This window comes from Drosophila sechellia, unplaced genomic scaffold (assembly GCF_004382195.2).
Source record: "Drosophila sechellia strain sech25 unplaced genomic scaffold, ASM438219v1 U_15, whole genome shotgun sequence".
Lineage (NCBI taxonomy): Eukaryota > Metazoa > Arthropoda > Insecta > Diptera > Drosophilidae > Drosophila > Drosophila sechellia.
Genome location: NW_022611089.1, coordinates 1 through 72,089, shown reverse-complemented (window position 1 = coordinate 72,089; position 72,089 = coordinate 1). Strand labels below are relative to the sequence as shown.

The following is a 72,089-nucleotide window of genomic DNA, read 5'->3' as shown; positions in this document are numbered from 1 at the left end:
AACCATTTAAAGTTTATAATTTATTTTATAAACGACAATGGATGTGATGCCAATGTAATTTGTAACATAGTAAATTAGGAGGATCTTCGATCACCTGATGCCGCGCTAGTTACATATAAAAGCATTATTTAATACAATGACAAAGCCTAGAATCAATTGTAAACGACTTTTGTAACAGGCAAGGTGTTGTAAGTGGTTGAGCAGCTGCCATACTGCGATCCACTGAAGCTTATCCTTTGCTTGATGATTCGATAAATAAATGATTTTTTCCTGTAGCCAAACACCTCGTCATCAATTTAGTGACGCATATGATATTGTCCATCAATAAAATAAAATAAAGAATTAAAACGTATAATAGTGACATATGAATGTTATCATATAATAATATAAGATTTAATGAATTGTGTCAAGTTGCCAAACACCTCGTCATCAATTTAGTGACGCATATGATATTGTCCCTATCATATAATTTTTGATATAAAGACTTTAAGAATTGTTCAAGTTGCCAAACACCTCGTCATCAATTTAGTGACGCATATGATATTGTCCTATCATATAATTATATACAGACTTTAATGAATTGTGTCAGTTGCCAAACATCCATCAAGTCATAATGTTTGAAGTATCAAGTTGCAAACACCTCGTCATCATTTAGTGACGCATATGATATTGTCCCTATCATATTAAATATGAATTTAAATATAATATAAAGACTTTAATGAATTGTGTCAAGTTGCCAAACACCTCGTCATCAATTTAGTGACGCATATGATATTGTCCTATCATATAATTTTGATATAAAGACTTTAAAGAATTGTATCAAGTTGCCAAACACCTCCATCATAGTGCGTATCATCATAATTATATAGACTTTGATGTTCAGTCCACCTGTCATCATTTAGTGACCATATATTTGTCCTTATCATATAATTATATTTGAATTATATAATGTATCTTTATAGATATGATATTGTTATCATTTTATAAGTTTTTTTGTATTGTGTCAAGTATAGCCAAACACCTCGTCATCAATTTAGTGACGCATATGATATTGTCCCTATCATATAATTAATATAAAGACTTTAATGAATTGTGTCAAGTTGCCAACACCTCGTCATCAATTTAGTTTTTTTTTTTTTTTTTTTTTTTTTTTCTTTAGCGTGCGTTTATTTATTTAAAATCTGTCCTAGTGGACAATAATTAAATGGTTTTGCGGGGGAACATTAGCTTAAGGGATACTATTGTACATGTATTTGTGGCGGGTTTTATATGTGTTGTCTATTGTTGTGGAAGATCGAGAGGGTGTCTCCTCATGAGACGTCTGCTTGTTTGGCTATTGTCTAACAGGTTGGTGGCGAGGTGGTTAGGGTGGTTTTCGAGCCTTTTCAGGTATCTCTCGCTGAGCCTGGAGATTTCATCAGCGACTTGTGGGATTCCAAGTTCCCTATGTATGGCGACATTCTCGTGGTAGGGATGCGCATTACAGGCAATTCTCAAGCACCTATTCTGGAACCGCTGTATACGCAGGCGATTCGTGTGGCTTGCCGTGCCCCATAGCTGTATCCCGTAGGTCCAGATGGGCTTGAGAATTGCCTTGTACACCAGGATTTTGTGGTTCTGCCTTAGCTTGGACCCTCTCCCAATAAGCCAATGCATCTGCCTCAGACGCGCATCGGCCTGTATGCGTTTGCTGACGATGTGGGGACGCCAAGTGAGCCTGCGGTCCAGGGTAAGTCCTAGGTACTTGGGTGCGGGTGCGTTGGGAATGATGACTCCGTTTAGCGTGACCGGTGGGCAGTCTCCTCTCCTTAGTGCAAATGTTGTTTGGGTAGATTTTTCCGCGTTCACTACGATGTTCCACCTGCTGAGCCAGGGATGTAGCGCGTCCATTTGCCTTTGGATTGTTTCGGAGGCTTCTCGTGGGTCGGATGAGGAGGCGAGGAAAGCCGTGTCATCTGCATAAGTCGCTATAGTTAGGTTCCTGGAGGGGATTATGGGAAGGTCTGCGGTGTAAAGGGTGTACAGTATTGGTCCGAGCACACTGCCTTGCGGAACTCCAGCTCTGATCAGTCTGGGTAGGCTTATTGCACTTCCGCATCTGACTTGGAATGCTCTTCCCTCAGTGTAGGATTTGAGGAGGGTAAAATGGGGGCTTGGGAGGTAGGATTTGAGTTTATGGAGGAGTCCAGGATGCCAAACTCTGTCGAATGCCTGCTTCACGTCGAGCATTACAGCGCAGCAGTATTTCTTTTGCTCGAATGCCTCGAGGATCCGTTCGACTAGCCGGTGGCATTGCTCTGGTGTTCCGTGGGAGCGCCTGAAGCCAAACTGGTGATCGGGGATCAAACCAGCCTCATCCAGTACTGGCAATACTCTGCGCAAAAATACTCTTTCGAGTATTTTGGAGAGGATTGCCAGCAAACTAATCGGACGATAGGAGGCGAGATTGGCTTCAGGCTTACCAGGCTTGAGGAGGACAATAACCTCTGCTCTTTTCCACTCTTCCGGGAAGTACCCTAGCCGGAAGCAGCTGTTGTAAATGCTGGCCAGCATTTGTGTGCAGCGGGATGGGAGCATTTTTAGGGCCGCCGCATCTATACGATCCAGGCCTGGAGATTTGTTGTTCTTCAGTAGAGCAATCTCCTGCGCAACTTCCTCAGGGTCGACTGGTTCCAACGGGGGACCGGGAGAGCTTGGGCTATTGAGAAACCGGGCTGTTTCAGCATGTTCTTCGGCAGTGCAGCAGTCGAACGGAGAGAAGGCGTTGTAAAGGTGTTCGGCGAAAGCTTCTGCTCTTTCAGCATCCGAAAGGCACCAGGATCCATCTGCTTTGCGCACTGCGGAAACCTTTTTGGCTGGTCGTTTAATGTGGCGGGTGACGTTCCACAGATTGTGGTCTGGGTCCCCGGGAGAGAGTTCCTCGAGGAATCTGAGGAAGGAGTCCTGGCGTAGGCTGGAGATCTTGTCCTTCAACTCCTTTGTGGCGTGATTGAGCGCTGTTTTGTCTCTTGGATTGCGCGTCAAGAACCAAACTCTCCTGAGACGCCTCTTCTCAGTCACGAGTGCCGCAATTTCCGGGGACCAGAGGTGGAGGTCCCTGCTAGGTGTTCTCGCAGTCTTTGGTGGCGGTGGGCTTGCGAATTCCGCAGCGTTTTGCATCTGCCTGGTGAGATTCCCGATAGCTTCATCAATGTTCCTGGGTGTGTTGAGGATGGGGTTCGGATTGACGGTGGAGAGCATCCAGGACGCGAACTTGGCGGCGTCGGTATATTTTCCAGTGAGCCTTCTGAGCGGGGTTTTCCTGAGGACTGGCGTGTTGATTAGCACGTTTATTGCACAGTGGTCTGACAGGAGATCAGCATTTGTTGTGCAGCTGATCTTCGCATGCCCTATGCCTTTCGACACAGCAAAGTCCAGTAGGTCTGGAGTCTTGAGGGGATTCGTTGGCCAGTGAGTGGGCTCGCCAGTGGAGTGGCAGTCCAGTCGGTGGCGTTGCAGGTACCCAAACAGAGTTTTCCCTTTGGGGTTGTTGGCGCGCGATCCCCACCAAGAATGTTTGGCGTTATAATCTCCAGCTGCTATGAAGCGGGGCCCAAAATGCTCGAAGAACTCACTGAGGTGAGATGCTGTTATGCGGTATCTGGGGGGAAAGTAGACCGCTCCAATGTCTAAATCTCCTTGCGGGCTGACAATCCTGATGACAGGACATTGTGCCCAGTCTTGCTGAAACGCGGGCAGCTCTAGGTATTGAATACCGCTCCTGATGAGGATGGCTGCTCCACCGCGTGCTCTGCCAGAAGGATGGTCTGCATGGATGAGGTCATATCCGCTGATATTAAAGTGGGATCTGGGGGAGAAGTGGGTTTCGGCTACGAGTAGGATATCGATCTGGTGGGTCTTCAGATGGTGCTCGACTATGGCCTTGCTGTTCTGCAGGCCGTTCGCATTCCAGACGACTAGGTGGAGCTTTAGTTGCATGACTTGCTGTTGAGAATGGTGGCCACCAGCTGTGTCATCTGGGTGAACATGCGCTCCATCATCCTTTCCATCATTCCTTCCATGCGAGCGAACATCGCTTCTATCTGACCGGAGTGTGGGGTTTCTGTTTGGGTTTGGACTGGGGTTGTGGGATTCTGCGGTGCTGCGTGCACTCCGTTGAGGGCGTCTCGGTAGCTCCTGCCAGAGGTGACGTTTGGTGATGCCACGGGCGGCGCCTTGTTAGCATTAGCGACGGGCCTTGTTTTCGGAGCAGCGAGTGCTTTGGCCCTTTTGTATGCAGGGCATCCCTTGAAAGACGCAGGATGGTCCGCCTGGCAGTGGAAGCAGCACGCTTTGTCGTCCTCCCTCTTCTCACATGCCCTCGATTCGTGAGGGCCTCCACACTTTACACATCGGTATTCCAGGAAGCAGTAACGCTGTGTATGACCGAATCCTTGGCACCTGAAGCATTGAGGCACGTCGTTGAACTTCTGCGGCGGTTCAATGGTTACTACCGACCTGCAGATCCGCTTGACTTGGTAGACGTCTTTGTTGTTGCTGGAAGGCTCCAGGTTGGCGAAGAATATTCCCAGCGGTTCTTTAGTTCTTCTGCCAATGGGATTGTGCAGATCTCTAACAGCGTGCCCTTGTCTGCGAAGGTCTTCAATGATTTCCTCACGATCGGTGGAGTGGTGGAGTCCTTTGATGACAACCTTGTATGCACGTTCATCTTTCGGCTGGAAAGTCCGATGCCTCTTGTTTTGGGCCACAAGTTGGAGACGCAGAGCTGTATAGGACTCTTTGTCCGGCATCATGACACGTACGTTGTTGCCATTCACGGTCTTGTAGGTAAAATTGTTCTTCGGGCCTACAAGAGTCGTGATCATCTTGACGAGTGCCGAGATGTTGGTCACATCGGGGATAAAAATCGGAGGTGGCTTGATGGTCTTCGGGGTGGGCTTTGGTTTCTCGGGGGTCTTGGGCTTGGAATCGTCTTTAGGTCCGGGTTCGTCATCAGAGCTCTCTTGGTCGTACTCGTCTTCTTCGGTCGAGAGTAAAGCGAAGGCGTTGTTGGCGAGCTTCTTGCGCAGAGCTGCGCTAGTGCTTGGCTTATCTTCCAGCTCCTCTCCCTGTGCTTTCTTTGCCGGTTTTCGCTTTATCTCGCCCGGCTCTGTATGCGAGGTGCTTCCCTCGCTGCTGGAGCTGCTCTTGCGTGTTCTCAGAGCCTTTTTGCGTGGTGTTGTTCCAAGCTTGTGGGTGCGCGGGGGGCCTGCCAGTCCATCTTCTCCAAAGTTGATAAGGAGTGAGGAGGGGGGGGGGGGGGGAAGCTGGGCACCGTAAGCCGGTGAGCCAGGCAGCACGTGGCTGCTGCTTTGCAATTATACCGCTGCTTCGAGCACTGGGTTTTTTGCGCTGATAACACGCACACTCGGGTGTGCGATGGTGTTAGTGCGAACTACCGTTAGGTACGTTGGCTGGGCCAATCAAAACGCGCGACAAGATCACGCGACGCGAAGTGGCTGGGCACAAGTAACGGGACTTACAACTGTGAACAATTTGCTAACAATTTGCTAACAATTTGCTGTCGATCCGCAGGCACGTCTGCACTCGTCGAGTGTTCGATCGCGACGATCAATTTAGTGACGCATATGATATTGTCCCTATCATATAATTAATATAAAGACTTTAATGGATTGTGTCAAGTTGCCAAACACCTCGTCATCAATTTAGTGACGCATATGATATTGTCCCTATCATATAATTAATATAAGACTTTAATGAATTGTGTCAAGTTGCCAAACACCTCGTCATCAATTTAGTGACGCATATGATATTGTCCTTATCATATAATTTTTGATATAAAGACTTTAAAGAATTGTATCAAGTTGCCAAACACCTCGTCATCAATTTAGTGACGCATATGATATTGTCCCTATCATATAATTAATATAAAGACTTTAATGGATTGTGTCAAGTTGCCAAACACCTCGTCATCAATTTAGTGACGCATATGATATTGTCCTTATTATATAATTTTTGATATAAAGACTTTAAAGAATTGTATCAAGTTGCCAAACACCTCGTCATCAATTTAGTGACGCATATGATATTGTCCCTATCATATAATTAATATACAGACTTAATGAATTGTGTCAAGTTGCCAAACACCTCGTCATCAATTTAGTGACGCATATGATATTGTCCCTATCATATAATTTTTGATATAAAGACTTTAAAGAATTGTATCAAGTTGCCAAACACCTCGTCATCAATTTAGTGACGCATATGATATTGTCCCTTTCATATAATTAATATAAAGACTTTAATGGATTGTGTCAAGTTGCCAAACACCTCGTCATCAACTACTATATTATGGTTGCGCCGACCTCTCATATTGTATTCTCTTATGTGTTCATAGGATTTTGACAATTATACGAGTAAATTAAATAATATACATATGAAAATGATTAATTATTATATGTATAAGGGAAAAAATGATGAAATATTCCCATATTATCTTAGTATTATAGAGGAAAGACCGTTGCCGACCTCTGATATTGTTCAAACTTATGTATTTATATGATTTTGGCAATTATATGAGTAAATTAAAAAATATACATATGAAAATGGTTAATTATTATATGTATATGGGAAAAAATGCTAAGATATTCCCATATTCTCTTAGTATTATAGAGAAAAGCCATTTAAGTGAGAGGGTATAGTAGTGTAAACGACCGGAATTACGACAGAGGGTTCAAAAACTACTATAGGTAGGCAGTGGTTGCCGACCTCTCATATTGTTCAAAACTTATGTATTCATATGATTTTGGCAATTGTATGAGTAAATTAAATAATATACATATGAAAATGATTAATTATTATATGTATAAGGGAAAAAATGCTGAAATATTCCCACATTCTCTTAGTATTATAGAGAAAATCCATTATAGTGAGAGGGTATAGTAGTGTAAACGACCGGAATTACGACAGAGGGTTCAAAAACTACTATAGGTAGGCAGTGGTTGCCGACCTCTCATATTGTTCAAAACTTATGTATTCATATGATTTTGGCAATTATATGATTAAATTAAATAATATACATATGAAAATGGTTAATTATTATATGTATATGGGAAAAAATGCAGAGATATTCCCATATTCTCTTAGTATTATAGAGAAAAGCCATTTAAGTGAGAGGGTATAGTAGTGTAAACGACCGGAATTACGACAGAGGGTTCAAAAACTACTATAGGTAGGCAGTGGTTGCCGACCTCTCATATTGTTCAAAACTTATGTATTCATATGATTTTGGCAATTGTATGAGTAAATTAAATAATATACATACGAAAATGATTAATTATTATATGTATATGGGAAAAAATGCAGAGATATTCCCATATTCTCTTAGTATTATAGAGAAAAGCCATTTAAGTGAGAGGGTATAGTAGTGTAAACCACCGGAATTACGACAGAGGGTTCAAAAACTACTATAGGTAGGCAGTGGTTGCCGACCTCTCATATTGTTCAAAACTTATGTATTCATATGATTTTGGCAATTGTATGAGTAAATTAAATAATATACATATGAAAATGATTAATTATTATATGTATAAGGGAAAAAATGCTGAAATATTCCCACATTCTCTTAGTATTATAGAGAAAATCCATTATAGTGAGAGGGTATAGTAGTGTAAACGACCGGAATTACGACAGAGGGTTCAAAAACTACTATAGGTAGGCAGTGGTTGCCGACCTCTCATATTGTTCAAAACTTATGTATTCATATGATTTTGGCAATTATATGATTAAATTAAATAATATACATATGAAAATGGTTAATTATTATATGTATATGGGAAAAAATGCTGAGATATTCCCATATTCTCTTAGTATTATAGAGAAAAGCCATTTAAGTGAGAGGGTATAGTAGTGTAAACGACCGGAATTACGACAGAGGGTTCAAAAACTACTATAGGTAGGCAGTGGTTGCCGACCTCTCATATTGTTCAAAACTTATGTATTCATATGATTTTGGCAATTGTATGAGTAAATTAAATAATATACATATGAAAATGATTAATTATTATATGTATAAGGGAAAAAATGCTGAAATATTCCCACATTCTCTTAGTATTATAGAGAAAATCCATTATAGTGAGAGGGTATAGTAGTGTAAACGACCGGAATTACGACAGAGGGTTCAAAAACTACTATAGGTAGGCAGTGGTTGCCGACCTCTCATATTGTTCAAAACTTATGTATTCATATGATTTTGGCAATTATATGATTAAATTAAATAATATACATATGAAAATGGTTAATTATTATATGTATATGGGAAAAAATGCTGAGATATTCCCATATTCTCTTAGTATTATAGAGAAAAGCCATTATAGTGAGAGGGTATAGTAGTGTAAACGACCGGAATTACGACAGAGGGTTCAAAAACTACTATAGGTAGGCAGTGGTTGCCGACCTCTCATATTGTTCAAAACTTATGTATTCATATGAATTTGGCAATTATATGAGTAAATTAAATAATAAACATATAAAAATTAATATTTATTATATGTATAAAAAAAAAATAATCATATTATATATGAATAATGGAAAAAAAATGAAATGTTCCTATAATCTCTTAATATATAAGAGAATAGACCGTATGTTGGGTGGCAAACGGAATTGAAAATACCCGCTTTGAGGACAGCGGGTTCAAAAACTACTATAGGTAGGCAGTGGTTGCCGACCTCCCGCATTATTCGAAATATTTATTTCGGATTATGTTTATATTGGTTACATAAAATAAAGTATATTATTATCCGTACAAATTTGTTTCTCAGTTCTATAGAACACGGGACTTGGCTCCGCGGATAATAGGAATATACGCTTTTTAGATAATATCGTTGAAACAAAAGTCAAGTTTCTATTATATATAGAATAACAAATCGTTTCCATATATTATCGTTAATTTTTGGAGGCAGGCAAATATTAATTTATTACCTGCCGTATAGTTGGATTATTATATCGTTACGGTATAATACAAATATGGATTCTTATGAAAGAAATATAAAATTATATATTAAATGTGGAAATATTATCATATGCGCTTGGTTTTATGTTATATATTACCAGAGAGATATATGAAAAGAGATAAATTTTAAATTTATCTTCAAAATGCAAATGATTTAACTTAATATTTATATTGGTTAAACAAAAATTGTACATGTGTGGATACAATAATTATGTATGTTGGAAATAAAATGATATTTTATAATGAAATATGTATATATAAAAAGATAAAATTATAGAAACATATATATTACAATAATTATATGAAATTCTTGTTATATTGGTAAAACAAGTATAAATTAAAAATGAAAATATGGATTACGAATGCTATATAAAAATGGCCGTAATCGAATAGATTTTTTACTTATATTTATATATTTAAAATTTTACCCAAAGGCGAAATATTGAATTTTATTCAATATAATAAAAATCATGGAATTATATAAAGTGAAAAATCTATATATCTATTATATTGCTTATTTCGATTCAAAAAATATGAATGGAATATGAAGGAAAAACATTATTCTGGTTGATCCTGCCAGTAGTTATATGCTTGTCTCAAAGATTAAGCCATGCATGTCTAAGTACACACGAATTAAAAGTGAAACCGCAAAAGGCTCATTATATCAGTTATGGTTCCTTAGATCGTTAACAGTTACTTGGATAACTGTGGTAATTCTAGAGCTAATACATGCAATTAAAACATGAACCTTATGGGACATGTGCTTTTATTAGGCTAAAACCAAGCGATCGCAAGATCGTTATATTGGTTGAACTCTAGATAACATGCAGATCGTATGGTCTTGTACCGACGACAGATCTTTCAAATGTCTGCCCTATCAACTTTTGATGGTAGTATCTAGGACTACCATGGTTGCAACGGGTAACGGGGAATCAGGGTTCGATTCCGGAGAGGGAGCCTGAGAAACGGCTACCACATCTAAGGAAGGCAGCAGGCGCGTAAATTACCCACTCCCAGCTCGGGGAGGTAGTGACGAAAAATAACAATACAGGACTCATATCCGAGGCCCTGTAATTGGAATGAGTACACTTTAAATCCTTTAACAAGGACCAATTGGAGGGCAAGTCTGGTGCCAGCAGCCGCGGTAATTCCAGCTCCAATAGCGTATATTAAAGTTGTTGCGGTTAAAACGTTCGTAGTTGAACTTGTGCTTCATACGGGTAGTACAACTTACAATTGTGGTTAGTACTATACCTTTATGTATGTAAGCGTATTACCGGTGGAGTTCTTATATGTGATTAAATACTTGTATTTTTTCATATGTTCCTCCTATTTAAAAACCTGCACTAGTGCTCTTAAACGAGTGTTATTGTGGGCCGGTACTATTACTTTGAACAAATTAGAGTGCTTAAAGCAGGCTTCAAATGCCTGAATATTCTGTGCATGGGATAATGAAATAAGACCTCTGTTCTGCTTTCATTGGTTTTCAGATCAAGAGGTAATGATTAATAGAAGCAGTTTGGGGGCATTAGTATTACGACGCGAGAGGTGAAATTCTTGGACCGTCGTAAGACTAACTTAAGCGAAAGCATTTGCCAAAGATGTTTTCATTAATCAAGAACGAAAGTTAGAGGTTCGAAGGCGATCAGATACCGCCCTAGTTCTAACCATAAACGATGCCAGCTAGCAATTGGGTGTAGCTACTTTTATGGCTCTCTCAGTCGCTTCCCGGGAAACCAAAGCTTTTGGGCTCCGGGGGAAGTATGGTTGCAAAGCTGAAACTTAAAGGAATTGACGGAAGGGCACCACCAGGAGTGGAGCCTGCGGCTTAATTTGACTCAACACGGGAAAACTTACCAGGTCCGAACATAAGTGTGTAAGACAGATTGATAGCTCTTTCTCGAATCTATGGGTGGTGGTGCATGGCCGTTCTTAGTTCGTGGAGTGATTTGTCTGGTTAATTCCGATAACGAACGAGACTCAAATATATTAAATAGATATCTTCAGGATTATGGTGCTGAAGCTTATGTAGCCTTCATTCATGGTGGCAGTAAAATGTTTATTGTGTTTGAATGTGTTTATGTAAGTGGAGCCGTACCTGTTGGTTTGTCCCATTATAAGGACACTAGCTTCTTAAATGGACAAATTGCGTCTAGCAATAATGAGATTGAGCAATAACAGGTCTGTGATGCCCTTAGATGTCCTGGGCTGCACGCGCGCTACAATGAAAGTATCAACGTGTATTTCCTAGACCGAGAGGTCCGGGTAAACCGCTGAACCACTTTCATGCTTGGGATTGTGAACTGAAACTGTTCACATGAACTTGGAATTCCCAGTAAGTGTGAGTCATTAACTCGCATTGATTACGTCCCTGCCCTTTGTACACACCGCCCGTCGCTACTACCGATTGAATTATTTAGTGAGGTCTCCGGACGTGATCACTGTGACGCCTTGCGTGTTACGGTTGTTTCGCAAAAGTTGACCGAACTTGATTATTTAGAGGAAGTAAAAGTCGTAACAAGGTTTCCGTAGGTGAACCTGCGGAAGGATCATTATTGTATAATATCCTTATCGTTAATAAATATTTGTTATAATACAAATAAATACAATTTACCAAAATAAAAATATTACAAAATGATTCCACGGAATCAAAAGTTAAAGTCAAAATAAAATGAAGATGGCTTTTATTTTATATGTGGGGCTTGGCAACCTCATAAAAAGACTTTAACATTATTAATGTTGCTGTGCGTATTTGTGGCAGTACTTACTACAACAACGGCGTTTCCTATAAAAACAAATTCTCGAAAATGGAAATCGAAGAAACTAAACTAAATTCGAAAGTAGAAGTCGAATTAAAATAAAAATAATTTTGAATGTGTGGTAATCAAAATAAGTGTGTGTGTATATGGACCATAATATACACGCGTTGCGAATATGTATTGTTCATCTATGTTATGAGCATACGTTGGCTAATGCAACAACCTAAAATATACAATGTTTGTACCTGTCATCCATCAGGTTAATGTTTTATATAAATTTTGCAGTATGTGTCACCCAAAATAGCAAACCATAACCAGATTATTATGATACATAATGCTTATATGAAACTAAGACATTTCGCAACATTTATTTTAGGTATAAAAATAAATTTATTGAAGGAATTGATATATGCCAGTAAAATGGTGTATTTTTAATTTCTTTCAATAAAAACAATATTGACATTATATAAAATTGAATTATAAAACTCTAAGCGGTGGATCACTCGGCTCATGGGTCGATGAAGAACGCAGCAAACTGTGCGTCATCGTGTGAACTGCAGGACACATGAACATCGACATTTTGAACGCATATCGCAGTCCATGCTGTTATGTACTTTAATTAATTTTATAGTGCTGCTTGGACTACATATGGTTGAGGGTTGTAAGACTATGCTAATTAAGTTGTTTATAAATTTTTTATAAGCATATGGTATATTATTGGATTAAATAATGATTTTATTCATAATATTAAAAAAGAAATGAAAAACATTATCTCACATTTGAATGTGAAAAACGAAGAGAAATATTTTCTTTTTCAATCAAATAATACTGAGAAATGTCTAGCATAAAAAATTGAAATATTTTTCATCTAGAATTGTCTCTTATTAATGATTCGGAAAAAGAAAAATCTTGGTTTTGTTATTATTCTTCGTTGGTTCGTTAAATGGATAAAAATGACTTTGCTTACAAGAACTATTGGAACTATTTATAACGAATTTAATTGATTGTTTTATCATTTATATATAAAGAATTTATGGCAAAATATAGTTATATATACAACCTCAACTCATATGGGACTACCCCCTGAATTTAAGCATATTAATTAGGGGAGGAAAAGAAACTAACAAGGATTTTCTTAGTAGCGGCGAGCGAAAAGAAAACAGTTCAGCACTAAGTCACTTTGTCTATATGGCAAATGTGAGATGCAGTGTATGGAGCGTCAATATTCTAGTATGAGAAATTAATGATTTAAGTCCTTCTTAAATGAGGCCATTTACCCATAGAGGGTGCCAGGCCCGTATAACGTTAATGATTGCTAGATGATGTTTCCAAAGAGTCGTGTTGCTTGATAGTGCAGCACTAAGTGGGTGGTAAACTCCATCTAAAACTAAATATAACCATGAGACCGATAGTAAACAAGTACCGTGAGGGAAAGTTGAAAAGAACTCTGAATAGAGAGTTAAACAGTACGTGAAACTGCTTAGAGGTTAAGCCCGATGAACCTGAATATCCGTTATGGAAAATTCATCATTAAAATTGTAATATTTAAATAATATTATTAAGAATAATGTGCATTTTTTCCATATAAGGACATTGTAATCTATTAGCATATCCCAAATTTATCATAAAATATAACTTATAGTTTATTCCAATTAAATTGCTTGCATTTTAACACAGAATAAATGTTATTAATTTGATAAAGTGCTGATAGATTTATATTATTACAGAGCGTTAATTTTTCGGAATTATATAATGGCATAATTATCATTGATTTTTGTGTTTATTATATGCTCTTGTATGATTAACAATGCGAAAGATTCAGGATACCTTCGGGACCCGTCTTGAAACACGGACCAAGGAGTCTAACATATGTGCAAGTTATTGGGATGTAAACCTAATAGCGTAATTAACTTGACTAATAATGGGATTAGTTTTTTAGCTATTTATAGCTAATTAACACAATCCCGGGGCGTTCTATATAGTTATGTATAATGTATATTTATATTATTTATGCCTCTAACTGGAACGTACCTTGAGCATATATGCTGTGACCCGAAAGATGGTGAACTATACTTGATCAGGTTGAAGTCAGGGGAAACCCTGATGGAAGACCGAAACAGTTCTGACGTGCAAATCGATTGTCAGAATTGAGTATAGGGGCGAAAGACCAATCGAACCATCTAGTAGCTGGTTCCTTCCGAAGTTTCCCTCAGGATAGCTGGTGCATTTTAATATTATATAAAATAATCTTATCTGGTAAAGCGAATGATTAGAGGCCTTAGGGTCGAAACGATCTTAACCTATTCTCAAACTTTAAATGGGTAAGAACCTTAACTTTCTTGATATGAAGTTCAAGGTTATGATATAATGTGCCCAGTGGGCCACTTTTGGTAAGCAGAACTGGCGCTGTGGGATGAACCAAACGTAATGTTACGGTGCCCAAATTAACAACTCATGCAGATACCATGAAAGGCGTTGGTTGCTTAAAACAGCAGGACGGTGATCATGGAAGTCGAAATCCGCTAAGGAGTGTGTAACAACTCACCTGCCGAAGCAACTAGCCCTTAAAATGGATGGCGCTTAAGTTGTATACCTATACATTACCGCTAAAGTAGATGATTTATATTACTTGTGATATAAATTTTGAAACTTTAGTGAGTAGGAAGGTACAATGGTATGCGTAGAAGTGTTTGGCGTAAGCCTGCATGGAGCTGCCATTGGTACAGATCTTGGTGGTAGTAGCAAATAATCGAATGAGACCTTGGAGGACTGAAGTGGAGAAGGGTTTCGTGTGAACAGTGGTTGATCACGAGTTAGTCGGTCCTAAGTTCAAGGCGAAAGCCGAAAATTTTCAAGTAAAACAAAAATGCCTAACTATATAAACAAAGCGAATATAATACACTTGAATAATTTTGAACGAAAGGGAATACGGTTCCAATTCCGTAACCTGTTGAGTATCCGTTTGTTATTAAATATGGGCCTCGTGCTCATCCTGGCAACAGGAACGACCATAAAGAAGCCGTCGAGAGATATCGGAAGAGTTTTCTTTTCTGTTTTATAGCCGTACTACCATGGAAGTCTTTCGCAGAGAGATATGGTAGATGGGCTAGAAGAGCATGACATATACTGTTGTGTCGATATTTTCTCCTCGGACCTTGAAAATTTATGGTGGGGACACGCAAACTTCTCAACAGGCCGTACCAATATCCGCAGCTGGTCTCCAAGGTGAAGAGTCTCTAGTCGATAGAATAATGTAGGTAAGGGAAGTCGGCAAATTAGATCCGTAACTTCGGGATAAGGATTGGCTCTGAAGATTGAGATAGTCGGGCTTGATTGGGAAACAATAACATGGTTTATGTGCTCGTTCTGGGTAAATAGAGTTTCTAGCATTTATGTTAGTTACTTGTTCCCCGGATAGTTTAGTTACGTAGCCAATTGTGGAACTTTCTTGCTAAAATTTTTAAGAATACTATTTGGGTTAAACCAATTAGTTCTTATCAATTATAACGATTATCAATTAACAATCAATTCAGAACTGGCACGGACTTGGGGAATCCGACTGTCTAATTAAAACAAAGCATTGTGATGGCCCTAGCGGGTGTTGACACAATGTGATTTCTGCCCAGTGCTCTGAATGTCAAAGTGAAGAAATTCAAGTAAGCGCGGGGTCAACGGGCGGGAGTAACTATGACTCTCTTAAGGTAGCCAAATGCCTCGTCATCTAATTAGTGACGCGCATGAATGGATAAAGATTAACGATGTATTCCTACTGATCTCCGTACATCGGAATGGACTGCTAGACAATGACTGGGATGTCTAGCAACTCTCTCGTCATGCCGAGGGCAAGCTAACTACAGACGGGGTGAGCTGCTGTCAGAGTGGATGCTGGAGGCAAGAGTCGCCGCCCTAAACCAGTCAACAGAGGTGTACACGTTCGATAATTACAGAGCTACAAGCGATATCGACGTGACAATCGTCAATGAGGCAGCATCTATGTGGGCCACATATGAGTGGAGAGTGGACGAGTGGGAATTGAGTGACCACAACATCATTACTGTTGTGGCCGAACCAACTACCGCGCGCGCAGTTGAGAGCATAGCTCCTGTGCCGTCCTGGAACTTCTCCAATGCACGTTGGCGATTGTTCAAGGAGGAAATGGTGAGTAGAGCAGCCGAACTTCCGGAAAACTTCTCAGAGTCGCCGTTGGACCAGCAAGTTTCGACCCTGCGCAGTATAGTACATAATGTATGTGATATTGCGCTGGGAAGAAAGTCCATCCGATTGCCCAGCAGGAGAGCACGTTGGTGGACTGCCGACCTCTGTGATGCAAGGCGCGAAGTCCGGAGACTTCGTCGCCTACTTCAAAATGGAAGGCGTCATGATGATGATGCCGCAATAGAGCGTGTATTGGTCGACCTGAGGCGGGCCTCAGCCAACTACAAGAAGCTCATTTGGAGGGCGAAAATGGATGAGTGGAAACGCTTCGTGGGAGATCATGCCGACGACCCATGGGGCGCGTCTATAAGATTTGCCGAGGCCGCAGGAAGTGCACGGAGATTGGGTGCCTCCGCGTGAATGGCGAGATGATCACCGATTGGGGTGACTGTGCACGAGTGCTCCTCCGCAATTTCTTCCCAGTTGCGGAGTCCGAAGCACCGACTGCCATCGCGGAGGAAGTCCCACCGGCCCTCGAAGTATTCGAGGTTGATGCATGTGTTGCCCGGTTGAAGAGCAGGCGCTCTCCCGGCTTGGACGGCATTAATGGCACTATCTGCAAGGCAGTCTGGCGCGCCATACCCGAGCACCTTGCATCGTTGTTTTCCCGATGCATCCGATTAGGATACTTTCCCGCTGAGTGGAAGTGCCCACGAGTTGTCTCGCTGCTCAAAGGGCCAGATAAGGACAAATGTGAGCCCTCCTCATATAGAGGAATATGCTTGCTACCAGTCTTTGGTAAGGTGCTCGAGGCCATCATGGTGAATCGTGTGAGAGAAGTTCTTCCGGAAGGCTGCAGATGGCAATTTGGATTTCGCCAAGGACGATGTGTGGAGGATGCTTGGAGGCACGTGAAGAGCAGTGTTTGTGCCAGCCCGGCGCAATACGTGCTCGGCACATTCGTGGACTTCAAAGGAGCATTCGACAACGTCGAATGGAGTGCTGCACTCCGCCGACTAGCCGACTTGGGATGCCGGGAGATGGGCTTGTGGCAGAGCTTTTTCTCCGGCCGAAGAGCAGTGATCCGAAGCAGTTCCGGTACTGTGGATGTACCGGTAACTAGAGGCTGCCCGCAGGGGTCAATCAGTGGCCCATTTATCTGGGACATACTGATGGATGTACTGCTTCAGCGTCTCCAGCCGTATTGCCAGCTGAGTGCATACGCGGATGACTTGCTGCTTCTCGTCGAGGGAAATTCCCGAGCTGAGCTAGAGGAAAAAGGTGCAGAGCTGATGTCCATCGTAGAAGCGTGGGGAGCGGAAGTTGGCGTTACCGTCTCGACCAGCAAGACGGTAATAATGCTGCTGAAAGGTGCCTTGAGACGTGCGCCTACGGTGAGGTTTGCTGGAGCGAACCTTCCGTATGTGCGTAGCTGTCGGTACCTTGGCATCACGGTCAGTGAAGGAATGAAATTCCTCACGCACATAGCTTCGCTTCGCCAGCGGATGACCGGAGTCGTTGGAGCATTGGCGCGTGTGCTTCGAGCCGACTGGGGCTTCAGTCCTCGAGCCAGGCGGACCATATATGACGGACTCATGGCACCTTGTGTGCTGTTTGGTGCCCCGGTATGGTATGACACCGCCGAACAGGTAGCCGCCCGGAGACGACTAGCCTCCTGCCAGAGGCTAATCCTGCTTGGATGCCTTTCGGTATGCCGAACAGTGTCCACAGTGGCACTGCAGGTACTTGGCGGAGCTCCCCGCTTGACTTGGCTGCTAAGTTTTTAGCGGTCAAGTACAAGCTGAAGCGTGGATACCGCTGGAGGAGAACGACTGGCTATACGGCGAGGACACTACGTGTCTAAGCTGGAAGCAGAGGAAGACTCGCCTAGAGGAGTGCTTGCTGCAGAATTGGCAAAACAGATGGGATGACGACAGCGAACCAGGACGGGTGACGCACAAGTTCATCCCATACGTCACTCTCGCCTATCGAGATCCAAGCTTTGGATTCTCGATGAGGACGTCTTTCCTGCTGACAGGTCACGGGTCGTTTAACGCATTTTGCAAGGGAGAGCCCTCAGCGATACCACTGCTTGCGCTTGTGGTGATCCATATGAGGACTGGATGCACATATTGTGCGCTTGTCCTCTATATGCAGATTTGCGAACCTCGATGGACTTGGAGTGCAGCGCCTTGGCGAAAACTGGACCTTCAATAGAATCCTGGAAGATCAGCAGAGGATTCAACGGCTGGCAGCGTTTGCGGACGAGGTGTTCCGTAGGAGGAGGGGTATTTAGCCCAAAACTTCGCCGTGTGGTTAGCGGGCGAGAATACTTCCACAGCCCGCTATTGCTTGTCGTAAGAGGCGACTAATATAGCGACTGGTTCCTCTAACCATGCTTGTCGGAGCAAAAGGAGGAGGCCCACCGAGCCTCTCTTTCGGTACCACGGGTTGTGCTGCTCCAAGACAGCACATTGAGGTAGGCCCCCTGGTGGGAGTATCGTGGTGGCTGTGGTTGATACCCATATCGCGGGTAGAGCCTTCGTGTTCGACGTTTGAGTTACGGTGCTAGTTGCGCAAAACTCGGGTGCTGTGACCCAGAGATCAGTAGAGATTTTAGGTAGATCTCGCTCCTCAGCAAGGGGGAGTGCTTGCCCGGCAAGCAAGTACTCGAATTGCTACCGGGGTGGTCGCTATGTACATAGCTATAGCTTCCAGTCCGGGACGTTTGTCTGGCGTATCCAGACTCATGCACCATGTTGATACATGCACCACTTGTGGGTGTTCAGGGTGTCGTGGTTGTAATCCCTTCAGTGTGGAACACGCCACGTAAAACAAGTTCGGAGAGGTCCGAAAGTCACTGTCCCTATCTACTATCTAGCGAAACCACAGCCAAGGGAACGGGCTTGGAATAATTAGCGGGGAAAGAAGACCCTTTTGAGCTTGACTCTAATCTGGCAGTGTAAGGAGACATAAGAGGTGTAGAATAAGTGGGAGATATTAGACCTCGGTTTGGTATCGTCAATGAAATACCACTACTCTTATTGTTTCCTTACTTACTTGATTAAATGGAACGTGTATCATTTCCTAGCCATTATACGGATATATTTATTATATCTTATGGTATTGGGTTTTGATGCAAGCTTCTTGATCAAAGTATCACGAGTTTGTTATATAATCGCAAACAAATTCTTTAATAAAACGATGCATTTATGTATTTTTGATTTGAAAATTTGGTATAACTCCAATTACTCAGGTATGATCCAATTCAAGGACATTGCCAGGTAGGGAGTTTGACTGGGGCGGTACATCTCTCAAATAATAACGGAGGTGTCCCAAGGCCAGCTCAGTGCGGACAGAAACCACACATAGAGCAAAAGGGCAAATGCTGACTTGATCTCGGTGTTCAGTACACACAGGGACAGCAAAAGCTCGGCCTATCGATCCTTTTGGTTTAAAGAGTTTTTAACAAGAGGTGTCAGAAAAGTTACCATAGGGATAACTGGCTTGTGGCGGCCAAGCGTTCATAGCGACGTCGCTTTTTGATCCTTCGATGTCGGCTCTTCCTATCATTGTGAAGCAAAATTCACCAAGCGTTGGATTGTTCACCCATGCAAGGGAACGTGAGCTGGGTTTAGACCGTCGTGAGACAGGTTAGTTTTACCCTACTAATGACAAAACGTTGTTGCGACAGCATTCCTGCGTAGTACGAGAGGAACCGCAGGTACGGACCAATGGCACAATACTTGTTCGAGCGAACAGTGGTATGACGCTACGTCCGTTGGATTATGCCTGAACGCCTCTAAGGTCGTATCCGTGCTGGACTGCAATGATAAATAAGGGGCAATTTGCATTGTATGGCTTCTAAACCATTTAAAGTTTATAATTTATTTTATAAACGACAATGGATGTGATGCCAATGTAATTTGTAACATAGTAAATTAGGAGGATCTTCGATCACCTGATGCCGCGCTAGTTACATATAAAAGCATTATTTAATACAATGACAAAGCCTAGAATCAATTGTAAACGACTTTTGTAACAGGCAAGGTGTTGTAAGTGGTTGAGCAGCTGCCATACTGCGATCCACTGAAGCTTATCCTTTGCTTGATGATTCGATAAATAAATGATTTTTTCCTGTAGCCAAACACCTCGTCATCAATTTAGTGACGCATATGATATTGTCCCTATCATATAATTAATATAAAGACTTTAATGGATTGTGTCAAGTTGCCAAACACCTCGTCATCAATTTAGTGACGCATATGATATTGTCCCTATCATATAATTAATATAAAGACTTTAATGAATTGTGTCAAGTTGCCAAACACCTCGTCATCAATTTAGTGACGCATATGATATTGTCCTATCATATAATTTTTGATATAAAGACTTTAAAGAATTGTATCAAGTTGCCAAACACCTCGTCATCAATTTAGTGACGCATATGATATTGTCCCTATCATATAATTAATATACAGACTTTAATGAATTGTGTCAAGTTGCCAAACACCTCGTCATCAATTTAGTGACGCATATGATATTGTCCTTATCATATAATTTTTGATATAAAGACTTTAAAGAATTGAATCAAGTTGCCAAACACCTCGTCATCAATTTAGTGACGCATATGATATTGTCCCTATCATATAATTAATATAAAGACTTTAATGATTGTGTCAAGTTGCCAAACACCTCGTCATCAATTTAGTGACGCATATGATATTGTCCCTATCATATAATTAATATAAAGACTTTAATGAATTGTGTCAAGTTGCCAAACACCTCGTCATCAATTTAGTGACGCATATGATATTGTCCTTATCATATAATTTTGATATAAAGACTTTAAAGAATTGAATCAAGTTAAACCGTATAATTTATGACGCATATGATATGTTATCATATAATTAATATAAAATTTAATATTGTTCAAGTTGCCAAACACCTCGTCATCAATTTAGTGACGCATATGATATTGTCCCTATCATATAATTAATATAAAGACTTTAATGAATTGTGTCAAGTTGCCAAACACCTCGTCATCAATTTAGTGACGCATATGATATTGTCCTTATCATATAATTTTTGATATAAAGACTTTAAAGAATTGTATCAAGTTGCCAAACACCTCGTCATCAATTTAGTGACGCATATGATATTGTCCCTATCATATAATTAATATAAAGACTTTAATGGATTGTGTCAAGTTGCCAAACACCTCGTCATCAATTTAGTGACGCATATGATATTGTCCTTATCATATAATTTTTGATATAAAGACTTTAAAGAATTGTATCAAGTTGCCAAACACCTCGTCATCAATTTAGTGACGCATATGATATTGTCCCTATCATATAATTAATATACAGACTTTAATGAATTGTGTCAAGTTGCCAAACACCTCGTCATCAATTTAGTGACGCATATGATATTGTCCTATCATATAATTTTTGATATAAAGACTTTAAAGAATTGTATCAAGTTGCCAAACACCTCGTCATCAATTTAGTGACGCATATGATATTGTCCCTATCATATAATTAATATAAAGACTTTAATGGATTGTGTCAAGTTGCCAAACACCTCGTCATCAATTTAGTGACGCATATGATATTGTCCTTATTATATAATTTTTGATATAAAGACTTTAAAGAATTGTATCAAGTTGCCAAACACCTCGTCATCAATTTAGTGACGCATATGATATTGTCCCTATCATATAATTAATATACAGACTCTAATGAATTGTGTCAAGTTGCCAAACACCTCGTCATCAATTTAGTGACGCATATGATATTGTCCCTATCATATAATTTTTGATATAAAGACTTTAAAGAATTGTATCAAGTTGCCAAACACCTCGTCATCAATTTAGTGACGCATATGATATTGTCCCTTTCATATAATTAATATAAAGACTTTAATGGATTGTGTCAAGTTGCCAAACACCTCGTCATCAACTACTATATTATGGTTGCGCCGACCTCTCATATTGTATTCTCTTATGTGTTCATAGGATTTTGACAATTATACGAGTAAATTAAATAATATACATATGAAAATGATTAATTATTATATGTATAAGGGAAAAAATGATGAAATATTCCCATATTATCTTAGTATTATAGAGGAAAGACCGTTGCCGACCTCTGATATTGTTCAAACTTATGTATTTATATGATTTTGGCAATTATATGAGTAAATTAAAAAATATACATATGAAAATGGTTAATTATTATATGTATATGGGAAAAAATGCTAAGATATTCCCATATTCTCTTAGTATTATAGAGAAAAGCCATTTAAGTGAGAGGGTATAGTAGTGTAAACGACCGGAATTACGACAGAGGGTTCAAAAACTACTATAGGTAGGCAGTGGTTGCCGACCTCTCATATTGTTCAAAACTTATGTATTCATATGATTTTGGCAATTGTATGAGTAAATTAAATAATATACATATGAAAATGATTAATTATTATATGTATAAGGGAAAAAATGCTGAAATATTCCCACATTCTCTTAGTATTATAGAGAAAATCCATTATAGTGAGAGGGTATAGTAGTGTAAACGACCGGAATTACGACAGAGGGTTCAAAAACTACTATAGGTAGGCAGTGGTTGCCGACCTCTCATATTGTTCAAAACTTATGTATTCATATGAATTTGGCAATTATATGAGTAAATTAAATAATATACATATGAAAATGATTAATTATTATATGTATAAGGGAAAAAATGCTGAAATATTCCCACATTCTCTTAGTATTATAGAGAAAATCCATTATAGTGAGAGGGTATAGTAGTGTAAACGACCGGAATTACGACAGAGGGTTCAAAAACTACTATAGGTAGGCAGTGGTTGCCGACCTCTCATATTGTTCAAAACTTATGTATTCATATGATTTTGGCAATTATATGATTAAATTAAATAATATACATATGAAAATGGTTAATTATTATATGTATATGGGAAAAAATGCAGAGATATTCCCATATTCTCTTAGTATTATAGAGAAAAGCCATTTAAGTGAGAGGGTATAGTAGTGTAAACGACCGGAATTACGACAGAGGGTTCAAAAACTACTATAGGTAGGCAGTGGTTGCCGACCTCTCATATTGTTCAAAACTTATGTATTCATATGATTTTGGCAATTGTATGAGTAAATTAAATAATATACATACGAAAATGATTAATTATTATATGTATATGGGAAAAAATGCAGAGATATTCCCATATTCTCTTAGTATTATAGAGAAAAGCCATTTAAGTGAGAGGGTATAGTAGTGTAAACCACCGGAATTACGACAGAGGGTTCAAAAACTACTATAGGTAGGCAGTGGTTGCCGACCTCTCATATTGTTCAAAACTTATGTATTCATATGATTTTGGCAATTGTATGAGTAAATTAAATAATATACATATGAAAATGATTAATTATTATATGTATAAGGGAAAAAATGCTGAAATATTCCCACATTCTCTTAGTATTATAGAGAAAATCCATTATAGTGAGAGGGTATAGTAGTGTAAACGACCGGAATTACGACAGAGGGTTCAAAAACTACTATAGGTAGGCAGTGGTTGCCGACCTCTCATATTGTTCAAAACTTATGTATTCATATGATTTTGGCAATTATATGATTAAATTAAATAATATACATATGAAAATGGTTAATTATTATATGTATATGGGAAAAAATGCTGAGATATTCCCATATTCTCTTAGTATTATAGAGAAAAGCCATTTAAGTGAGAGGGTATAGTAGTGTAAACGACCGGAATTACGACAGAGGGTTCAAAAACTACTATAGGTAGGCAGTGGTTGCCGACCTCTCATATTGTTCAAAACTTATGTATTCATATGATTTTGGCAATTGTATGAGTAAATTAAATAATATACATATGAAAATGATTAATTATTATATGTATAAGGGAAAAAATGCTGAAATATTCCCACATTCTCTTAGTATTATAGAGAAAATCCATTATAGTGAGAGGGTATAGTAGTGTAAACGACCGGAATTACGACAGAGGGTTCAAAAACTACTATAGGTAGGCAGTGGTTGCCGACCTCTCATATTGTTCAAAACTTATGTATTCATATGATTTTGGCAATTATATGATTAAATTAAATAATATACATATGAAAATGGTTAATTATTATATGTATATGGGAAAAAATGCTGAGATATTCCCATATTCTCTTAGTATTATAGAGAAAAGCCATTATAGTGAGAGGGTATAGTAGTGTAAACGACCGGAATTACGACAGAGGGTTCAAAAACTACTATAGGTAGGCAGTGGTTGCCGACCTCTCATATTGTTCAAAACTTATGTATTCATATGAATTTGGCAATTATATGAGTAAATTAAATAATAAACATATAAAAATTAATATTTATTATATGTATAAAAAAAAAAATAATCATATTATATATGAATAATGGAAAAAAAATGAAATGTTCCTATAATCTCTTAATATATAAGAGAATAGACCGTATGTTGGGTGGCAAACGGAATTGAAAATACCCGCTTTGAGGACAGCGGGTTCAAAAACTACTATAGGTAGGCAGTGGTTGCCGACCTCCCGCATTATTCGAAATATTTATTTCGGATTATGTTTATATTGGTTACATAAAATAAAGTATATTATTATCCGTACAAATTTGTTTCTCAGTTCTATAGAACACGGGACTTGGCTCCGCGGATAATAGGAATATACGCTTTTTAGATAATATCGTTGAAACAAAAGTCAAGTTTCTATTATATATAGAATAACAAATCGTTTCCATATATTATCGTTAATTTTTGGAGGCAGGCAAATATTAATTTATTACCTGCCGTATAGTTGGATTATTATATCGTTACGGTATAATACAAATATGGATTCTTATGAAAGAAATATAAAATTATATATTAAATGTGGAAATATTATCATATGCGCTTGGTTTTATGTTATATATTACCAGAGAGATATATGAAAAGAGATAAATTTTAAATTTATCTTCAAAATGCAAATGATTTAACTTAATATTTATATTGGTTAAACAAAAATTGTACATGTGTGGATACAATAATTATGTATGTTGGAAATAAAATGATATTTTATAATGAAATATGTATATATAAAAAGATAAAATTATAGAAACATATATATTACAATAATTATATGAAATTCTTGTTATATTGGTAAAACAAGTATAAATTAAAAATGAAAATATGGATTACGAATGCTATATAAAAATGGCCGTAATCGAATAGATTTTTTACTTATATTTATATATTTAAAATTTTACCCAAAGGCGAAATATTGAATTTTATTCAATATAATAAAAATCATGGAATTATATAAAGTGAAAAATCTATATATCTATTATATTGCTTATTTCGATTCAAAAAATATGAATGGAATATGAAGGAAAAACATTATTCTGGTTGATCCTGCCAGTAGTTATATGCTTGTCTCAAAGATTAAGCCATGCATGTCTAAGTACACACGAATTAAAAGTGAAACCGCAAAAGGCTCATTATATCAGTTATGGTTCCTTAGATCGTTAACAGTTACTTGGATAACTGTGGTAATTCTAGAGCTAATACATGCAATTAAAACATGAACCTTATGGGACATGTGCTTTTATTAGGCTAAAACCAAGCGATCGCAAGATCGTTATATTGGTTGAACTCTAGATAACATGCAGATCGTATGGTCTTGTACCGACGACAGATCTTTCAAATGTCTGCCCTATCAACTTTTGATGGTAGTATCTAGGACTACCATGGTTGCAACGGGTAACGGGGAATCAGGGTTCGATTCCGGAGAGGGAGCCTGAGAAACGGCTACCACATCTAAGGAAGGCAGCAGGCGCGTAAATTACCCACTCCCAGCTCGGGGAGGTAGTGACGAAAAATAACAATACAGGACTCATATCCGAGGCCCTGTAATTGGAATGAGTACACTTTAAATCCTTTAACAAGGACCAATTGGAGGGCAAGTCTGGTGCCAGCAGCCGCGGTAATTCCAGCTCCAATAGCGTATATTAAAGTTGTTGCGGTTAAAACGTTCGTAGTTGAACTTGTGCTTCATACGGGTAGTACAACTTACAATTGTGGTTAGTACTATACCTTTATGTATGTAAGCGTATTACCGGTGGAGTTCTTATATGTGATTAAATACTTGTATTTTTTCATATGTTCCTCCTATTTAAAAACCTGCACTAGTGCTCTTAAACGAGTGTTATTGTGGGCCGGTACTATTACTTTGAACAAATTAGAGTGCTTAAAGCAGGCTTCAAATGCCTGAATATTCTGTGCATGGGATAATGAAATAAGACCTCTGTTCTGCTTTCATTGGTTTTCAGATCAAGAGGTAATGATTAATAGAAGCAGTTTGGGGGCATTAGTATTACGACGCGAGAGGTGAAATTCTTGGACCGTCGTAAGACTAACTTAAGCGAAAGCATTTGCCAAAGATGTTTTCATTAATCAAGAACGAAAGTTAGAGGTTCGAAGGCGATCAGATACCGCCCTAGTTCTAACCATAAACGATGCCAGCTAGCAATTGGGTGTAGCTACTTTTATGGCTCTCTCAGTCGCTTCCCGGGAAACCAAAGCTTTTGGGCTCCGGGGGAAGTATGGTTGCAAAGCTGAAACTTAAAGGAATTGACGGAAGGGCACCACCAGGAGTGGAGCCTGCGGCTTAATTTGACTCAACACGGGAAAACTTACCAGGTCCGAACATAAGTGTGTAAGACAGATTGATAGCTCTTTCTCGAATCTATGGGTGGTGGTGCATGGCCGTTCTTAGTTCGTGGAGTGATTTGTCTGGTTAATTCCGATAACGAACGAGACTCAAATATATTAAATAGATATCTTCAGGATTATGGTGCTGAAGCTTATGTAGCCTTCATTCATGGTGGCAGTAAAATGTTTATTGTGTTTGAATGTGTTTATGTAAGTGGAGCCGTACCTGTTGGTTTGTCCCATTATAAGGACACTAGCTTCTTAAATGGACAAATTGCGTCTAGCAATAATGAGATTGAGCAATAACAGGTCTGTGATGCCCTTAGATGTCCTGGGCTGCACGCGCGCTACAATGAAAGTATCAACGTGTATTTCCTAGACCGAGAGGTCCGGGTAAACCGCTGAACCACTTTCATGCTTGGGATTGTGAACTGAAACTGTTCACATGAACTTGGAATTCCCAGTAAGTGTGAGTCATTAACTCGCATTGATTACGTCCCTGCCCTTTGTACACACCGCCCGTCGCTACTACCGATTGAATTATTTAGTGAGGTCTCCGGACGTGATCACTGTGACGCCTTGCGTGTTACGGTTGTTTCGCAAAAGTTGACCGAACTTGATTATTTAGAGGAAGTAAAAGTCGTAACAAGGTTTCCGTAGGTGAACCTGCGGAAGGATCATTATTGTATAATATCCTTATCGTTAATAAATATTTGTTATAATACAAATAAATACAATTTACCAAAATAAAAATATTACAAAATGATTCCACGGAATCAAAAGTTAAAGTCAAAATAAAATGAAGATGGCTTTTATTTTATATGTGGGGCTTGGCAACCTCATAAAAAGACTTTAACATTATTAATGTTGCTGTGCGTATTTGTGGCAGTACTTACTACAACAACGGCGTTTCCTATAAAAACAAATTCTCGAAAATGGAAATCGAAGAAACTAAACTAAATTCGAAAGTAGAAGTCGAATTAAAATAAAAATAATTTTGAATGTGTGGTAATCAAAATAAGTGTGTGTGTATATGGACCATAATATACACGCGTTGCGAATATGTATTGTTCATCTATGTTATGAGCATACGTTGGCTAATGCAACAACCTAAAATATACAATGTTTGTACCTGTCATCCATCAGGTTAATGTTTTATATAAATTTTGCAGTATGTGTCACCCAAAATAGCAAACCATAACCAGATTATTATGATACATAATGCTTATATGAAACTAAGACATTTCGCAACATTTATTTTAGGTATAAAAATAAATTTATTGAAGGAATTGATATATGCCAGTAAAATGGTGTATTTTTAATTTCTTTCAATAAAAACAATATTGACATTATATAAAATTGAATTATAAAACTCTAAGCGGTGGATCACTCGGCTCATGGGTCGATGAAGAACGCAGCAAACTGTGCGTCATCGTGTGAACTGCAGGACACATGAACATCGACATTTTGAACGCATATCGCAGTCCATGCTGTTATGTACTTTAATTAATTTTATAGTGCTGCTTGGACTACATATGGTTGAGGGTTGTAAGACTATGCTAATTAAGTTGTTTATAAATTTTTTATAAGCATATGGTATATTATTGGATTAAATAATGATTTTATTCATAATATTAAAAAAGAAATGAAAAACATTATCTCACATTTGAATGTGAAAAACGAAGAGAAATATTTTCTTTTTCAATCAAATAATACTGAGAAATGTCTAGCATAAAAAATTGAAATATTTTTCATCTAGAATTGTCTCTTATTAATGATTCGGAAAAAGAAAAATCTTGGTTTTGTTATTATTCTTCGTTGGTTCGTTAAATGGATAAAAATGACTTTGCTTACAAGAACTATTGGAACTATTTATAACGAATTTAATTGATTGTTTTATCATTTATATATAAAGAATTTATGGCAAAATATAGTTATATATACAACCTCAACTCATATGGGACTACCCCCTGAATTTAAGCATATTAATTAGGGGAGGAAAAGAAACTAACAAGGATTTTCTTAGTAGCGGCGAGCGAAAAGAAAACAGTTCAGCACTAAGTCACTTTGTCTATATGGCAAATGTGAGATGCAGTGTATGGAGCGTCAATATTCTAGTATGAGAAATTAATGATTTAAGTCCTTCTTAAATGAGGCCATTTACCCATAGAGGGTGCCAGGCCCGTATAACGTTAATGATTGCTAGATGATGTTTCCAAAGAGTCGTGTTGCTTGATAGTGCAGCACTAAGTGGGTGGTAAACTCCATCTAAAACTAAATATAACCATGAGACCGATAGTAAACAAGTACCGTGAGGGAAAGTTGAAAAGAACTCTGAATAGAGAGTTAAACAGTACGTGAAACTGCTTAGAGGTTAAGCCCGATGAACCTGAATATCCGTTATGGAAAATTCATCATTAAAATTGTAATATTTAAATAATATTATTAAGAATAATGTGCATTTTTTCCATATAAGGACATTGTAATCTATTAGCATATCCCAAATTTATCATAAAATATAACTTATAGTTTATTCCAATTAAATTGCTTGCATTTTAACACAGAATAAATGTTATTAATTTGATAAAGTGCTGATAGATTTATATTATTACAGAGCGTTAATTTTTCGGAATTATATAATGGCATAATTATCATTGATTTTTGTGTTTATTATATGCTCTTGTATGATTAACAATGCGAAAGATTCAGGATACCTTCGGGACCCGTCTTGAAACACGGACCAAGGAGTCTAACATATGTGCAAGTTATTGGGATGTAAACCTAATAGCGTAATTAACTTGACTAATAATGGGATTAGTTTTTTAGCTATTTATAGCTAATTAACACAATCCCGGGGCGTTCTATATAGTTATGTATAATGTATATTTATATTATTTATGCCTCTAACTGGAACGTACCTTGAGCATATATGCTGTGACCCGAAAGATGGTGAACTATACTTGATCAGGTTGAAGTCAGGGGAAACCCTGATGGAAGACCGAAACAGTTCTGACGTGCAAATCGATTGTCAGAATTGAGTATAGGGGCGAAAGACCAATCGAACCATCTAGTAGCTGGTTCCTTCCGAAGTTTCCCTCAGGATAGCTGGTGCATTTTAATATTATATAAAATAATCTTATCTGGTAAAGCGAATGATTAGAGGCCTTAGGGTCGAAACGATCTTAACCTATTCTCAAACTTTAAATGGGTAAGAACCTTAACTTTCTTGATATGAAGTTCAAGGTTATGATATAATGTGCCCAGTGGGCCACTTTTGGTAAGCAGAACTGGCGCTGTGGGATGAACCAAACGTAATGTTACGGTGCCCAAATTAACAACTCATGCAGATACCATGAAAGGCGTTGGTTGCTTAAAACAGCAGGACGGTGATCATGGAAGTCGAAATCCGCTAAGGAGTGTGTAACAACTCACCTGCCGAAGCAACTAGCCCTTAAAATGGATGGCGCTTAAGTTGTATACCTATACATTACCGCTAAAGTAGATGATTTATATTACTTGTGATATAAATTTTGAAACTTTAGTGAGTAGGAAGGTACAATGGTATGCGTAGAAGTGTTTGGCGTAAGCCTGCATGGAGCTGCCATTGGTACAGATCTTGGTGGTAGTAGCAAATAATCGAATGAGACCTTGGAGGACTGAAGTGGAGAAGGGTTTCGTGTGAACAGTGGTTGATCACGAGTTAGTCGGTCCTAAGTTCAAGGCGAAAGCCGAAAATTTTCAAGTAAAACAAAAATGCCTAACTATATAAACAAAGCGAATATAATACACTTGAATAATTTTGAACGAAAGGGAATACGGTTCCAATTCCGTAACCTGTTGAGTATCCGTTTGTTATTAAATATGGGCCTCGTGCTCATCCTGGCAACAGGAACGACCATAAAGAAGCCGTCGAGAGATATCGGAAGAGTTTTCTTTTCTGTTTTATAGCCGTACTACCATGGAAGTCTTTCGCAGAGAGATATGGTAGATGGGCTAGAAGAGCATGACATATACTGTTGTGTCGATATTTTCTCCTCGGACCTTGAAAATTTATGGTGGGGACACGCAAACTTCTCAACAGGCCGTACCAATATCCGCAGCTGGTCTCCAAGGTGAAGAGTCTCTAGTCGATAGAATAATGTAGGTAAGGGAAGTCGGCAAATTAGATCCGTAACTTCGGGATAAGGATTGGCTCTGAAGATTGAGATAGTCGGGCTTGATTGGGAAACAATAACATGGTTTATGTGCTCGTTCTGGGTAAATAGAGTTTCTAGCATTTATGTTAGTTACTTGTTCCCCGGATAGTTTAGTTACGTAGCCAATTGTGGAACTTTCTTGCTAAAATTTTTAAGAATACTATTTGGGTTAAACCAATTAGTTCTTATCAATTATAACGATTATCAATTAACAATCAATTCAGAACTGGCACGGACTTGGGGAATCCGACTGTCTAATTAAAACAAAGCATTGTGATGGCCCTAGCGGGTGTTGACACAATGTGATTTCTGCCCAGTGCTCTGAATGTCAAAGTGAAGAAATTCAAGTAAGCGCGGGTCAACGGCGGGAGTAACTATGACTCTCTTAAGGTAGCCAAATGCCTCGTCATCTAATTAGTGACGCGCATGAATGGATTAACGACGGACGTGTTTTCGTTGCGCTCGTGTACAGATTGCGAAGAACTTGGTTTTCCGTGTTTGGAAAGTAATAAAATCGGTGAATTAGTGCTCCGCGAAAGTCGTGTGCTAATTTTCGTGTGTTATAAACAAGCGGTTTGGAAGTAATTAACAATTAATTGTTGGGAATTTTCCACTTAGCACGTGCTGAAGGCGAACTTACGAGTAAGTTTTTCGAGTAAGCTTTTTGATCAGCTGTCACAAAGCTTATTGGTGGGAGTCACTGCTAAGGTTTGTGTCTAGGGAGAGTTTTAGTGCTACCAGACTCTACCGATAGGTGGAGCTCGAGTTCCAGAGCAACTACCTTTTGTCAGCGAGTAAACGAGCATACGGTTGCTGGCGTCGACGGTAGGTGGAGCCACCATCGTATTTATGCCGATGGAGAGCGACAGCAGCGCGAGTGCCTTGAGCGGAAGTAGTGCCTCGATGAAGTCCAGACGAGGCAGGCGCAGAAGCCATCTGGCATCTAAGAGCTCGGCGCCAACGCAGGCGAAATTGGTTGCCCTGGCATCGAATGGAGTGCCAGAACCCGTTGGGGTACTGGAGGAGCCGTTTTCGTCGCTGGAGGACGCCCGGGCGGCTACGGAGAACGCTGCCATTGATGCTGCCCCCCCCACGCTGCTGCCACCGCTGCTGATCCTACTGCTGCCCCTGCTGCCGACCACACTGCTGCCTCCGCCGTTTTCACTGCTGCTAAAATTGTTGCCACCACTGCCACTGCCGCCACCGCTGCCGCCCGTGCTGGGCAAGCAGCCATGATGGCAGAGCTGTCGGCCACACAGCGCATGGTGAGAAGCAGCTTCCGCAGACTAGGAGAAGTGGACACGGAAGAGCTCTCATATGCTATCAGCCGCTACGATGAGCTGGTGTTGGCGCTAATGCTCCGGTGCGGAGAGCTGGAGACGCGGCTTGCTATGCCGCCACCGCCGCCGCCGTCGTTGAATCTGTTGAAAAATACGGCCGCCAATGCTCCCCAGATGCAGCAGGTTGCACCCATCGCTGCCCCGCGGACTACCAAGGTCCGCGAGACGTGGTCAGCGGTGGTGAAGTGCGACGACCCTGCGCTATCGGGGAAAGACATAGCGGAAAAGGTGCGAACGATGGTTGCACCCTCTCTCGGAGTCAGAGTACACGAGGTCCGTGAGCTCCGTCGAGGTGGTGGTGCGATCATTCGCACTCCTTCGGTGGGAGAGCTGCAGAAGGTGGTCGCTTCAAAAAGATTCGCCGAGGTTGGCCTAAATGTGGCACGGAATGCGGCCGAGAAGCCGAAGGTCGTCGTATATGACGTCGACACAGCTATCGGCCCTGAGGAGTTTATGAAGGAGCTCCACGAAAACAACTTCGACAGCGAAATGAATCTGGCCCAGTTTAAGAAGTCAGTGCACCTGGTGACCAAGGCGTGGTCGGTAGCTGACGGCGCCACAGTAAATGTGACGCTGGAGGTTGACGACCGGGCGATGGCGAAGCTTGATGTAGGTCGTGTCTACATCAAGTGGTTCTCATTCCGATGCCGGTCACAGGTCCGCACATACGCCTGCCACAGATGTGTGGGTTTCGACCACAAGGTCAGCGAATGCCGGCAGAAGGATAGTGTCTGTCGCCAGTGCGGGCAACAAGGCCACACTGCGGCAAAGTGCCAAAACCCGGTGGACTGCCGGAACTGCCGCCACAGAGGGCAACCCTCGGGGCATTACATGCTCTCGAGCGTTTGCCCGATATACGGGGCGTTGCTGGCGAGGGTGCAAGCTAGACACTAATGTTTAGCTTCATCCAAGCGAACTGTGGCCGAGGCCGAGCTGCGACCATCGAGCTCGGAGTCCGACTCAGGAGATCGGAGTCTATGTTCGCGCTGGTGCAGGAGCCGTATCTCGGCGGGGACGGAATGGATGTGCTGCCTGAAGGAATGAGAATTTTCATCGATCGGCGAGGGAAGGCAGCCATCCTAGTGGATCACCAGGAAGCCATCTGTATGCCAGTGGAGACCCTCACCACAGATTATGGCGTATGTCTGGTCGTGAAAGGGAGTTTTGGCTCAATCTTCCTTTGCGCCGCATACTGCCAGTATGATGCACCTCTGGAACCGTACATCCGGTACATGGATGCGGTCCTGCTGCAGGCCAGCAGAACCCCCGCAATCCTGGGCCTCGACGCGAATGCAGTGTCCCCCATGTGGCTTAGCAAACTCTCTCGTCATGCCGAGGGGCAAGCTAACTACAGACGGGGTGAGCTGCTGTCAGAGTGGATGCTGGAGGCAAGAGTCGCCGCCCTAAACCAGTCAACAGAGGTGTACACGTTCGATAATTACAGAGCTACAAGCGATATCGACGTGACAATCGTCAATGAGGCAGCATCTATGTGGGCCACATATGAGTGGAGAGTGGACGAGTGGGAATTGAGTGACCACAACATCATTACTGTTGTGGCCGAACCAACTACCGCGCGCGCAGTTGAGAGCATAGCTCCTGTGCCGTCCTGGAACTTCTCCAATGCACGTTGGCGATTGTTCAAGGAGGAAATGGTGAGTAGAGCAGCCGAACTTCCGGAAAACTTCTCAGAGTCGCCGTTGGACCAGCAAGTTTCGACCCTGCGCAGTATAGTACATAATGTATGTGATATTGCGCTGGGAAGAAAGTCCATCCGATTGCCCAGCAGGAGAGCACGTTGGTGGACTGCCGACCTCTGTGATGCAAGGCGCGAAGTCCGGAGACTTCGTCGCCTACTTCAAAATGGAAGGCGTCATGATGATGATGCCGCAATAGAGCGTGTATTGGTCGACCTGAGGCGGGCCTCAGCCAACTACAAGAAGCTCATTTGGAGGGCGAAAATGGATGAGTGGAAACGCTTCGTGGGAGATCATGCCGACGACCCATGGGGGCGCGTCTATAAGATTTGCCGAGGCCGCAGGAAGTGCACGGAGATTGGGTGCCTCCGCGTGAATGGCGAGATGATCACCGATTGGGGTGACTGTGCACGAGTGCTCCTCCGCAATTTCTTCCCAGTTGCGGAGTCCGAAGCACCGACTGCCATCGCGGAGGAAGTCCCACCGGCCCTCGAAGTATTCGAGGTTGATGCATGTGTTGCCCGGTTGAAGAGCAGGCGCTCTCCCGGCTTGGACGGCATTAATGGCACTATCTGCAAGGCAGTCTGGCGCGCCATACCCGAGCACCTTGCATCGTTGTTTTCCCGATGCATCCGATTAGGATACTTTCCCGCTGAGTGGAAGTGCCCACGAGTTGTCTCGCTGCTCAAAGGGCCAGATAAGGACAAATGTGAGCCCTCCTCATATAGAGGAATATGCTTGCTACCAGTCTTTGGTAAGGTGCTCGAGGCCATCATGGTGAATCGTGTGAGAGAAGTTCTTCCGGAAGGCTGCAGATGGCAATTTGGATTTCGCCAAGGACGATGTGTGGAGGATGCTTGGAGGCACGTGAAGAGCAGTGTTTGTGCCAGCCCGGCGCAATACGTGCTCGGCACATTCGTGGACTTCAAAGGAGCATTCGACAACGTCGAATGGAGTGCTGCACTCCGCCGACTAGCCGACTTGGGATGCCGGGAGATGGGCTTGTGGCAGAGCTTTTTCTCCGGCCGAAGAGCAGTGATCCGAAGCAGTTCCGGTACTGTGGATGTACCGGTAACTAGAGGCTGCCCGCAGGGGTCAATCAGTGGCCCATTTATCTGGGACATACTGATGGATGTACTGCTTCAGCGTCTCCAGCCGTATTGCCAGCTGAGTGCATACGCGGATGACTTGCTGCTTCTCGTCGAGGGAAATTCCCGAGCTGAGCTAGAGGAAAAAGGTGCAGAGCTGATGTCCATCGTAGAAGCGTGGGGAGCGGAAGTTGGCGTTACCGTCTCGACCAGCAAGACGGTAATAATGCTGCTGAAAGGTGCCTTGAGACGTGCGCCTACGGTGAGGTTTGCTGGAGCGAACCTTCCGTATGTGCGTAGCTGTCGGTACCTTGGCATCACGGTCAGTGAAGGAATGAAATTCCTCACGCACATAGCTTCGCTTCGCCAGCGGATGACCGGAGTCGTTGGAGCATTGGCGCGTGTGCTTCGAGCCGACTGGGGCTTCAGTCCTCGAGCCAGGCGGACCATATATGACGGACTCATGGCACCTTGTGTGCTGTTTGGTGCCCCGGTATGGTATGACACCGCCGAACAGGTAGCCGCCCGGAGACGACTAGCCTCCTGCCAGAGGCTAATCCTGCTTGGATGCCTTTCGGTATGCCGAACAGTGTCCACAGTGGCACTGCAGGTACTTGGCGGAGCTCCCCCGCTTGACTTGGCTGCTAAGTTTTTAGCGGTCAAGTACAAGCTGAAGCGTGGATACCCGCTGGAGGAGAACGACTGGCTATACGGCGAGGACACTACGTGTCTAAGCTGGAAGCAGAGGAAGACTCGCCTAGAGGAGTGCTTGCTGCAGAATTGGCAAAACAGATGGGATGACGACAGCGAACCAGGACGGGTGACGCACAAGTTCATCCCATACGTCACTCTCGCCTATCGAGATCCAAGCTTTGGATTCTCGATGAGGACGTCTTTCCTGCTGACAGGTCACGGGTCGTTTAACGCATTTTTGCAAGGGAGAGCCCTCAGCGATACCACTGCTTGCGCTTGTGGTGATCCATATGAGGACTGGATGCACATATTGTGCGCTTGTCCTCTATATGCAGATTTGCGAAACCTCGATGGACTTGGAGTGCAGCGCCTTGGCGAAAACTGGACCTTCAATAGAATCCTGGAAGATCAGCAGAGGATTCAACGGCTGGCAGCGTTTGCGGACGAGGTGTTCCGTAGGAGGAGGGGTATTTAGCCCAAAACTTCGCCGTGTGGTTAGCGGGCGAGAATACTTCCACAGCCCGCTATTGCTTGTCGTAAGAGGCGACTAATATAGCGACTGGTTCCTCTAACCATGCTTGTCGGAGCAAAAGGAGGAGGCCCACCGAGCCTCTCTTTCGGTACCACGGGTTGTGCTGCTCCAAGACAGCACATTGAGGTAGGCCCCCTGGTGGGAGTATCGTGGTGGCTGTGGTTGATACCCATATCGCGGGTAGAGCCTTCGTGTTCGACGTTTGAGTTACGGTGCTAGTTGCGCAAAACTCGGGTGCTGTGACCCAGAGATCAGTAGAGATTTTAGGTAGATCTCGCTCCTCAGCAAGGGGGAGTGCTTGCCCGGCAAGCAAGTACTCGAATTGCTACCGGGGTGGTCGCTATGTACATAGCTATAGCTTCCAGTCCGGGACGTTTGTCTGGCGTATCCAGACTCATGCACCATGTTGATACATGCACCACTTGTGGGTGTTCAGGGTGTCGTGGTTGTAATCCCTTCAGTGTGGAACACGCCACGTAAAACAAGTTCGGAGAGGTCCGAAAGTCACTGTCCCTATCTACTATCAGTGACGCGCATGAATGGATTAACGACGGACGTGTTTTCGTTGCGCTCGTGTACAGATTGCGAAGAACTTGGTTTTCCGTGTTTGGAAAGTAATAAAATCGGTGAATTAGTGCTCCGCGAAAGTCGTGTGCTAATTTTCGTGTGTTATAAACAAGCGGTTTGGAAGTAATTAACAATTAATTGTTGGGAATTTTCCACTTAGCACGTGCTGAAGGCGAACTTACGAGTAAGTTTTTCGAGTAAGCTTTTTGATCAGCTGTCACAAAGCTTATTGGTGGGAGTCACTGCTAAGGTTTGTGTCTAGGGAGAGTTTTAGTGCTACCAGACTCTACCGATAGGTGGAGCTCGAGTTCCAGAGCAACTACCTTTTGTCAGCGAGTAAACGAGCATACGGTTGCTGGCGTCGACGGTAGGTGGAGCCACCATCGTATTTATGCCGATGGAGAGCGACAGCAGCGCGAGTGCCTTGAGCGGAAGTAGTGCCTCGATGAAGTCCAGACGAGGCAGGCGCAGAAGCCATCTGGCATCTAAGAGCTCGGCGCCAACGCAGGCGAAATTGGTTGCCCTGGCATCGAATGGAGTGCCAGAACCCGTTGGGGTACTGGAGGAGCCGTTTTCGTCGCTGGAGGACGCCCGGGCGGCTACGGAGAACGCTGCCATTGATGCTGCCCCCCCCACGCTGCTGCCACCGCTGCTGATCCTACTGCTGCCCCTGCTGCCGACCACACTGCTGCCTCCGCCGTTTTCACTGCTGCTAAAATTGTTGCCACCACTGCCACTGCCGCCACCGCTGCCGCCCGTGCTGGGCAAGCAGCCATGATGGCAGAGCTGTCGGCCACACAGCGCATGGTGAGAAGCAGCTTCCGCAGACTAGGAGAAGTGGACACGGAAGAGCTCTCATATGCTATCAGCCGCTACGATGAGCTGGTGTTGGCGCTAATGCTCCGGTGCGGAGAGCTGGAGACGCGGCTTGCTATGCCGCCACCGCCGCCGCCGTCGTTGAATCTGTTGAAAAATACGGCCGCCAATGCTCCCCAGATGCAGCAGGTTGCACCCATCGCTGCCCCGCGGACTACCAAGGTCCGCGAGACGTGGTCAGCGGTGGTGAAGTGCGACGACCCTGCGCTATCGGGGAAAGACATAGCGGAAAAGGTGCGAACGATGGTTGCACCCTCTCTCGGAGTCAGAGTACACGAGGTCCGTGAGCTCCGTCGAGGTGGTGGTGCGATCATTCGCACTCCTTCGGTGGGAGAGCTGCAGAAGGTGGTCGCTTCAAAAAGATTCGCCGAGGTTGGCCTAAATGTGGCACGGAATGCGGCCGAGAAGCCGAAGGTCGTCGTATATGACGTCGACACAGCTATCGGCCCTGAGGAGTTTATGAAGGAGCTCCACGAAAACAACTTCGACAGCGAAATGAATCTGGCCCAGTTTAAGAAGTCAGTGCACCTGGTGACCAAGGCGTGGTCGGTAGCTGACGGCGCCACAGTAAATGTGACGCTGGAGGTTGACGACCGGGCGATGGCGAAGCTTGATGTAGGTCGTGTCTACATCAAGTGGTTCTCATTCCGATGCCGGTCACAGGTCCGCACATACGCCTGCCACAGATGTGTGGGTTTCGACCACAAGGTCAGCGAATGCCGGCAGAAGGATAGTGTCTGTCGCCAGTGCGGGCAACAAGGCCACACTGCGGCAAAGTGCCAAAACCCGGTGGACTGCCGGAACTGCCGCCACAGAGGGCAACCCTCGGGGCATTACATGCTCTCGAGCGTTTGCCCGATATACGGGGCGTTGCTGGCGAGGGTGCAAGCTAGACACTAATGTTTAGCTTCATCCAAGCGAACTGTGGCCGAGGCCGAGCTGCGACCATCGAGCTCGGAGTCCGACTCAGGAGATCGGAGTCTATGTTCGCGCTGGTGCAGGAGCCGTATCTCGGCGGGGACGGAATGGATGTGCTGCCTGAAGGAATGAGAATTTTCATCGATCGGCGAGGGAAGGCAGCCATCCTAGTGGATCACCAGGAAGCCATCTGTATGCCAGTGGAGACCCTCACCACAGATTATGGCGTATGTCTGGTCGTGAAAGGGAGTTTTGGCTCAATCTTCCTTTGCGCCGCATACTGCCAGTATGATGCACCTCTGGAACCGTACATCCGGTACATGGATGCGGTCCTGCTGCAGGCCAGCAGAACCCCCGCAATCCTGGGCCTCGACGCGAATGCAGTGTCCCCCATGTGGCTTAGCAAACTCTCTCGTCATGCCGAGGGGCAAGCTAACTACAGACGGGGTGAGCTGCTGTCAGAGTGGATGCTGGAGGCAAGAGTCGCCGCCCTAAACCAGTCAACAGAGGTGTACACGTTCGATAATTACAGAGCTACAAGCGATATCGACGTGACAATCGTCAATGAGGCAGCATCTATGTGGGCCACATATGAGTGGAGAGTGGACGAGTGGGAATTGAGTGACCACAACATCATTACTGTTGTGGCCGAACCAACTACCGCGCGCGCAGTTGAGAGCATAGCTCCTGTGCCGTCCTGGAACTTCTCCAATGCACGTTGGCGATTGTTCAAGGAGGAAATGGTGAGTAGAGCAGCCGAACTTCCGGAAAACTTCTCAGAGTCGCCGTTGGACCAGCAAGTTTCGACCCTGCGCAGTATAGTACATAATGTATGTGATATTGCGCTGGGAAGAAAGTCCATCCGATTGCCCAGCAGGAGAGCACGTTGGTGGACTGCCGACCTCTGTGATGCAAGGCGCGAAGTCCGGAGACTTCGTCGCCTACTTCAAAATGGAAGGCGTCATGATGATGATGCCGCAATAGAGCGTGTATTGGTCGACCTGAGGCGGGCCTCAGCCAACTACAAGAAGCTCATTTGGAGGGCGAAAATGGATGAGTGGAAACGCTTCGTGGGAGATCATGCCGACGACCCATGGGGGCGCGTCTATAAGATTTGCCGAGGCCGCAGGAAGTGCACGGAGATTGGGTGCCTCCGCGTGAATGGCGAGATGATCACCGATTGGGGTGACTGTGCACGAGTGCTCCTCCGCAATTTCTTCCCAGTTGCGGAGTCCGAAGCACCGACTGCCATCGCGGAGGAAGTCCCACCGGCCCTCGAAGTATTCGAGGTTGATGCATGTGTTGCCCGGTTGAAGAGCAGGCGCTCTCCCGGCTTGGACGGCATTAATGGCACTATCTGCAAGGCAGTCTGGCGCGCCATACCCGAGCACCTTGCATCGTTGTTTTCCCGATGCATCCGATTAGGATACTTTCCCGCTGAGTGGAAGTGCCCACGAGTTGTCTCGCTGCTCAAAGGGCCAGATAAGGACAAATGTGAGCCCTCCTCATATAGAGGAATATGCTTGCTACCAGTCTTTGGTAAGGTGCTCGAGGCCATCATGGTGAATCGTGTGAGAGAAGTTCTTCCGGAAGGCTGCAGATGGCAATTTGGATTTCGCCAAGGACGATGTGTGGAGGATGCTTGGAGGCACGTGAAGAGCAGTGTTTGTGCCAGCCCGGCGCAATACGTGCTCGGCACATTCGTGGACTTCAAAGGAGCATTCGACAACGTCGAATGGAGTGCTGCACTCCGCCGACTAGCCGACTTGGGATGCCGGGAGATGGGCTTGTGGCAGAGCTTTTTCTCCGGCCGAAGAGCAGTGATCCGAAGCAGTTCCGGTACTGTGGATGTACCGGTAACTAGAGGCTGCCCGCAGGGGTCAATCAGTGGCCCATTTATCTGGGACATACTGATGGATGTACTGCTTCAGCGTCTCCAGCCGTATTGCCAGCTGAGTGCATACGCGGATGACTTGCTGCTTCTCGTCGAGGGAAATTCCCGAGCTGAGCTAGAGGAAAAAGGTGCAGAGCTGATGTCCATCGTAGAAGCGTGGGGAGCGGAAGTTGGCGTTACCGTCTCGACCAGCAAGACGGTAATAATGCTGCTGAAAGGTGCCTTGAGACGTGCGCCTACGGTGAGGTTTGCTGGAGCGAACCTTCCGTATGTGCGTAGCTGTCGGTACCTTGGCATCACGGTCAGTGAAGGAATGAAATTCCTCACGCACATAGCTTCGCTTCGCCAGCGGATGACCGGAGTCGTTGGAGCATTGGCGCGTGTGCTTCGAGCCGACTGGGGCTTCAGTCCTCGAGCCAGGCGGACCATATATGACGGACTCATGGCACCTTGTGTGCTGTTTGGTGCCCCGGTATGGTATGACACCGCCGAACAGGTAGCCGCCCGGAGACGACTAGCCTCCTGCCAGAGGCTAATCCTGCTTGGATGCCTTTCGGTATGCCGAACAGTGTCCACAGTGGCACTGCAGGTACTTGGCGGAGCTCCCCCGCTTGACTTGGCTGCTAAGTTTTTAGCGGTCAAGTACAAGCTGAAGCGTGGATACCCGCTGGAGGAGAACGACTGGCTATACGGCGAGGACACTACGTGTCTAAGCTGGAAGCAGAGGAAGACTCGCCTAGAGGAGTGCTTGCTGCAGAATTGGCAAAACAGATGGGATGACGACAGCGAACCAGGACGGGTGACGCACAAGTTCATCCCATACGTCACTCTCGCCTATCGAGATCCAAGCTTTGGATTCTCGATGAGGACGTCTTTCCTGCTGACAGGTCACGGGTCGTTTAACGCATTTTTGCAAGGGAGAGCCCTCAGCGATACCACTGCTTGCGCTTGTGGTGATCCATATGAGGACTGGATGCACATATTGTGCGCTTGTCCTCTATATGCAGATTTGCGAAACCTCGATGGACTTGGAGTGCAGCGCCTTGGCGAAAACTGGACCTTCAATAGAATCCTGGAAGATCAGCAGAGGATTCAACGGCTGGCAGCGTTTGCGGACGAGGTGTTCCGTAGGAGGAGGGGTATTTAGCCCAAAACTTCGCCGTGTGGTTAGCGGGCGAGAATACTTCCACAGCCCGCTATTGCTTGTCGTAAGAGGCGACTAATATAGCGACTGGTTCCTCTAACCATGCTTGTCGGAGCAAAAGGAGGAGGCCCACCGAGCCTCTCTTTCGGTACCACGGGTTGTGCTGCTCCAAGACAGCACATTGAGGTAGGCCCCCTGGTGGGAGTATCGTGGTGGCTGTGGTTGATACCCATATCGCGGGTAGAGCCTTCGTGTTCGACGTTTGAGTTACGGTGCTAGTTGCGCAAAACTCGGGTGCTGTGACCCAGAGATCAGTAGAGATTTTAGGTAGATCTCGCTCCTCAGCAAGGGGGAGTGCTTGCCCGGCAAGCAAGTACTCGAATTGCTACCGGGGTGGTCGCTATGTACATAGCTATAGCTTCCAGTCCGGGACGTTTGTCTGGCGTATCCAGACTCATGCACCATGTTGATACATGCACCACTTGTGGGTGTTCAGGGTGTCGTGGTTGTAATCCCTTCAGTGTGGAACACGCCACGTAAAACAAGTTCGGAGAGGTCCGAAAGTCACTGTCCCTATCTACTATCTAGCGAAACCACAGCCAAGGGAACGGGCTTGGAATAATTAGCGGGGAAAGAAGACCCTTTTGAGCTTGACTCTAATCTGGCAGTGTAAGGAGACATAAGAGGTGTAGAATAAGTGGGAGATATTAGACCTCGGTTTGGTATCGTCAATGAAATACCACTACTCTTATTGTTTCCTTACTTACTTGATTAAATGGAACGTGTATCATTTCCTAGCCATTATACGGATATATTTATTATATCTTATGGTATTGGGTTTTGATGCAAGCTTCTTGATCAAAGTATCACGAGTTTGTTATATAATCGCAAACAAATTCTTTAATAAAACGATGCATTTATGTATTTTTGATTTGAAAATTTGGTATAACTCCAATTACTCAGGTATGATCCAATTCAAGGACATTGCCAGGTAGGGAGTTTGACTGGGGCGGTACATCTCTCAAATAATAACGGAGGTGTCCCAAGGCCAGCTCAGTGCGGACAGAAACCACACATAGAGCAAAAGGGCAAATGCTGACTTGATCTCGGTGTTCAGTACACACAGGGACAGCAAAAGCTCGGCCTATCGATCCTTTTGGTTTAAAGAGTTTTTAACAAGAGGTGTCAGAAAAGTTACCATAGGGATAACTGGCTTGTGGCGGCCAAGCGTTCATAGCGACGTCGCTTTTTGATCCTTCGATGTCGGCTCTTCCTATCATTGTGAAGCAAAATTCACCAAGCGTTGGATTGTTCACCCATGCAAGGGAACGTGAGCTGGGTTTAGACCGTCGTGAGACAGGTTAGTTTTACCCTACTAATGACAAAACGTTGTTGCGACAGCATTCCTGCGTAGTACGAGAGGAACCGCAGGTACGGACCAATGGCACAATACTTGTTCGAGCGAACAGTGGTATGACGCTACGTCCGTTGGATTATGCCTGAACGCCTCTAAGGTCGTATCCGTGCTGGACTGCAATGATAAATAAGGGGCAATTTGCATTGTATGGCTTCTAAACCATTTAAAGTTTATAATTTATTTTATAAACGACAATGGATGTGATGCCAATGTAATTTGTAACATAGTAAATTAGGAGGATCTTCGATCACCTGATGCCGCGCTAGTTACATATAAAAGCATTATTTAATACAATGACAAAGCCTAGAATCAATTGTAAACGACTTTTGTAACAGGCAAGGTGTTGTAAGTGGTTGAGCAGCTGCCATACTGCGATCCACTGAAGCTTATCCTTTGCTTGATGATTCGATAAATAAATGATTTTTTCCTGTAGCCAAACACCTCGTCATCAATTTAGTGACGCATATGATATTGTCCCTATCATATAATTAATATAAAGACTTTAATGGATTGTGTCAAGTTGCCAAACACCTCGTCATCAATTTAGTGACGCATATGATATTGTCCCTATCATATAATTAATATAAAGACTTTAATGAATTGTGTCAAGTTGCCAAACACCTCGTCATCAATTTAGTGACGCATATGATATTGTCCCTATCATATAATTTTTGATATAAAGACTTTAAAGAATTGTATCAAGTTGCCAAACACCTCGTCATCAATTTAGTGACGCATATGATATTGTCCCTATCATATAATTAATATACAGACTTTAATGAATTGTGTCAAGTTGCCAAACACCTCGTCATCAATTTAGTGACGCATATGATATTGTCCTTATCATATAATTTTTGATATAAAGACTTTAAAGAATTGAATCAAGTTGCCAAACACCTCGTCATCAATTTAGTGACGCATATGATATTGTCCCTATCATATAATTAATATAAAGACTTTAATGGATTGTGTCAAGTTGCCAAACACCTCGTCATCAATTTAGTGACGCATATGATATTGTCCCTATCATATAATTAATATAAAGACTTTAATGAATTGTGTCAAGTTGCCAAACACCTCGTCATCAATTTAGTGACGCATATGATATTGTCCTTATCATATAATTTTTGATATAAAGACTTTAAAGAATTGTATCAAGTTGCCAAACACCTCGTCATCAATTTAGTGACGCATATGATATTGTCCCTATCATATAATTAATATAAAGACTTTAATGGATTGTGTCAAGTTGCCAAACACCTCGTCATCAATTTAGTGACGCATATGATATTGTCCTTATCATATAATTTTTGATATAAAGACTTTAAAGAATTGTATCAAGTTGCCAAACACCTCGTCATCAATTTAGTGACGCATATGATATTGTCCCTATCATATAATTAATATACAGACTTTAATGAATTGTGTCAAGTTGCCAAACACCTCGTCATCAATTTAGTGACGCATATGATATTGTCCCTATCATATAATTTTTGATATAAAGACTTTAAAGAATTGTATCAAGTTGCCAAACACCTCGTCATCAATTTAGTGACGCATATGATATTGTCCCTATCATATAATTAATATAAAGACTTTAATGGATTGTGTCAAGTTGCCAAACACCTCGTCATCAATTTAGTGACGCATATGATATTGTCCTTATTATATAATTTTTGATATAAAGACTTTAAAGAATTGTATCAAGTTGCCAAACACCTCGTCATCAATTTAGTGACGCATATGATATTGTCCCTATCATATAATTAATATACAGACTCTAATGAATTGTGTCAAGTTGCCAAACACCTCGTCATCAATTTAGTGACGCATATGATATTGTCCCTATCATATAATTTTTGATATAAAGACTTTAAAGAATTGTATCAAGTTGCCAAACACCTCGTCATCAATTTAGTGACGCATATGATATTGTCCCTTTCATATAATTAATATAAAGACTTTAATGGATTGTGTCAAGTTGCCAAACACCTCGTCATCAACTACTATATTATGGTTGCGCCGACCTCTCATATTGTATTCTCTTATGTGTTCATAGGATTTTGACAATTATACGAGTAAATTAAATAATATACATATGAAAATGATTAATTATTATATGTATAAGGGAAAAAATGATGAAATATTCCCATATTATCTTAGTATTATAGAGGAAAGACCGTTGCCGACCTCTGATATTGTTCAAACTTATGTATTTATATGATTTTGGCAATTATATGAGTAAATTAAAAAATATACATATGAAAATGGTTAATTATTATATGTATATGGGAAAAAATGCTAAGATATTCCCATATTCTCTTAGTATTATAGAGAAAAGCCATTTAAGTGAGAGGGTATAGTAGTGTAAACGACCGGAATTACGACAGAGGGTTCAAAAACTACTATAGGTAGGCAGTGGTTGCCGACCTCTCATATTGTTCAAAACTTATGTATTCATATGATTTTGGCAATTGTATGAGTAAATTAAATAATATACATATGAAAATGATTAATTATTATATGTATAAGGGAAAAAATGCTGAAATATTCCCACATTCTCTTAGTATTATAGAGAAAATCCATTATAGTGAGAGGGTATAGTAGTGTAAACGACCGGAATTACGACAGAGGGTTCAAAAACTACTATAGGTAGGCAGTGGTTGCCGACCTCTCATATTGTTCAAAACTTATGTATTCATATGAATTTGGCAATTATATGAGTAAATTAAATAATATACATATGAAAATGATTAATTATTATATGTATAAGGGAAAAAATGCTGAAATATTCCCACATTCTCTTAGTATTATAGAGAAAATCCATTATAGTGAGAGGGTATAGTAGTGTAAACGACCGGAATTACGACAGAGGGTTCAAAAACTACTATAGGTAGGCAGTGGTTGCCGACCTCTCATATTGTTCAAAACTTATGTATTCATATGATTTTGGCAATTATATGATTAAATTAAATAATATACATATGAAAATGGTTAATTATTATATGTATATGGGAAAAAATGCAGAGATATTCCCATATTCTCTTAGTATTATAGAGAAAAGCCATTTAAGTGAGAGGGTATAGTAGTGTAAACGACCGGAATTACGACAGAGGGTTCAAAAACTACTATAGGTAGGCAGTGGTTGCCGACCTCTCATATTGTTCAAAACTTATGTATTCATATGATTTTGGCAATTGTATGAGTAAATTAAATAATATACATACGAAAATGATTAATTATTATATGTATATGGGAAAAAATGCAGAGATATTCCCATATTCTCTTAGTATTATAGAGAAAAGCCATTTAAGTGAGAGGGTATAGTAGTGTAAACCACCGGAATTACGACAGAGGGTTCAAAAACTACTATAGGTAGGCAGTGGTTGCCGACCTCTCATATTGTTCAAAACTTATGTATTCATATGATTTTGGCAATTGTATGAGTAAATTAAATAATATACATATGAAAATGATTAATTATTATATGTATAAGGGAAAAAATGCTGAAATATTCCCACATTCTCTTAGTATTATAGAGAAAATCCATTATAGTGAGAGGGTATAGTAGTGTAAACGACCGGAATTACGACAGAGGGTTCAAAAACTACTATAGGTAGGCAGTGGTTGCCGACCTCTCATATTGTTCAAAACTTATGTATTCATATGATTTTGGCAATTATATGATTAAATTAAATAATATACATATGAAAATGGTTAATTATTATATGTATATGGGAAAAAATGCTGAGATATTCCCATATTCTCTTAGTATTATAGAGAAAAGCCATTTAAGTGAGAGGGTATAGTAGTGTAAACGACCGGAATTACGACAGAGGGTTCAAAAACTACTATAGGTAGGCAGTGGTTGCCGACCTCTCATATTGTTCAAAACTTATGTATTCATATGATTTTGGCAATTGTATGAGTAAATTAAATAATATACATATGAAAATGATTAATTATTATATGTATAAGGGAAAAAATGCTGAAATATTCCCACATTCTCTTAGTATTATAGAGAAAATCCATTATAGTGAGAGGGTATAGTAGTGTAAACGACCGGAATTACGACAGAGGGTTCAAAAACTACTATAGGTAGGCAGTGGTTGCCGACCTCTCATATTGTTCAAAACTTATGTATTCATATGATTTTGGCAATTATATGATTAAATTAAATAATATACATATGAAAATGGTTAATTATTATATGTATATGGGAAAAAATGCTGAGATATTCCCATATTCTCTTAGTATTATAGAGAAAAGCCATTATAGTGAGAGGGTATAGTAGTGTAAACGACCGGAATTACGACAGAGGGTTCAAAAACTACTATAGGTAGGCAGTGGTTGCCGACCTCTCATATTGTTCAAAACTTATGTATTCATATGAATTTGGCAATTATATGAGTAAATTAAATAATAAACATATAAAAATTAATATTTATTATATGTATAAAAAAAAAAATAATCATATTATATATGAATAATGGAAAAAAAATGAAATGTTCCTATAATCTCTTAATATATAAGAGAATAGACCGTATGTTGGGTGGCAAACGGAATTGAAAATACCCGCTTTGAGGACAGCGGGTTCAAAAACTACTATAGGTAGGCAGTGGTTGCCGACCTCCCGCATTATTCGAAATATTTATTTCGGATTATGTTTATATTGGTTACATAAAATAAAGTATATTATTATCCGTACAAATTTGTTTCTCAGTTCTATAGAACACGGGACTTGGCTCCGCGGATAATAGGAATATACGCTTTTTAGATAATATCGTTGAAACAAAAGTCAAGTTTCTATTATATATAGAATAACAAATCGTTTCCATATATTATCGTTAATTTTTGGAGGCAGGCAAATATTAATTTATTACCTGCCGTATAGTTGGATTATTATATCGTTACGGTATAATACAAATATGGATTCTTATGAAAGAAATATAAAATTATATATTAAATGTGGAAATATTATCATATGCGCTTGGTTTTATGTTATATATTACCAGAGAGATATATGAAAAGAGATAAATTTTAAATTTATCTTCAAAATGCAAATGATTTAACTTAATATTTATATTGGTTAAACAAAAATTGTACATGTGTGGATACAATAATTATGTATGTTGGAAATAAAATGATATTTTATAATGAAATATGTATATATAAAAAGATAAAATTATAGAAACATATATATTACAATAATTATATGAAATTCTTGTTATATTGGTAAAACAAGTATAAATTAAAAATGAAAATATGGATTACGAATGCTATATAAAAATGGCCGTAATCGAATAGATTTTTTACTTATATTTATATATTTAAAATTTTACCCAAAGGCGAAATATTGAATTTTATTCAATATAATAAAAATCATGGAATTATATAAAGTGAAAAATCTATATATCTATTATATTGCTTATTTCGATTCAAAAAATATGAATGGAATATGAAGGAAAAACATTATTCTGGTTGATCCTGCCAGTAGTTATATGCTTGTCTCAAAGATTAAGCCATGCATGTCTAAGTACACACGAATTAAAAGTGAAACCGCAAAAGGCTCATTATATCAGTTATGGTTCCTTAGATCGTTAACAGTTACTTGGATAACTGTGGTAATTCTAGAGCTAATACATGCAATTAAAACATGAACCTTATGGGACATGTGCTTTTATTAGGCTAAAACCAAGCGATCGCAAGATCGTTATATTGGTTGAACTCTAGATAACATGCAGATCGTATGGTCTTGTACCGACGACAGATCTTTCAAATGTCTGCCCTATCAACTTTTGATGGTAGTATCTAGGACTACCATGGTTGCAACGGGTAACGGGGAATCAGGGTTCGATTCCGGAGAGGGAGCCTGAGAAACGGCTACCACATCTAAGGAAGGCAGCAGGCGCGTAAATTACCCACTCCCAGCTCGGGGAGGTAGTGACGAAAAATAACAATACAGGACTCATATCCGAGGCCCTGTAATTGGAATGAGTACACTTTAAATCCTTTAACAAGGACCAATTGGAGGGCAAGTCTGGTGCCAGCAGCCGCGGTAATTCCAGCTCCAATAGCGTATATTAAAGTTGTTGCGGTTAAAACGTTCGTAGTTGAACTTGTGCTTCATACGGGTAGTACAACTTACAATTGTGGTTAGTACTATACCTTTATGTATGTAAGCGTATTACCGGTGGAGTTCTTATATGTGATTAAATACTTGTATTTTTTCATATGTTCCTCCTATTTAAAAACCTGCACTAGTGCTCTTAAACGAGTGTTATTGTGGGCCGGTACTATTACTTTGAACAAATTAGAGTGCTTAAAGCAGGCTTCAAATGCCTGAATATTCTGTGCATGGGATAATGAAATAAGACCTCTGTTCTGCTTTCATTGGTTTTCAGATCAAGAGGTAATGATTAATAGAAGCAGTTTGGGGGCATTAGTATTACGACGCGAGAGGTGAAATTCTTGGACCGTCGTAAGACTAACTTAAGCGAAAGCATTTGCCAAAGATGTTTTCATTAATCAAGAACGAAAGTTAGAGGTTCGAAGGCGATCAGATACCGCCCTAGTTCTAACCATAAACGATGCCAGCTAGCAATTGGGTGTAGCTACTTTTATGGCTCTCTCAGTCGCTTCCCGGGAAACCAAAGCTTTTGGGCTCCGGGGGAAGTATGGTTGCAAAGCTGAAACTTAAAGGAATTGACGGAAGGGCACCACCAGGAGTGGAGCCTGCGGCTTAATTTGACTCAACACGGGAAAACTTACCAGGTCCGAACATAAGTGTGTAAGACAGATTGATAGCTCTTTCTCGAATCTATGGGTGGTGGTGCATGGCCGTTCTTAGTTCGTGGAGTGATTTGTCTGGTTAATTCCGATAACGAACGAGACTCAAATATATTAAATAGATATCTTCAGGATTATGGTGCTGAAGCTTATGTAGCCTTCATTCATGGTGGCAGTAAAATGTTTATTGTGTTTGAATGTGTTTATGTAAGTGGAGCCGTACCTGTTGGTTTGTCCCATTATAAGGACACTAGCTTCTTAAATGGACAAATTGCGTCTAGCAATAATGAGATTGAGCAATAACAGGTCTGTGATGCCCTTAGATGTCCTGGGCTGCACGCGCGCTACAATGAAAGTATCAACGTGTATTTCCTAGACCGAGAGGTCCGGGTAAACCGCTGAACCACTTTCATGCTTGGGATTGTGAACTGAAACTGTTCACATGAACTTGGAATTCCCAGTAAGTGTGAGTCATTAACTCGCATTGATTACGTCCCTGCCCTTTGTACACACCGCCCGTCGCTACTACCGATTGAATTATTTAGTGAGGTCTCCGGACGTGATCACTGTGACGCCTTGCGTGTTACGGTTGTTTCGCAAAAGTTGACCGAACTTGATTATTTAGAGGAAGTAAAAGTCGTAACAAGGTTTCCGTAGGTGAACCTGCGGAAGGATCATTATTGTATAATATCCTTATCGTTAATAAATATTTGTTATAATACAAATAAATACAATTTACCAAAATAAAAATATTACAAAATGATTCCACGGAATCAAAAGTTAAAGTCAAAATAAAATGAAGATGGCTTTTATTTTATATGTGGGGCTTGGCAACCTCATAAAAAGACTTTAACATTATTAATGTTGCTGTGCGTATTTGTGGCAGTACTTACTACAACAACGGCGTTTCCTATAAAAACAAATTCTCGAAAATGGAAATCGAAGAAACTAAACTAAATTCGAAAGTAGAAGTCGAATTAAAATAAAAATAATTTTGAATGTGTGGTAATCAAAATAAGTGTGTGTGTATATGGACCATAATATACACGCGTTGCGAATATGTATTGTTCATCTATGTTATGAGCATACGTTGGCTAATGCAACAACCTAAAATATACAATGTTTGTACCTGTCATCCATCAGGTTAATGTTTTATATAAATTTTGCAGTATGTGTCACCCAAAATAGCAAACCATAACCAGATTATTATGATACATAATGCTTATATGAAACTAAGACATTTCGCAACATTTATTTTAGGTATAAAAATAAATTTATTGAAGGAATTGATATATGCCAGTAAAATGGTGTATTTTTAATTTCTTTCAATAAAAACAATATTGACATTATATAAAATTGAATTATAAAACTCTAAGCGGTGGATCACTCGGCTCATGGGTCGATGAAGAACGCAGCAAACTGTGCGTCATCGTGTGAACTGCAGGACACATGAACATCGACATTTTGAACGCATATCGCAGTCCATGCTGTTATGTACTTTAATTAATTTTATAGTGCTGCTTGGACTACATATGGTTGAGGGTTGTAAGACTATGCTAATTAAGTTGTTTATAAATTTTTTATAAGCATATGGTATATTATTGGATTAAATAATGATTTTATTCATAATATTAAAAAAGAAATGAAAAACATTATCTCACATTTGAATGTGAAAAACGAAGAGAAATATTTTCTTTTTCAATCAAATAATACTGAGAAATGTCTAGCATAAAAAATTGAAATATTTTTCATCTAGAATTGTCTCTTATTAATGATTCGGAAAAAGAAAAATCTTGGTTTTGTTATTATTCTTCGTTGGTTCGTTAAATGGATAAAAATGACTTTGCTTACAAGAACTATTGGAACTATTTATAACGAATTTAATTGATTGTTTTATCATTTATATATAAAGAATTTATGGCAAAATATAGTTATATATACAACCTCAACTCATATGGGACTACCCCCTGAATTTAAGCATATTAATTAGGGGAGGAAAAGAAACTAACAAGGATTTTCTTAGTAGCGGCGAGCGAAAAGAAAACAGTTCAGCACTAAGTCACTTTGTCTATATGGCAAATGTGAGATGCAGTGTATGGAGCGTCAATATTCTAGTATGAGAAATTAATGATTTAAGTCCTTCTTAAATGAGGCCATTTACCCATAGAGGGTGCCAGGCCCGTATAACGTTAATGATTGCTAGATGATGTTTCCAAAGAGTCGTGTTGCTTGATAGTGCAGCACTAAGTGGGTGGTAAACTCCATCTAAAACTAAATATAACCATGAGACCGATAGTAAACAAGTACCGTGAGGGAAAGTTGAAAAGAACTCTGAATAGAGAGTTAAACAGTACGTGAAACTGCTTAGAGGTTAAGCCCGATGAACCTGAATATCCGTTATGGAAAATTCATCATTAAAATTGTAATATTTAAATAATATTATTAAGAATAATGTGCATTTTTTCCATATAAGGACATTGTAATCTATTAGCATATCCCAAATTTATCATAAAATATAACTTATAGTTTATTCCAATTAAATTGCTTGCATTTTAACACAGAATAAATGTTATTAATTTGATAAAGTGCTGATAGATTTATATTATTACAGAGCGTTAATTTTTCGGAATTATATAATGGCATAATTATCATTGATTTTTGTGTTTATTATATGCTCTTGTATGATTAACAATGCGAAAGATTCAGGATACCTTCGGGACCCGTCTTGAAACACGGACCAAGGAGTCTAACATATGTGCAAGTTATTGGGATGTAAACCTAATAGCGTAATTAACTTGACTAATAATGGGATTAGTTTTTTAGCTATTTATAGCTAATTAACACAATCCCGGGGCGTTCTATATAGTTATGTATAATGTATATTTATATTATTTATGCCTCTAACTGGAACGTACCTTGAGCATATATGCTGTGACCCGAAAGATGGTGAACTATACTTGATCAGGTTGAAGTCAGGGGAAACCCTGATGGAAGACCGAAACAGTTCTGACGTGCAAATCGATTGTCAGAATTGAGTATAGGGGCGAAAGACCAATCGAACCATCTAGTAGCTGGTTCCTTCCGAAGTTTCCCTCAGGATAGCTGGTGCATTTTAATATTATATAAAATAATCTTATCTGGTAAAGCGAATGATTAGAGGCCTTAGGGTCGAAACGATCTTAACCTATTCTCAAACTTTAAATGGGTAAGAACCTTAACTTTCTTGATATGAAGTTCAAGGTTATGATATAATGTGCCCAGTGGGCCACTTTTGGTAAGCAGAACTGGCGCTGTGGGATGAACCAAACGTAATGTTACGGTGCCCAAATTAACAACTCATGCAGATACCATGAAAGGCGTTGGTTGCTTAAAACAGCAGGACGGTGATCATGGAAGTCGAAATCCGCTAAGGAGTGTGTAACAACTCACCTGCCGAAGCAACTAGCCCTTAAAATGGATGGCGCTTAAGTTGTATACCTATACATTACCGCTAAAGTAGATGATTTATATTACTTGTGATATAAATTTTGAAACTTTAGTGAGTAGGAAGGTACAATGGTATGCGTAGAAGTGTTTGGCGTAAGCCTGCATGGAGCTGCCATTGGTACAGATCTTGGTGGTAGTAGCAAATAATCGAATGAGACCTTGGAGGACTGAAGTGGAGAAGGGTTTCGTGTGAACAGTGGTTGATCACGAGTTAGTCGGTCCTAAGTTCAAGGCGAAAGCCGAAAATTTTCAAGTAAAACAAAAATGCCTAACTATATAAACAAAGCGAATATAATACACTTGAATAATTTTGAACGAAAGGGAATACGGTTCCAATTCCGTAACCTGTTGAGTATCCGTTTGTTATTAAATATGGGCCTCGTGCTCATCCTGGCAACAGGAACGACCATAAAGAAGCCGTCGAGAGATATCGGAAGAGTTTTCTTTTCTGTTTTATAGCCGTACTACCATGGAAGTCTTTCGCAGAGAGATATGGTAGATGGGCTAGAAGAGCATGACATATACTGTTGTGTCGATATTTTCTCCTCGGACCTTGAAAATTTATGGTGGGGACACGCAAACTTCTCAACAGGCCGTACCAATATCCGCAGCTGGTCTCCAAGGTGAAGAGTCTCTAGTCGATAGAATAATGTAGGTAAGGGAAGTCGGCAAATTAGATCCGTAACTTCGGGATAAGGATTGGCTCTGAAGATTGAGATAGTCGGGCTTGATTGGGAAACAATAACATGGTTTATGTGCTCGTTCTGGGTAAATAGAGTTTCTAGCATTTATGTTAGTTACTTGTTCCCCGGATAGTTTAGTTACGTAGCCAATTGTGGAACTTTCTTGCTAAAATTTTTAAGAATACTATTTGGGTTAAACCAATTAGTTCTTATCAATTATAACGATTATCAATTAACAATCAATTCAGAACTGGCACGGACTTGGGGAATCCGACTGTCTAATTAAAACAAAGCATTGTGATGGCCCTAGCGGGTGTTGACACAATGTGATTTCTGCCCAGTGCTCTGAATGTCAAAGTGAAGAAATTCAAGTAAGCGCGGGTCAACGGCGGAGACAAGACTTTCGTCCAATATCGGTGCCTTCAGTCCTGGTAAGACAGCTAAATGCAATATTGGCAACCCGGTTGAACTCATCAATCAATTGGGACCCGCGCCAGCGGGGCTTCTTACCTACCGACGGATGTGCCGATAACGCGACGATAGTTGACTTAGTCTTGAGGCATAGCCATAAGCACTTTAGATCTTGCTACATTGCAAATTTAGATGTAAGCAAGGCATTCGATTCTTTATCGCATGCATCTATATATGACACCTTACGTGCTTATGGTGCGCCAAAGGGCTTCGTTGACTACGTACAGAATACGTACGAGGGTGGCGGTACCAGTCTCAATGGGGACGGTTGGAGTTCAGAGGAATTCGTCCCTGCTAGAGGAGTGAAGCAGGGTGACCCTTTGTCTCCTATTCTATTTAACTTGGTAATGGACAGGTTACTTAGAAACCTACCCAGCGAAATTGGTGCCAGAGTCGGAAATGCCATTACTAACGCGGCCGCGTTTGCAGATGATTTGGTACTATTTGCTGAAACTCGAATGGGACTTCAAGTATTGTTGGACAGAACGTTGGATTTTCTATCTCTCGTCGGCCTCAAACTTAATGCCGACAAATGTTTTACCGTTGGCATTAAGGGCCAGCCGAAACAGAAGTGTACCGTGCTAGAGGCACAGAGCTTTTACGTAGGCTCAAGGGAGATTCCATCATTGAAGCGAACGGACGAGTGGAAGTACTTAGGCATCAACTTCACTGCAACCGGGAGGGTTCGATGCAATCCGGCCGAGGACATTGGTCCGAAGCTACAAAGATTGACAAAGGCCCCCCTCAAACCACAACAGAGGATGTTCGCCCTTAGGACTGTCCTTATCCCACAGCTCTATCACAAGTTAGCCCTTGGGAGTGTGGCGATAGGCATCCTACGAAAAACTGACAAACTAATACGATACTATGTGCGAAGATGGCTAAATCTTCCGCTGGATATACCGATAGCATTCATTCACGCACCCCCAAAAAGTGGAGGTCTCGGAATTCCATCACTTAGATGGGTAGCTCCAATGTTAAGGCTAAGACGTTTGAGTAATATTAAATGGCCTCACCTCACGCAAAACGAGGTAGCCAGCTCTTTCCTCGAAGCAGAAAAACAACGGGCCCGAGATAGATTATTAGCAGAACAAAATGAATTGTTATCGCGTCCGGCAATAGAAAAATATTGGGCGAACAAATTGTACCTCTCAGTTGATGGTAGCGGACTCCGTGAAGCAGGCCATTGGGGCCCGCAACACGGGTGGGTTAATCAACCCACGCGTTTACTAACAGGAAAGGAATATATAGACGGTATTCGTCTGCGGATAAATGCCCTACCCACGAAGTCTCGTACTACAAGGGGAAGGCACGAATTGGAACGACAGTGTCGTGCAGGATGTGACGCTCCCGAAACAACAAACCATATTATGCAAAAATGTTACCGATCGCATGGGAGGCGCATAGCTAGACACAACTGCGTAGTAAATCGAATCAAGCGGGGACTTGAGGAGAGAGGCTGCGTAGTCATTGTTGAACCAAGTCTGCAGTGCGAATCCGGTCTTAATAAACCAGACCTGGTGGCACTACGACAAAATCACATTGATGTGATCGACATACAAATTGTGACAGACGGACACTCTATGGATGATGCACACCAGCGCAAAATCAATAGATACGACAGACCGGACATACGAACTGAGTTGCGTCGCAGATTCGAAGCCGCAGGTGACATTGAATTCCATTCTGCCACCCTGAACTGGAGGGGGATCTGGAGTGGTCAATCCGTTAAAAGATTGATAGCGAAGGGTCTCCTCAGCAAATATGATAGTCATATCATTAGCGTCCAGGTTATGAGAGGCAGTCTCGGTTGTTTTAAACAGTTCATGTACCTGAGCGGGTTTTCCCGAGATTGGACTTAGCTAAAACGTTTGGTTCAAAACATTTGCTTGCTGTCTTGGCATAACATCAATAAAGGCATAAACATCGCAAATAATGGTAATATATAAATTGGCTATGAGGATGGTTTTAGTACGTAGGCGTTGCGGAACTTCGGTTCAGATAGAGCAATGAATCGTGCATGCTAGGAAACTGAAGTGTTGACAGACCTAGTATCTTTCGATAGATTTCCATACCTCCGCGATCAAAAAAAAAAAAAAAAATAGCCAAATGCCTCGTCATCTAATTAGTGACGCGCATGAATGGATTAACGAGATTCCTACTGTCCCTATCTACTATCTAGCGAAACCACAGCCAAGGGAACGGGCTTGGAATAATTAGCGGGGAAAGAAGACCCTTTTGAGCTTGACTCTAATCTGGCAGTGTAAGGAGACATAAGAGGTGTAGAATAAGTGGGAGATATTAGACCTCGGTTTGGTATCGTCAATGAAATACCACTACTCTTATTGTTTCCTTACTTACTTGATTAAATGGAACGTGTATCATTTCCTAGCCATTATACGGATATATTTATTATATCTTATGGTATTGGGTTTTGATGCAAGCTTCTTGATCAAAGTATCACGAGTTTGTTATATAATCGCAAACAAATTCTTTAATAAAACGATGCATTTATGTATTTTTGATTTGAAAATTTGGTATAACTCCAATTACTCAGGTATGATCCAATTCAAGGACATTGCCAGGTAGGGAGTTTGACTGGGGCGGTACATCTCTCAAATAATAACGGAGGTGTCCCAAGGCCAGCTCAGTGCGGACAGAAACCACACATAGAGCAAAAGGGCAAATGCTGACTTGATCTCGGTGTTCAGTACACACAGGGACAGCAAAAGCTCGGCCTATCGATCCTTTTGGTTTAAAGAGTTTTTAACAAGAGGTGTCAGAAAAGTTACCATAGGGATAACTGGCTTGTGGCGGCCAAGCGTTCATAGCGACGTCGCTTTTTGATCCTTCGATGTCGGCTCTTCCTATCATTGTGAAGCAAAATTCACCAAGCGTTGGATTGTTCACCCATGCAAGGGAACGTGAGCTGGGTTTAGACCGTCGTGAGACAGGTTAGTTTTACCCTACTAATGACAAAACGTTGTTGCGACAGCATTCCTGCGTAGTACGAGAGGAACCGCAGGTACGGACCAATGGCACAATACTTGTTCGAGCGAACAGTGGTATGACGCTACGTCCGTTGGATTATGCCTGAACGCCTCTAAGGTCGTATCCGTGCTGGACTGCAATGATAAATAAGGGGCAATTTGCATTGTATGGCTTCTAAACCATTTAAAGTTTATAATTTATTTTATAAACGACAATGGATGTGATGCCAATGTAATTTGTAACATAGTAAATTAGGAGGATCTTCGATCACCTGATGCCGCGCTAGTTACATATAAAAGCATTATTTAATACAATGACAAAGCCTAGAATCAATTGTAAACGACTTTTGTAACAGGCAAGGTGTTGTAAGTGGTTGAGCAGCTGCCATACTGCGATCCACTGAAGCTTATCCTTTGCTTGATGATTCGATAAATAAATGATTTTTTCCTGTAGCCAAACACCTCGTCATCAATTTAGTGACGCATATGATATTGTCCCTATCATATAATTAATATAAAGACTTTAATGGATTGTGTCAAGTTGCCAAACACCTCGTCATCAATTTAGTGACGCATATGATATTGTCCCTATCATATAATTAATATAAAGACTTTAATGAATTGTGTCAAGTTGCCAAACACCTCGTCATCAATTTAGTGACGCATATGATATTGTCCCTATCATATAATTTTTGATATAAAGACTTTAAAGAATTGTATCAAGTTGCCAAACACCTCGTCATCAATTTAGTGACGCATATGATATTGTCCCTATCATATAATTAATATACAGACTTTAATGAATTGTGTCAAGTTGCCAAACACCTCGTCATCAATTTAGTGACGCATATGATATTGTCCTTATCATATAATTTTTGATATAAAGACTTTAAAGAATTGAATCAAGTTGCCAAACACCTCGTCATCAATTTAGTGACGCATATGATATTGTCCCTATCATATAATTAATATAAAGACTTTAATGGATTGTGTCAAGTTGCCAAACACCTCGTCATCAATTTAGTGACGCATATGATATTGTCCCTATCATATAATTAATATAAAGACTTTAATGAATTGTGTCAAGTTGCCAAACACCTCGTCATCAATTTAGTGACGCATATGATATTGTCCTTATCATATAATTTTTGATATAAAGACTTTAAAGAATTGTATCAAGTTGCCAAACACCTCGTCATCAATTTAGTGACGCATATGATATTGTCCCTATCATATAATTAATATAAAGACTTTAATGGATTGTGTCAAGTTGCCAAACACCTCGTCATCAATTTAGTGACGCATATGATATTGTCCTTATCATATAATTTTTGATATAAAGACTTTAAAGAATTGTATCAAGTTGCCAAACACCTCGTCATCAATTTAGTGACGCATATGATATTGTCCCTATCATATAATTAATATACAGACTTTAATGAATTGTGTCAAGTTGCCAAACACCTCGTCATCAATTTAGTGACGCATATGATATTGTCCCTATCATATAATTTTTGATATATAGACTTTAAAGAATTGTATCAAGTTGCCAAACACCTCGTCATCAATTTAGTGACGCATATGATATTGTCCCTATCATATAATTAATATAAAGACTTTAATGGATTGTGTCAAGTTGCCAAACACCTCGTCATCAATTTAGTGACGCATATGATATTGTCCTTATTATATAATTTTTGATATAAAGACTTTAAAGAATTGTATCAAGTTGCCAAACACCTCGTCATCAATTTAGTGACGCATATGATATTGTCCCTATCATATAATTAATATACAGACTCTAATGAATTGTGTCAAGTTGCCAAACACCTCGTCATCAATTTAGTGACGCATATGATATTGTCCCTATCATATAATTTTTGATATAAAGACTTTAAAGAATTGTATCAAGTTGCCAAACACCTCGTCATCAATTTAGTGACGCATATGATATTGTCCCTTTCATATAATTAATATAAAGACTTTAATGGATTGTGTCAAGTTGCCAAACACCTCGTCATCAACTACTATATTATGGTTGCGCCGACCTCTCATATTGTATTCTCTTATGTGTTCATAGGATTTTGACAATTATACGAGTAAATTAAATAATATACATATGAAAATGATTAATTATTATATGTATAAGGGAAAAAATGATGAAATATTCCCATATTATCTTAGTATTATAGAGGAAAGACCGTTGCCGACCTCTGATATTGTTCAAACTTATGTATTTATATGATTTTGGCAATTATATGAGTAAATTAAAAAATATACATATGAAAATGGTTAATTATTATATGTATATGGGAAAAAATGCTAAGATATTCCCATATTCTCTTAGTATTATAGAGAAAAGCCATTTAAGTGAGAGGGTATAGTAGTGTAAACGACCGGAATTACGACAGAGGGTTCAAAAACTACTATAGGTAGGCAGTGGTTGCCGACCTCTCATATTGTTCAAAACTTATGTATTCATATGATTTTGGCAATTGTATGAGTAAATTAAATAATATACATATGAAAATGATTAATTATTATATGTATAAGGGAAAAAATGCTGAAATATTCCCACATTCTCTTAGTATTATAGAGAAAATCCATTATAGTGAGAGGGTATAGTAGTGTAAACGACCGGAATTACGACAGAGGGTTCAAAAACTACTATAGGTAGGCAGTGGTTGCCGACCTCTCATATTGTTCAAAACTTATGTATTCATATGAATTTGGCAATTATATGAGTAAATTAAATAATATACATATGAAAATGATTAATTATTATATGTATAAGGGAAAAAATGCTGAAATATTCCCACATTCTCTTAGTATTATAGAGAAAATCCATTATAGTGAGAGGGTATAGTAGTGTAAACGACCGGAATTACGACAGAGGGTTCAAAAACTACTATAGGTAGGCAGTGGTTGCCGACCTCTCATATTGTTCAAAACTTATGTATTCATATGATTTTGGCAATTATATGATTAAATTAAATAATATACATATGAAAATGGTTAATTATTATATGTATATGGGAAAAAATGCAGAGATATTCCCATATTCTCTTAGTATTATAGAGAAAAGCCATTTAAGTGAGAGGGTATAGTAGTGTAAACGACCGGAATTACGACAGAGGGTTCAAAAACTACTATAGGTAGGCAGTGGTTGCCGACCTCTCATATTGTTCAAAACTTATGTATTCATATGATTTTGGCAATTGTATGAGTAAATTAAATAATATACATACGAAAATGATTAATTATTATATGTATATGGGAAAAAATGCAGAGATATTCCCATATTCTCTTAGTATTATAGAGAAAAGCCATTTAAGTGAGAGGGTATAGTAGTGTAAACCACCGGAATTACGACAGAGGGTTCAAAAACTACTATAGGTAGGCAGTGGTTGCCGACCTCTCATATTGTTCAAAACTTATGTATTCATATGATTTTGGCAATTGTATGAGTAAATTAAATAATATACATATGAAAATGATTAATTATTATATGTATAAGGGAAAAAATGCTGAAATATTCCCACATTCTCTTAGTATTATAGAGAAAATCCATTATAGTGAGAGGGTATAGTAGTGTAAACGACCGGAATTACGACAGAGGGTTCAAAAACTACTATAGGTAGGCAGTGGTTGCCGACCTCTCATATTGTTCAAAACTTATGTATTCATATGATTTTGGCAATTATATGATTAAATTAAATAATATACATATGAAAATGGTTAATTATTATATGTATATGGGAAAAAATGCTGAGATATTCCCATATTCTCTTAGTATTATAGAGAAAAGCCATTTAAGTGAGAGGGTATAGTAGTGTAAACGACCGGAATTACGACAGAGGGTTCAAAAACTACTATAGGTAGGCAGTGGTTGCCGACCTCTCATATTGTTCAAAACTTATGTATTCATATGATTTTGGCAATTGTATGAGTAAATTAAATAATATACATATGAAAATGATTAATTATTATATGTATAAGGGAAAAAATGCTGAAATATTCCCACATTCTCTTAGTATTATAGAGAAAATCCATTATAGTGAGAGGGTATAGTAGTGTAAACGACCGGAATTACGACAGAGGGTTCAAAAACTACTATAGGTAGGCAGTGGTTGCCGACCTCTCATATTGTTCAAAACTTATGTATTCATATGATTTTGGCAATTATATGATTAAATTAAATAATATACATATGAAAATGGTTAATTATTATATGTATATGGGAAAAAATGCTGAGATATTCCCATATTCTCTTAGTATTATAGAGAAAAGCCATTATAGTGAGAGGGTATAGTAGTGTAAACGACCGGAATTACGACAGAGGGTTCAAAAACTACTATAGGTAGGCAGTGGTTGCCGACCTCTCATATTGTTCAAAACTTATGTATTCATATGAATTTGGCAATTATATGAGTAAATTAAATAATAAACATATAAAAATTAATATTTATTATATGTATAAAAAAAAAAATAATCATATTATATATGAATAATGGAAAAAAAATGAAATGTTCCTATAATCTCTTAATATATAAGAGAATAGACCGTATGTTGGGTGGCAAACGGAATTGAAAATACCCGCTTTGAGGACAGCGGGTTCAAAAACTACTATAGGTAGGCAGTGGTTGCCGACCTCCCGCATTATTCGAAATATTTATTTCGGATTATGTTTATATTGGTTACATAAAATAAAGTATATTATTATCCGTACAAATTTGTTTCTCAGTTCTATAGAACACGGGACTTGGCTCCGCGGATAATAGGAATATACGCTTTTTAGATAATATCGTTGAAACAAAAGTCAAGTTTCTATTATATATAGAATAACAAATCGTTTCCATATATTATCGTTAATTTTTGGAGGCAGGCAAATATTAATTTATTACCTGCCGTATAGTTGGATTATTATATCGTTACGGTATAATACAAATATGGATTCTTATGAAAGAAATATAAAATTATATATTAAATGTGGAAATATTATCATATGCGCTTGGTTTTATGTTATATATTACCAGAGAGATATATGAAAAGAGATAAATTTTAAATTTATCTTCAAAATGCAAATGATTTAACTTAATATTTATATTGGTTAAACAAAAATTGTACATGTGTGGATACAATAATTATGTATGTTGGAAATAAAATGATATTTTATAATGAAATATGTATATATAAAAAGATAAAATTATAGAAACATATATATTACAATAATTATATGAAATTCTTGTTATATTGGTAAAACAAGTATAAATTAAAAATGAAAATATGGATTACGAATGCTATATAAAAATGGCCGTAATCGAATAGATTTTTTACTTATATTTATATATTTAAAATTTTACCCAAAGGCGAAATATTGAATTTTATTCAATATAATAAAAATCATGGAATTATATAAAGTGAAAAATCTATATATCTATTATATTGCTTATTTCGATTCAAAAAATATGAATGGAATATGAAGGAAAAACATTATTCTGGTTGATCCTGCCAGTAGTTATATGCTTGTCTCAAAGATTAAGCCATGCATGTCTAAGTACACACGAATTAAAAGTGAAACCGCAAAAGGCTCATTATATCAGTTATGGTTCCTTAGATCGTTAACAGTTACTTGGATAACTGTGGTAATTCTAGAGCTAATACATGCAATTAAAACATGAACCTTATGGGACATGTGCTTTTATTAGGCTAAAACCAAGCGATCGCAAGATCGTTATATTGGTTGAACTCTAGATAACATGCAGATCGTATGGTCTTGTACCGACGACAGATCTTTCAAATGTCTGCCCTATCAACTTTTGATGGTAGTATCTAGGACTACCATGGTTGCAACGGGTAACGGGGAATCAGGGTTCGATTCCGGAGAGGGAGCCTGAGAAACGGCTACCACATCTAAGGAAGGCAGCAGGCGCGTAAATTACCCACTCCCAGCTCGGGGAGGTAGTGACGAAAAATAACAATACAGGACTCATATCCGAGGCCCTGTAATTGGAATGAGTACACTTTAAATCCTTTAACAAGGACCAATTGGAGGGCAAGTCTGGTGCCAGCAGCCGCGGTAATTCCAGCTCCAATAGCGTATATTAAAGTTGTTGCGGTTAAAACGTTCGTAGTTGAACTTGTGCTTCATACGGGTAGTACAACTTACAATTGTGGTTAGTACTATACCTTTATGTATGTAAGCGTATTACCGGTGGAGTTCTTATATGTGATTAAATACTTGTATTTTTTCATATGTTCCTCCTATTTAAAAACCTGCACTAGTGCTCTTAAACGAGTGTTATTGTGGGCCGGTACTATTACTTTGAACAAATTAGAGTGCTTAAAGCAGGCTTCAAATGCCTGAATATTCTGTGCATGGGATAATGAAATAAGACCTCTGTTCTGCTTTCATTGGTTTTCAGATCAAGAGGTAATGATTAATAGAAGCAGTTTGGGGGCATTAGTATTACGACGCGAGAGGTGAAATTCTTGGACCGTCGTAAGACTAACTTAAGCGAAAGCATTTGCCAAAGATGTTTTCATTAATCAAGAACGAAAGTTAGAGGTTCGAAGGCGATCAGATACCGCCCTAGTTCTAACCATAAACGATGCCAGCTAGCAATTGGGTGTAGCTACTTTTATGGCTCTCTCAGTCGCTTCCCGGGAAACCAAAGCTTTTGGGCTCCGGGGGAAGTATGGTTGCAAAGCTGAAACTTAAAGGAATTGACGGAAGGGCACCACCAGGAGTGGAGCCTGCGGCTTAATTTGACTCAACACGGGAAAACTTACCAGGTCCGAACATAAGTGTGTAAGACAGATTGATAGCTCTTTCTCGAATCTATGGGTGGTGGTGCATGGCCGTTCTTAGTTCGTGGAGTGATTTGTCTGGTTAATTCCGATAACGAACGAGACTCAAATATATTAAATAGATATCTTCAGGATTATGGTGCTGAAGCTTATGTAGCCTTCATTCATGGTGGCAGTAAAATGTTTATTGTGTTTGAATGTGTTTATGTAAGTGGAGCCGTACCTGTTGGTTTGTCCCATTATAAGGACACTAGCTTCTTAAATGGACAAATTGCGTCTAGCAATAATGAGATTGAGCAATAACAGGTCTGTGATGCCCTTAGATGTCCTGGGCTGCACGCGCGCTACAATGAAAGTATCAACGTGTATTTCCTAGACCGAGAGGTCCGGGTAAACCGCTGAACCACTTTCATGCTTGGGATTGTGAACTGAAACTGTTCACATGAACTTGGAATTCCCAGTAAGTGTGAGTCATTAACTCGCATTGATTACGTCCCTGCCCTTTGTACACACCGCCCGTCGCTACTACCGATTGAATTATTTAGTGAGGTCTCCGGACGTGATCACTGTGACGCCTTGCGTGTTACGGTTGTTTCGCAAAAGTTGACCGAACTTGATTATTTAGAGGAAGTAAAAGTCGTAACAAGGTTTCCGTAGGTGAACCTGCGGAAGGATCATTATTGTATAATATCCTTATCGTTAATAAATATTTGTTATAATACAAATAAATACAATTTACCAAAATAAAAATATTACAAAATGATTCCACGGAATCAAAAGTTAAAGTCAAAATAAAATGAAGATGGCTTTTATTTTATATGTGGGGCTTGGCAACCTCATAAAAAGACTTTAACATTATTAATGTTGCTGTGCGTATTTGTGGCAGTACTTACTACAACAACGGCGTTTCCTATAAAAACAAATTCTCGAAAATGGAAATCGAAGAAACTAAACTAAATTCGAAAGTAGAAGTCGAATTAAAATAAAAATAATTTTGAATGTGTGGTAATCAAAATAAGTGTGTGTGTATATGGACCATAATATACACGCGTTGCGAATATGTATTGTTCATCTATGTTATGAGCATACGTTGGCTAATGCAACAACCTAAAATATACAATGTTTGTACCTGTCATCCATCAGGTTAATGTTTTATATAAATTTTGCAGTATGTGTCACCCAAAATAGCAAACCATAACCAGATTATTATGATACATAATGCTTATATGAAACTAAGACATTTCGCAACATTTATTTTAGGTATAAAAATAAATTTATTGAAGGAATTGATATATGCCAGTAAAATGGTGTATTTTTAATTTCTTTCAATAAAAACAATATTGACATTATATAAAATTGAATTATAAAACTCTAAGCGGTGGATCACTCGGCTCATGGGTCGATGAAGAACGCAGCAAACTGTGCGTCATCGTGTGAACTGCAGGACACATGAACATCGACATTTTGAACGCATATCGCAGTCCATGCTGTTATGTACTTTAATTAATTTTATAGTGCTGCTTGGACTACATATGGTTGAGGGTTGTAAGACTATGCTAATTAAGTTGTTTATAAATTTTTTATAAGCATATGGTATATTATTGGATTAAATAATGATTTTATTCATAATATTAAAAAAGAAATGAAAAACATTATCTCACATTTGAATGTGAAAAACGAAGAGAAATATTTTCTTTTTCAATCAAATAATACTGAGAAATGTCTAGCATAAAAAATTGAAATATTTTTCATCTAGAATTGTCTCTTATTAATGATTCGGAAAAAGAAAAATCTTGGTTTTGTTATTATTCTTCGTTGGTTCGTTAAATGGATAAAAATGACTTTGCTTACAAGAACTATTGGAACTATTTATAACGAATTTAATTGATTGTTTTATCATTTATATATAAAGAATTTATGGCAAAATATAGTTATATATACAACCTCAACTCATATGGGACTACCCCCTGAATTTAAGCATATTAATTAGGGGAGGAAAAGAAACTAACAAGGATTTTCTTAGTAGCGGCGAGCGAAAAGAAAACAGTTCAGCACTAAGTCACTTTGTCTATATGGCAAATGTGAGATGCAGTGTATGGAGCGTCAATATTCTAGTATGAGAAATTAATGATTTAAGTCCTTCTTAAATGAGGCCATTTACCCATAGAGGGTGCCAGGCCCGTATAACGTTAATGATTGCTAGATGATGTTTCCAAAGAGTCGTGTTGCTTGATAGTGCAGCACTAAGTGGGTGGTAAACTCCATCTAAAACTAAATATAACCATGAGACCGATAGTAAACAAGTACCGTGAGGGAAAGTTGAAAAGAACTCTGAATAGAGAGTTAAACAGTACGTGAAACTGCTTAGAGGTTAAGCCCGATGAACCTGAATATCCGTTATGGAAAATTCATCATTAAAATTGTAATATTTAAATAATATTATTAAGAATAATGTGCATTTTTTCCATATAAGGACATTGTAATCTATTAGCATATCCCAAATTTATCATAAAATATAACTTATAGTTTATTCCAATTAAATTGCTTGCATTTTAACACAGAATAAATGTTATTAATTTGATAAAGTGCTGATAGATTTATATTATTACAGAGCGTTAATTTTTCGGAATTATATAATGGCATAATTATCATTGATTTTTGTGTTTATTATATGCTCTTGTATGATTAACAATGCGAAAGATTCAGGATACCTTCGGGACCCGTCTTGAAACACGGACCAAGGAGTCTAACATATGTGCAAGTTATTGGGATGTAAACCTAATAGCGTAATTAACTTGACTAATAATGGGATTAGTTTTTTAGCTATTTATAGCTAATTAACACAATCCCGGGGCGTTCTATATAGTTATGTATAATGTATATTTATATTATTTATGCCTCTAACTGGAACGTACCTTGAGCATATATGCTGTGACCCGAAAGATGGTGAACTATACTTGATCAGGTTGAAGTCAGGGGAAACCCTGATGGAAGACCGAAACAGTTCTGACGTGCAAATCGATTGTCAGAATTGAGTATAGGGGCGAAAGACCAATCGAACCATCTAGTAGCTGGTTCCTTCCGAAGTTTCCCTCAGGATAGCTGGTGCATTTTAATATTATATAAAATAATCTTATCTGGTAAAGCGAATGATTAGAGGCCTTAGGGTCGAAACGATCTTAACCTATTCTCAAACTTTAAATGGGTAAGAACCTTAACTTTCTTGATATGAAGTTCAAGGTTATGATATAATGTGCCCAGTGGGCCACTTTTGGTAAGCAGAACTGGCGCTGTGGGATGAACCAAACGTAATGTTACGGTGCCCAAATTAACAACTCATGCAGATACCATGAAAGGCGTTGGTTGCTTAAAACAGCAGGACGGTGATCATGGAAGTCGAAATCCGCTAAGGAGTGTGTAACAACTCACCTGCCGAAGCAACTAGCCCTTAAAATGGATGGCGCTTAAGTTGTATACCTATACATTACCGCTAAAGTAGATGATTTATATTACTTGTGATATAAATTTTGAAACTTTAGTGAGTAGGAAGGTACAATGGTATGCGTAGAAGTGTTTGGCGTAAGCCTGCATGGAGCTGCCATTGGTACAGATCTTGGTGGTAGTAGCAAATAATCGAATGAGACCTTGGAGGACTGAAGTGGAGAAGGGTTTCGTGTGAACAGTGGTTGATCACGAGTTAGTCGGTCCTAAGTTCAAGGCGAAAGCCGAAAATTTTCAAGTAAAACAAAAATGCCTAACTATATAAACAAAGCGAATATAATACACTTGAATAATTTTGAACGAAAGGGAATACGGTTCCAATTCCGTAACCTGTTGAGTATCCGTTTGTTATTAAATATGGGCCTCGTGCTCATCCTGGCAACAGGAACGACCATAAAGAAGCCGTCGAGAGATATCGGAAGAGTTTTCTTTTCTGTTTTATAGCCGTACTACCATGGAAGTCTTTCGCAGAGAGATATGGTAGATGGGCTAGAAGAGCATGACATATACTGTTGTGTCGATATTTTCTCCTCGGACCTTGAAAATTTATGGTGGGGACACGCAAACTTCTCAACAGGCCGTACCAATATCCGCAGCTGGTCTCCAAGGTGAAGAGTCTCTAGTCGATAGAATAATGTAGGTAAGGGAAGTCGGCAAATTAGATCCGTAACTTCGGGATAAGGATTGGCTCTGAAGATTGAGATAGTCGGGCTTGATTGGGAAACAATAACATGGTTTATGTGCTCGTTCTGGGTAAATAGAGTTTCTAGCATTTATGTTAGTTACTTGTTCCCCGGATAGTTTAGTTACGTAGCCAATTGTGGAACTTTCTTGCTAAAATTTTTAAGAATACTATTTGGGTTAAACCAATTAGTTCTTATCAATTATAACGATTATCAATTAACAATCAATTCAGAACTGGCACGGACTTGGGGAATCCGACTGTCTAATTAAAACAAAGCATTGTGATGGCCCTAGCGGGTGTTGACACAATGTGATTTCTGCCCAGTGCTCTGAATGTCAAAGTGAAGAAATTCAAGTAAGCGCGGGTCAACGGCGGGAGTAACTATGACTCTCTTAAGGTAGCCAAATGCCTCGTCATCTAATTAGTGACGCGCATGATGGATTAACGAGATTCCTACTGTCCTATCTACTATCTAGCGAAACCACAGCCAAGGGAACGGGCTTGAATAATTAGCGGGGAAAGAAGACCCTTTTGAGCTTGACTCTAATCTGGCAGTGTAAGGAGACATAAGAGGTGTAGAATAAGTGGGAGATATTAGACCTCGGTTTGGTATCGTCAATGAAATACCACTACTCTTATTGTTTCCTTACTTACTTGATTAAATGGAACGTGTATCATTTCCTAGCCATTATACGGATATATTTTATTATATCTTATGGTATTGGGTTTTGATGCAAGCTTCTTGATCAAGTATCACGAGTTTGTTATATAATCGCAAACAAATTCTTTATAAAACGATGCATTTATGTATTTTTGATTTGAAAATTTGGTATAACTCCAATTACTCAGGTATGATCCAATTCAAGACATTGCCAGGTAGGGAGTTTGACTGGGGCGGTACATCTCTCAATAATAACGGAGGTGTCCCAAGGCCAGCTCAGTGCGGTTGCTTTTTTTTTTTTTTTTTTTTTTTTTTTTTTTTTTTCTTTAGCGTTGGCGTTTATTTTATTTAACAATCTGTCCTAGTGGACAATAATTAAATGGTTTTGCGGGGGAACATTAGCTTAAGGGATACTATTGTACATGTATTTGTGGCGGGTTTTATATGTGTTGTCTATTGTTGTGGAAGATCGAGAGGGTGTGTCTCCTCATGAGACGTCTGCTTGTTTGGCTATTGTCTAACAGGTTGGTGGCGAGGTGGTTAGGGTGGTTTTCGAGCCTTTTCAGGTATCTCTCGCTGAGCCTGGAGATTTCATCAGCGACTTGGTGGGATTCCAAGTTCCCTATGTATGGCGACATTCTCGTGGTAGGGATGCGCATTACAGGCAATTCTCAAGCACCTATTCTGGAACCGCTGTATACGCAGGCGATTCGTGTGGCTTGCCGTGCCCCATAGCTGTATCCCGTAGGTCCAGATGGGCTTGAGAATTGCCTTGTACACCAGGATTTTGTGGTTCTGCCTTAGCTTGGACCCTCTCCCAATAAGCCAATGCATCTGCCTCAGACGCGCATCGGCCTGTATGCGTTTGCTGACGATGTGGGGACGCCAAGTGAGCCTGCGGTCCAGGGTAAGTCCTAGGTACTTGGGTGCGGGTGCGTTGGGAATGATGACTCCGTTTAGCGTGACCGGTGGGCAGTCTCCTCTCCTTAGTGCAAATGTTGTTTGGGTAGATTTTTCCGCGTTCACTACGATGTTCCACCTGCTGAGCCAGGGATGTAGCGCGTCCATTTGCCTTTGGATTGTTTCGGAGGCTTCTCGTGGGTCGGATGAGGAGGCGAGGAAAGCCGTGTCATCTGCATAAGTCGCTATAGTTAGGTTCCTGGAGGGGATTATGGGAAGGTCTGCGGTGTAAAGGGTGTACAGTATTGGTCCGAGCACACTGCCTTGCGGAACTCCAGCTCTGATCAGTCTGGGTAGGCTTATTGCACTTCCGCATCTGACTTGGAATGCTCTTCCCTCAGTGTAGGATTTGAGGAGGGTAAAATGGGGGCTTGGGAGGTAGGATTTGAGTTTATGGAGGAGTCCAGGATGCCAAACTCTGTCGAATGCCTGCTTCACGTCGAGCATTACAGCGCAGCAGTATTTCTTTTGCTCGAATGCCTCGAGGATCCGTTCGACTAGCCGGTGGCATTGCTCTGGTGTTCCGTGGGAGCGCCTGAAGCCAAACTGGTGATCGGGGATCAAACCAGCCTCATCCAGTACTGGCAATACTCTGCGCAAAAATACTCTTTCGAGTATTTTGGAGAGGATTGCCAGCAAACTAATCGGACGATAGGAGGCGAGATTGGCTTCAGGCTTACCAGGCTTGAGGAGGACAATAACCTCTGCTCTTTTCCACTCTTCCGGGAAGTACCGCTAGCCGGAAGCAGCTGTTGTAAATGCTGGCCAGCATTTGTGTGCAGCGGGATGGGAGCATTTTTAGGGCCGCCGCATCTATACGATCCAGGCCTGGAGATTTGTTGTTCTTCAGTAGAGCAATCTCCTGCGCAACTTCCTCAGGGTCGACTGGTTCCAACGGGGGACCGGGAGAGCTTGGGCTATTGAGAAACCGGGCTGTTTCAGCATGTTCTTCGGCAGTGCAGCAGTCGAACGGAGAGAAGGCGTTGTAAAGGTGTTCGGCGAAAGCTTCTGCTCTTTCAGCATCCGAAAGGCACCAGGATCCATCTGCTTTGGCGCACTGCGGAAACCTTTTTGGCTGGTCGTTTAATGTGGCGGGTGAAGTTCCACAGATTGTGGTCTGGGTCCCGGAGAGAGTTCCTCGAGGAATCTGAGGAAGGAGTCCTGGCGTAGGCTGGAGATCTTGTCCTTCAACTCCTTTGTGGCGTGATTGAGCGCTGTTTTGTCTCTTGGATTGCGCGTCAAGAACCAAACTCTCCTGAGACGCCTCTTCTCAGTCACGAGTGCCGCAATTTCCGGGGACCAGAGGTGGAGGTCCCTGCTAGGTGTTCTCGCAGTCTTTGGTGGCGGTGGGCTTGCGAATTCCGCAGCGTTTTGCATCTGCCTGGTGAGATTCCCGATAGCTTCATCAATGTTCCTGGGTGTGTTGAGGATGGGGTTCGGATTGAGGTGGAGAGCATCCAGGACGCGAACTTGGCGGGTCGGTATATTTCCAGTGAGCCTTCTGAGCGGGGTTTTCCTGAGGACTGGCGTGTTGATTAGCACGTTTATTGCACAGTGGTCTGACAGGAGATCAGCATTTGTTGTGCAGCTGATCTTCGCATGCCCTATGCTTTCGACACAGCAAGTCCAGTAGGTCTGGAGTCTTGAGGGGATTCGTTGGCCAGTGAGTGGGCTCGCCAGTGGAGTGGCAGTCCAGTCGGTGGCGTTGCAGGTACCCAAACAGAGTTTTCCTTTGGGGTTGTGGCGCGCGATCCCACCGAATGTTTGGCGTTATAATCTCCAGCTGCTATGAAGCGGGGCCCAAATGCTCGAAGAACTCACTGAGGTGAGATGCTGTTATGCGTTCTGGGGGGAAAGTAGACCGCTCCAATGTCTAAATCTCCTTGCGGGCTGACAATCCTGATGACAGGACATTGTGCCAGTCTTGCTGAAACGCGGGCAGCTCTAGGTATTGAATACCGCTCCTGATGAGGATGGCTGCTCCACCGCGTGCTCTGCCAGAGGATGGTCTGCATGGATGA

General features: G+C 40.5%; 9 non-coding genes and 3 pseudogenes across 9 annotated transcripts in view; all 12 read left to right on the top strand.

Moving 5' to 3' along the window:
* The window catches only part of LOC116802510, a 3,929-nt gene extending 3,677 nt beyond the window's left edge, over window positions 1–252 (top strand). The window contains exon 1 of the ribosomal RNA XR_004362761.1: window positions 1–252. This exon is cut by the window's left edge and continues 3,677 nt beyond it. This is a non-coding gene — a ribosomal RNA (large subunit ribosomal RNA).
* A 9,318-nt stretch (window positions 253–9,570) lies between these two features.
* LOC116802508 lies at window positions 9,571–11,565 on the top strand. Its single transcript, XR_004362759.1, has one exon. It is a non-coding gene; the product is annotated as a small subunit ribosomal RNA (ribosomal RNA).
* Window positions 11,566–12,252: 687 nt separating this feature from the next.
* On the top strand, window positions 12,253–12,431 carry LOC116802515. Its single transcript, XR_004362763.1, has one exon. It is a non-coding gene; the product is annotated as a 5.8S ribosomal RNA (ribosomal RNA).
* Window positions 12,432–12,825: 394 nt separating this feature from the next.
* Window positions 12,826–20,043, top strand: LOC116802512 (annotated as a pseudogene).
* A 5,315-nt stretch (window positions 20,044–25,358) lies between these two features.
* Window positions 25,359–27,353, top strand: LOC116802507. The gene has a single exon (XR_004362758.1). It is a non-coding gene; the product is annotated as a small subunit ribosomal RNA (ribosomal RNA).
* Window positions 27,354–28,040: 687 nt separating this feature from the next.
* Window positions 28,041–28,219, top strand: LOC6620747. The gene has a single exon (XR_048747.1). It is a non-coding gene; the product is annotated as a 5.8S ribosomal RNA (ribosomal RNA).
* A 394-nt stretch (window positions 28,220–28,613) lies between these two features.
* Window positions 28,614–31,362, top strand: LOC116802513 (annotated as a pseudogene).
* Window positions 31,363–48,506: 17,144 nt separating this feature from the next.
* LOC116802506 lies at window positions 48,507–50,501 on the top strand. Its single transcript, XR_004362757.1, has one exon. It is a non-coding gene; the product is annotated as a small subunit ribosomal RNA (ribosomal RNA).
* Window positions 50,502–51,188: 687 nt separating this feature from the next.
* Window positions 51,189–51,367, top strand: LOC116802514. The gene has a single exon (XR_004362762.1). It is a non-coding gene; the product is annotated as a 5.8S ribosomal RNA (ribosomal RNA).
* Window positions 51,368–51,761: 394 nt separating this feature from the next.
* Window positions 51,762–57,881, top strand: LOC116802511 (annotated as a pseudogene).
* Window positions 57,882–62,946: 5,065 nt separating this feature from the next.
* LOC116802505 lies at window positions 62,947–64,941 on the top strand. Its single transcript, XR_004362756.1, has one exon. It is a non-coding gene; the product is annotated as a small subunit ribosomal RNA (ribosomal RNA).
* A 687-nt stretch (window positions 64,942–65,628) lies between these two features.
* On the top strand, window positions 65,629–65,807 carry LOC116802504. Its single transcript, XR_004362755.1, has one exon. It is a non-coding gene; the product is annotated as a 5.8S ribosomal RNA (ribosomal RNA).
* Window positions 65,808–72,089: the final 6,282 nt, after the last annotated feature.